This window comes from Schistocerca serialis, chromosome 6 (assembly GCF_023864345.2).
Source record: "Schistocerca serialis cubense isolate TAMUIC-IGC-003099 chromosome 6, iqSchSeri2.2, whole genome shotgun sequence".
Taxonomy (NCBI): domain Eukaryota; kingdom Metazoa; phylum Arthropoda; class Insecta; order Orthoptera; family Acrididae; genus Schistocerca; species Schistocerca serialis.
This window is the reverse complement of record NC_064643.1, coordinates 392,040,001-392,112,089: the sequence shown is the minus strand read 5'-3', so window position 1 is coordinate 392,112,089 and position 72,089 is coordinate 392,040,001.

The window sequence follows — 72,089 nt, the reverse complement described above, 5'->3', positions numbered from 1 at the left end:
AACCAGTCTCAGGACTGAAGACCACAACAACAACAATGTGTTGGTAAAATTATTTAAGAATATTTTATTTAGCCTTGAGTTATGATATCCAGCTGAAAAGTGATGAAAAACAAGTTAATGCTGTTAGTTTGGTTCTGTAGTAAGTCAAAAATCTGAAGCTTTATCTGTATCAAGATAGCGACATTTTGGGGGACTTGCAATTGATGCTTTCAGCCTTTATGTCTCTTTTTGTTCAGGTTCCCGAGATATGTGTACTGTCTTTTGATATCTTACATTTTAACTGAAAATAAATTGAGCTTCTTCTACGCAATCAACCATCTACAAGTGAAGTCCGTAAATTAATCATTGCTGGAAATTGCTAATAAATGCAATTAATTAAGTTATCTGGCGAGCAGGACAGCAATCCAGATCGGATTTGAACATAAGTTTATTTTTTCATGTTCCATGAGAAGTCAAATGTTACATCACAAAACACTGGGTCATGGATGTTACGTCCGTTCTCAAACACGAAATGTTAATACTGTCATTTTTCAGATTTTGATGACGTCGACTTCTTGCCACGATATTTTTGGGCTGAAAACCTTTCAACTATTTTCAGGTGAGTGTTTAACACTGGAGATTGCTAGTTCAAATCGGTAATGTTATACTAAACAATTGGCGCCGAGAAGGAGCGGTTCAAGTCCAAGGCGTTCTGCCCATGTGTCGGCAATATTTCGTCGCAATTAGGCAGAATCTTAAGGAAACATTATGTCAAAGTAATTTTCCGGCCACCTTCAAAGACTTGTGTTCTTCTCGATTCCGCCAAGGGCGATTCGTAATTGCTGAAGGCTGGAATCTACAGAATATCTTACCAGTGCGGCAAAGCCTACATTGGCCAGACAGTGCGTGAAAGTGGTGTTGAACGTGGTCGCCATACTCGCCTTTTCCAACGCAATAAGTCAGCCATATCCGAGTACTGCATCCCCACAGGACATTCCATGGATTACTCTGCCACAGAGATCTTGGACTCGACGAGGTGATTCTGGGACTCAGTTCTTAAGGTATCGGTGGAAATACACTTAACGGAGGAACTTATCAACAGTGATGGCGGTTTTCCACTGGCTAAGGCGAGGGACTCGGTGATTTCTTTAGTACCTACAAAAAAGAAACATTTTATGACTAGCGACAGCTAATTTGTTAATCTGAGATTTGAATTTTGACTCTGCAAACCCGCATTTCGACAGAGAGCGAGCACGTAGTGTCACCATTATGCACGCGCTTGCACACGATAGATGGAGCAATATTCGAAGAGGGCCCGAAACTTGACAGAGTTCGCGCAAGTAGCAGCTGCCATTGTGTATCCTTCTCCGCCCCCATTTTTTGGTACAGAGTTAACAATGTGAACCAGTAATCTCCAGTGTTAAACATTCACTTGAAGGTGGCTGAATGGTTGTCAGCCGAAATATTGTGACAAGAAGTCGACCTCACCCGGCTCATGAAATGCCATATACTGCCTATATGGACTTTAAAGAATTAACAGCGAAACGGAACCAGTCGGACTAAACAGTCTCCAACTTACTTTATATTCAAACATCTTCATGTGCTGCTGCAGATCATCTTATTCCAGCGATTGGAGCAACCATATCGATATATTACTTACTGCAAAACTGCTCCACACGTTACTGAGTTATGCTTCTATGTCAACCCCTCTTCATCCCTCCCCCTTTGAGAGAGACGTTGTTTTTATTCCACAGTGCTTCCTTCCAGACAGTAAGTGAAATCTGTACCAACTTTCGTTGAATTCGATTAGGCGGTTTGTGTAGCAGAAATTTGCAATTTATTAACTGAAATAAAGGAATTGAACAGCTACGCAGTTATCAGTCAGCAGACTGGAATATGATGGTACAGATAGACGCTAATAGAAAAGTGTTTGTTATAAAAATGTTACATAATAGTGATTGAATTAGAGATGGCTACGTCGCTGGCGAAAAGAATAACTTGATGTATCGCTTGTGAGTTTTCGCTGACGGTGTACTGGCCGTCGTTTTAACTGCTGAACACAGGACACGCAATTAGCCCGACAACAAAGAGCTTGGTTTGAGTTAATCGAGGGTGAGTGACACATTGCACATTCTACATGAAACTACGTGTTCTCAGGATGTCAACTCTTTATTTTAGTTACCGTCTCAGTTGTCCCATTCCAACCCACCCACTAGGGGAACTCTCTGTCCGTGCCAGGAAACGAACGCAGGTCCTCTGCGCGCCGGCCAGACACTCTGCCCGATCATCCCCAGACACTGTCTGTACAACACGTAATCGTGCGATATACAACACTCGTCGCTGGTATCTCCACTAAGCTACAGTCGGGAAAAAGAATCTAAGAGCACGCGTACAATAGTATGGAGGAAGGAGAGAAAAATCAGGCTTTAAGTTCCCGCTGGCGACCACGTCGTTCGAGGCAGATCGTAAGTGCGGGCTGGGAAAGAAGGATGAAGAAGCAAATCAGCCGTGTCATTTTCAAAGGAACTATCTACCTCTACACTCGGCAAGCCGCCTTACGTTGTGTACTTTGTTACCGGTGTCACTTCCCGCTTCCAGCTGCGAATGATTCGCAGGAAGGACGATTACTGGTAGGTCACCATATGGGCTCGAATCTCTCTAAATTTTCTTTAATGATGTTTTCTTGAGATGTACATAGGAGGATGAAACTTACCAGGGACGGAAGATCTCAGAATTTTAACTGTAAAACATTGTGTGATGCAGAAAGTCTCTCATGAATCATCTGTCACTGGAATTGGATGAGCAAATCCGTGACGCGTTTGTACGTACTAAATGGAACTGTAACGAATGTCGCTGGATCTTTTCTGACAGTCCTGTCTGATACGGAACCCACACTGACTAGCAGAACTCAAGTCTTGATCGAACGATGGTTTTATAAGTTACCTGTTTTGTGGCTGAACTACACATCCTGATGGTGCTTCCAGTGAAACTCAAACTGGCATCTACCTGACCTGGGATTAGTTTTATGAGACCGTTCCACTTTAAATCACTAAATGCGCGTATTCCTGGACATTTTATGGCTCTAGCTCTGAGCGCTATGGGACTTAACATCTGAGGTCATCAGTCCCCTAGAACTTAAAACTACTTAAACCTAACTAACCTAAGGACATCACACACATCCTTGCCCGAGGCAGGATTCGCACCTGCGACCGTTGCGGTCGCGCGGTTCCAGACTGAAGCGCCTAGAACCGCTCGGCCACACCGGCCGGCCAGAGGGCCTTCTGGTACGCCAGACGCGCACAACCACGACGGGTGTTGCTCCTGCTGTGGACTTTTTCCTACGTCATTAAACGTATTCGCAGTTGCGAATAACGATAACCACGAGTTGTATAATGGAATGACGACAACGAAAATTTGTGCCGGACCGGGACTTGGACGTGGTTTTTCCTCTTTTCGTGAGCGGTCGCCTTACCATTTGGATATCCGAGAACGACTCATGGCCTGACCCAGACTCCCATATGTCGTCATCATATGGCAACAACGTGAACTCGAACATCCATTATGTACGACACATTCTACTTGAAAGTCGCTTGCCTGGTGTCGGTGAATAAATACGATACTGCAGTGTCTGTGTTATTGCGAATTACCAAGCAATGTAGTCAAATGTTTCCCCTGTACAGGAATATACATAAGGGAACCCCAGGTTCGAATCTCGGTGCGGCACAAATTTTCATTGCCCTCGTTCCGTTATATAGCTGACTGCGAATACGTTTAATGTATGGCATAACGGCTGTAGTCGCAGCAGTGCCAGTTCCTTCGGACTTGCATGCTCGTAATTCGGAATAACACAGCCACTGCAATATCTTATTTTTCTGCACCCGTCGCGTCATGTGCGACCCATTGGTTGCAAGTACACCTGCGCCATGCTATGACCACACAGGCCCCGATCCAGGCAGTTCCGTCGCAGCCAGTCAACTCATGGCTTCTGATACGCACTCTACACCTCTCGCGACCGCACGCCGTCTTCGCCTCTACTGGGCAGCACTAAGTTCGGCGACGCGCTCGCAATAACTTTAGACTTCATTCGTTACTGTCAGACTCTTCCGACGAGACTGAAGGGACTGAAATTATATCGGCCTTGTTGGAACCTTAAGTTTGATTCTCTTTAGACTTACGCCTTCCAGTGGGAGCGTGGACTTAGAGATTTCTGAGTGTTCAGTGAAGTGGGAATATTTTTGGGTATTCCAGTAATATAAGGATTCAACTATCAAACATTCAGTGAACCTTCCGTTCAGTGTAAGATTTATTTCCAGGTTATTGCCATTTTTGCTATTTGTCTGTAATGAGCTTCAGTATCGGTAAAGAGAGACCATTCCTGTTGAGGAAAATCATTTTGCCAACAAATGGAGGCAGAGTGTTATTCTTATGTTTTCTTGTGGGTGTGTTCGGAACCCGGACCACTTCAACATAAATTTCAACTCCGTACCTCTACATGTACCTGAAAAAAAGTGGTCTTAACTAACGGTCAGATAGACAAGCAGACAGACGGACAACAAGTGGCAAAAAATATGTGATGTAATTACAAATTATCAATTTCGGATTTTTTCCTTTACTTTTACTGTGAAATCTTACTTCTTGTCAAATTTCATATTTCCAGATCAGTTGGAAGAATTCTATAGGTTTTGATGAGTGAGTTTGCAAGTATCAGAATATGTAACATAAATGACCGTATCTTTTGATTGCACTGACTTAGATGATTAAATTCTTTCCACTTCCATGGGACCATAGGTCTTAGTGTTTAATATAAATTTCAACTTGATACCTCTACACGTTCCTGAGAAAAGCGGTCTTAACAAAGTGATCCAATAAGAGCTGCGTTTTAGCCGACTGGGGTACGGAAAGCTAATAAATTATAAACCTGTAAAAATGCCAAAGGTGGTTTCCAACACCCCAGCGCTTTGCTAGGTACAATCCTATTGGAAATAGCATGCGTTGGCTTCCCCCAATGTTTGAACTGACCTACCCAGCCAGTTAGAGGGGGCCGACACTTCAACGTGGATTCCGAACCTCGGTGCAACTCTACATTTATCACATCAAAAAACATTGGCAAAAGTAAATGAAGTGATAAGTGGCAGATGAAAATTTTAGCATGGACCGGGGATCGAATTCGAGCCCTTTGGATTTGTACTTTTGCACTTTGGCACTGAATATAACTAACGGAAAGTGTAGTAGCAATGAGAGGAAACGAGAAACGAAGTAATGTTTCCCGTTGGTGTATTCGCGCGTCAGTTCCCCTAATATGTGAACAAATGGAAGACAAAGTGCATAAACAAGAGAGAAACTTTACAGCTTCAGAAAAGAGTAGTAGTAGTAAACTTCCCGATCACGTCACCTTGTTCAAATTCATAATATCAGTAATAAGGAAAACGAATGGAAAGCTTAAGTTTTCTGGGTGAATTCTGGGGAAGGTTCGTGACCCTGTTGACGAAAAAGCTCGTAAACTATTTTAGAGTACTGGTGCAGTGTTCATGTCATTATTAAGTCGGCATGACAGAAGACATTCAGGACATTCACAAACGTTCTGCTAGAATCTTAAGAGCTCGTTAGTAGCTGAAAATATAACAGAGATGGTTAGTGCACTTAAACTGGAATCGTTCAAATGTACCTGTTATTCAAAATAGACCTGGTGGGTAACTTAAGATAACTAGTATTCTTGCCATTTGCGAATTTTCTGCTTTCTCCATCCAATGGGAATACGAGGCGCTTTTGAAGAGTAATGCATCCGATTTTTTATGAGAAACCCCATAGAGCTTTTTAAATAAAACAATATTTATTAACATTCTAATCCTAGTCTTCACATTTACTTATTCATTTGTCAATACGGCAGCCTGGCTACGAACACATTTCTCCCAACGAGAGACCAGATTGTCGATACAGTCATTGACAAGCCCACAATCTTCCTATGTTCACAAGACTTCGTCACTGCGAAAATGAAGTCCCAAAAGGTGCTTTTCTCAATTTATTGGCTTTTTGGCCGTGCCCATTCAGCTATCTCGACAGTAATATCAATTATGAAGATACGAATGTAAGGCCAACACGACATCCAGACAGCGAGGGGAGAAAATCTCTGACTCCGTCGGGATTCGATCCCGGCTGAGCGCGCAGCAACCAATGCCCGACGTTCTATGGTGTTCTTTAAGTTTTGGAAACAGATGAAAATCGGATGGGACCAAGTAGGGACTGTATGGAGGATGGTCGATGACAGCGAAGCCAAGGTGTCGGATTGTTGCAGATGTCGCAGAGGTCGTGTGTGCTCTGGCACTGTCGTGCTGAAAGAGAGGGCGCTCAATGTGTCAACAAACTTCCCAATGCAACAATCTGTTTTTCACATGCCAACACAGTTAAGTTACACGCTCTACAGTTCGGACTCCTCTAGCGACAGAGGGCTGCAAATTCGTATTTAGACATGAAGAAAAAAAATGATGTTAATAACATTTGCTTTATTTAAAAAGCTTTAAGATTATCACACAAAAAATTCAGAGGCATTACTCTGCAGCATTCCCTCGTATAAGAAATCGTATGCAGTCATTCAGGGACCAAAATTCGCACCACATGTGATTCTAATAGGACAGGTAGCGCGTTAGAAAAGTTCTGTAATAAACCACCACTTGTGCACTCACAAAGTTTTTGGAATTGTCCTTAGAACCTGCAATGCTGTCAACCAGTCCCTTGCTGAATTATTAACACACGTGCAAACACTAACAGTCCCAAGTTCTCATATATTGTGCATATACTATGACCACTGCAGTGTGCACTGAAATGAATGCTTACAAGTTACTTAATTTGATGAACTGGTGTCAATTACAATTTTGTAACATGAGAATACAATTACAAAGGTACAGAAAACATCGTTAAAAACATAACAATACAGATAACATTTGTAGTAATACAGGCTTTACAAAAGAATAGGAATAAACATATACATCAGTCTTACGGGAATTATGACATAAATAAATAAATAAAATAACGAGAATAGTTTTAGAAACATTAATTTCACACATGAGCATTAGAACAGAACAGAATAAATAATGTCTAAACATCTTTACAAAGTAAATAACATATTATTAGAAAAAATTCTACAACGTAACTCTTATCAGATAAACACATAAAGACAGGAAGAACACAAATCCTACATCACAAAAATCTTCGTTACTCGAACTACTGCAATACAGAGAGCGCCACTACTGCCAGCTAAATAACAGATTCTAACTATTGAAGGCACTAACTACTGATAGGCATAGTTAGCAAATGAAAGATTTTGATAGAGAACAAACTATTTATTTACCTTAATAGTGTTCAAAATTCATTATATATATATATATATATATATATATATATATATATATATATATATATATATATATATATATATATATATGATATCCAATATTACAAATTTACTCTTTCTGGCGGACACACGTCCAGATCATCCGCTCTCAAAACTCCGCCATCTCACTCCCCACATCCACCACTACTGACGCCTCACCTCCAACTGCACAACGCTATGCGCTGATCACATCCAACTGCCCAACACTACAATAGTGAATATTTCAACAATGCCAACCAGCCACAGGCTGCACACAGCACAGCCAGTGATTTTCATACAGAGCGCTACGTGGCGTTACCAACATAAAAACCTAAACAGCCTACTTACAACATCAAGGCTGCCACCTTCAAAATAATTCCCTTCAGAAGTTAAAACAGATGAAGGCGATGTTACCAAGTGTCGCTGCAGTTCTGGAAATCTTCTGCTCGAGTACTCTTCAGTACCTAGGCGTAATTTATCCCGTAAAAAGATCAGAATAGAGACGGAATACTAGATTGCTTTCTATCTCAGGATGCTGGTTGTTAGGAGGTGGGATTAATCGCGAAGAGTACAGCATGAGTAAACGGGATCTTGTGCAGTTACCAATTAGGATCGGACTCAGGCAAAACTCCACATTGAAACTGAATCTGCATTTTGTTACCTGTTAAGTTTCCTGTACGATGACATCAAATGCACATATCGCTGGAGGAGAACGATAAGTCGGGTGATGGCAGACCGTGTTCTTATGCCGTACAATGCGACAAAATATTTCGTAGTGTGGAATATGAATAATCGGACTTCGCATGTAAAATAATTTAGACTGCATGTTCTAAGAGAGGGGTTGCAAATATGCAAGTGATAGCTTGCTGATGACGCGTAAGTGATGGATCACCAAGCTTTCGCTTCCAAACGGAATTAAGCTGTTAAAACAAAAAACAAATCTATACAGACATTTAGCAATGGTTAAGGTACGTTTTCAATAAGTTAATAATTCGTTATAACTCAATATTAACATTATCATTCAGAGGTAACTTAGAGACAGAGAAATGGCGATCTTACTTTTATAGTGACAGAAGAAGGGGGTGCAAGGACTGTACGAGAACCTCCTTGGTTTTAACAAAAGAACAGCGTAATAATTCAGTCAACTCTAACATAATGAGTCTAAGGACACATATATTTCGTAGCATACTACTTAATTACACGACAAAATTTAGTTTCTTATATAAGTCATGCTCTTATGTACATTAGATCCGAAACTACCAAAGCGACACCCTGTAACATGTATTTGAGCCGGGGGAATGAAAATAAATCACGAAATTCAGGAATATAATAACTGATAAACCACAGAATGCTATTTCTTATCTTCCTAAGAATTTTCGTCTTATGTCAAAGCAGTAGGTGGATCAAGACAAAATGTCCAGACACTCTGTGACCAAAATGGTACTGAAACAGAGGATGACAGACTAAAGGCCGAAATATTAAATGTCTTTTTCCAAAGCTGTTTCACAGAGGAAGATTGCACTGTAGTTCCTTCTCTAGATTGTCGCACAGATGACAAAATGGTAGATATCGAAATAGATGACGGAGGGATAGAAAAACAATTAAAATCGCTCAAATGAGGAACAGCCGCTGGACCTGATGGGATACCAGTTCGATTTTACACAGAGTACGCGAAGGAACTTGCCCCCCTTTTTGCAGCGGTGTACCGTAGATCTCTAGAAGAGCGTAGGGTTCCAAAGGATTGGAAAAGGGCACAGGTCATCCCCATTTTCGAGAAGGGACGTCGAACAGATGTGCAGTACTATAAACCTATATCTCTAACGTCGATCATTGTAGAATTTGGGAACACGTATTATGTTCGACTATAATGACTTTTCTGGAGACTAGAAATCTACTCTGTAGGAATAAGCATGGGTTTCGAAAAAGACGGTCGTGTGAAACCCAGCTCGCGCTATTCGTCCACGAGACTCAGAGGGCCATAGACACGGGTTCACAGGTAGATGCCGTGTTTCTTGACTTCCGCAAGGCGTTCGATACAGTTCCCCACAGTCGTTTAATGAACAAAGTAAGAGCATATGAACTATTAGACCAATTGTGTGACTGGATTGAAGAGTTCCTAGATAGCAAAACTCAGCATGTCATTCTCAATGGAGAGAAGTCTTCCGAACTAAGAGTGATTTCAGGTGTGCCGCAGGGGAGTGTCGTAGGACCGTTGCTATTCACAATATACATAAATGTCTTGTGGATAACATCGGAAGTTCACTGAGGCTTTTTGCGGATGATGCTGTAATATATTGAGAGGTTGTAACAATGGAAAATTGTAATGAAATGCAAGAGGATCTGCAACGAAATGACGCATGGTGTAGGGAATGGCAATTGAATCTCAATTTAGGCATGTGTAATGTGCTGCGAATGCATAGAAAGAAAGATCCTTTATCATTTAGCTACAATATAGCAGGTCAGAAACTGGAAGCAGTTAATTTCATAAATTATCTGGGAGCGGGCATTAGGAGTGTTTTAAAATGGAATGATCATATTAAGTTGATCGTCGGTAAAGCAGATGCCAGACTGAGATTCGTTGGAAGAATCTTAAGGAAATGCAATTCGAAAACAAAGGAAGTAGGTTACAGTACACTTGTTCGCCAACTGCTTGAATACTGCTCAGCAGTGTGGGATCCGTACCAGATAGGGTTGATAGAAGAGATAGAGAAGATCCAACGGAGAGCAGCGCGCTTCGTTACAGGATCATTTAGTAATCGCGAAAGCGTTACGGATATGGTAAATAAACTACGGTGGAAGACTCTGCAGGAGAGACGCTCAGTAGCTCGGCACGGGCTTTTGTTGAAGTTTCGAGAACATACTTTCACCGAGGATCTAGCAGTATATTGCTCCTTCCTACGTATATCTCGCGAAGGGACCATGAGGATAAAATCAGAGAGATTAGAGCCCACACAGAGGCATACCGACAATCTTTCTTTCCACGAACAATACGAGACTGGAATAGAAGGGAGAACCGATAGAGGTACTCAAAGTACCCTCCACCACACACCGTCAGGTGGCTTGCGGAGTATGGATGTAGATGTATATGTAGAAATAATTGCATTACCGTAGTGCATCATGCAAGCACAAGCAATACCTGGTTACACACGTGCCACCCTTTTCCTGAGTCTTTCAAGAACTCCTGGATAAAACTGAAGATTGACAGTTTACCCTGGAAACACAAATTCTTTGAAGACGATCCCCCGATAGTCAAAACAAAATTTCTCATTCTCATTCTCGTTTTCTGGTGAAAGCGAGGGGGGAGGGGGGGGGGGGGAGAGAGGGGGGAGTGTGGAGAGTACTACTCCCGAGTTCGGCGTTTTGTCTCTGGATCGTATTCGGAAACCCCTGATTCGCCAGCTGTGTCAGAATTCGGGTATCCTCTGAAAATTCTGTAATAAAATTTAATCCACACTGAACACATTTATACATCACTCACATCTAGTCATTCCAGTCCACATTCGACGATCTATTCTCAGAAAACACATTGCTCTTTCCAGATTATCATCCGTTGTTGAGATTAAATTTCTTCCCGCCTGAGTTTCAACTTCCATTACTTCTCTATGTGATGTGTGTGTTATCTGAACACTTGCTCCTAACTACTTAATGTTTCCTTTGTAGCATTTCAAAGCAAGAAAAATCTGAAGGTGATGCGTTGCCAGTAGTTTTGTCGATTCATTTCCGTAAGGTATTTTACTAATATAACAGCTCTTCCGACGCTGTCAACGCTCGTGTATGAACTGTTGCAAGTTCAGACTGGTACTGAGCAAGGGCAGGATTCAACAACCTAACTGCCATGCAAAGGGGGAGGCAGTAGTGTTAGTTCACGCTCGGTGTTCCGTTTTCATAACTTTTCCAACACAACTTTTACACTTGAAATAAATGACAACAAATAAATTTTGTTTACGTGAAAACATTTCGCAGTGACATAGATTATCATCAAATGCAAGCGGAAGCATAATCATAGAGAGCACAGAACAGCTACGGGGAGATACATAACTAACACGTCCAATGGAAGTACGTGACCTCGATCGATCAGAACTACACGGAAGTAGAATATAGGTCGCTCATCCAAAAACGGTGGTATGAGCTACATACATGCAAAACTCCGCTTCTTACCACGAGAGATATTTGAATGATCTCCCATTCAAAATCTAAGGAAGGAACTTTGGCAACGTGAAGAAACTAACTGTCAATATAATATACCAGGAACACACATATTGCTTTGTCGTGATACACTGCTGTATTTCCTTCTGCTAAAAATAATTACGGTATCTCAACAACAAACTTCTCTACTGACCTACTGACAGCGTAGGTCAATTATTTACTCTTGAAAGTGCTTGTGTGCTATTTCAATGCAGTTCTCAAGGTGAAACGGAACAAGATGCACATCTGACTAAAGTAACTTTATAGCATGCAGCATACCCTCTGCGTTCAAGCAGGCCAGTGTCAAACGCCGTACTGATCGCATAGATATTGGCATTTCAGTGTTATAACCTGCCCTTTGCCAAGCATACTGAAGCACTTCGATGCATAAAGTTGATTGCATAGTACAGAATGCAGTCTGATGGTGAAATGAGGATTATATAACATTACTTGTGGATTTTCAGTTTCTAGTTTTACAAAATCAACAATCCTTCTCATATAGAGCTTATAATGCCTAAAGATGTACACATCTGCATGTTAGCAATATATTGTTGTTTTTGGTGCTATTATACTGATATATTGTTTCTTTGCGATACCGTTGTTCCTCTCTTAGTCTTGAATAGGTGATCACTCAAATGTCTCTCGTGGAAAGACGCGCAGTTTTGCAGGCGAATAACTCATACTACAGCTTTTCGGATAAGCGATTCATATTCTGCGCCCATTTTCGCGCCGTTCTAGTCGTTCGAGGTCAGGCAGTTTCCTGCTGATTATTCAACAGCACAGTGCTTTTAGCATTCGTATGGCTTTTAATGCGGTAATGCACGCATTAAGCGAATATGACTCTTATTGATTGAGGCTTTATAAGCAGAAATGTTCCAGTTTACCGTAAAAGCAGATAGGAGTATTAGATGTCATTTTTTCCTACCTTCGAAGTTTATTAATTTTTCCATTACCTCACAAAGGCTGAACGGTACTTCAGTGATTTTCTGTCAGTAGTGAATAACAAGAAATGTTCATTACAAAAGAGTAGAATATGAACCTCTTTGAAACACGATACATAGTTCCAATTTGTTGACAGGATTTCAACACATTGAAACCTCGATAAAATGGCAACACAGCGTTAGATACACCCCTAAATACCGACAGTCACAAGTTCTGGTGAATACTGTGCGTTTATTGTAATATTAATTTCACGTTTTTGGCTACAATGTATCCTTTCCTTATACCTTTCTAAGTTTTTTGCATGTTGATTAAAAACTTTTACACGTTATCGTCGGATGAATTGATTATCGACATACCAATGTAACGTTCTCTCATTTCGCAAGAACTGCAGTTAACGGCAATGTCACTGTAACTCACAGTTCAACTGCTTGGGACATTGATCAAAATAAAATATCCCACGTAACCGCCTCAAGAAGTGTTTGATTATTCAGCCTCGAGTTGTTACTCGTGAAACAGAACTTTCAGTTCATTCGCGTTTGACACTTCTGGTCGCTTAATTGATGGAGAACTAACGCTGAAACTTCACAATTAACACCACTTTTATATCCACCGATTATGTTTGTACAGCCAATTGCTGTCTGCAACTTTAGCAGGCAGGACTCACCAGCAACTGTACACATGTATTTTATGTTATGCTTTTTCTGTTCATATTCTTTATCGTACATTTCATATTGTAAGCTGAAACAATTCCTTTTGACGATCTATAGAACATCTATCAAGAACGTGGGGATCTGATGTCATTGAGAGACTGTAAATAAAGGTGAATGCGAGGCTGCGATGTAAATAAGATGGGTATTACGTAGTAATTATCAGATGACGAAATTAAGTACTGAAACCATTAGCCAATTAGATATTTTTATAGCTACGGCATTTTTATTACATCAACACATTCAGATTTTGCATTAATGTTGCAAGGGGGGTACTATTGTCGTGATGTACTATTTTATCCACATAATTCACGTAGCATTGGCGGTCACGTGCAGTGGGTGCAATTTAGAATAAGTTAGCAACTAAAGCAAGATTTCACGGGCCGCGGCAATTTAATTTTCAAAGGGATCAGTGCATGCAACGAAATCACTAAGACCCAAAACGACCACGCAGGACCGGGTTTCACTCAGTGTCTATTTTCTTTGATAAATCACTGACATCGTTTCTATACTCTGTGATGGAGACGAATATGAAATGAACTAACATGGTAATTAATTTGTATTCAGTTGCCTGATCATTAATTACAAAACATCTACATATTGGTCACGCATTTTAAGCGTCAGTTACAAACTGTAGCCCCTTACGTATTAACAGAAGAATAAGTTTCGATGTGAGAATTAAGCGCGGGATAGCCTCATTCAATCACAAGGAAGGACTTGGAAGACAATCGATCACAACACCAAAAAGCCGTGAGTAAACTGATGCAGGGAAAGCAGGCATTCTTTAAATCGGCAACGCATGTCTCACTTTAACCACACGGACTACCACCTTAATGATAGCAACCCGTGACTATGTGATGATCGATCCCATATTCGCACAAGATCAGGCTTATTCGTCACATTTCCAAAATGCTTCGGAGTGCTTCGCAGTCCTAACTACGTTTGATACCCGAAAGGAAACAGTCAGTGCAAGACACATGGGTGGTACGTGGCCTCAATATAAAACATCACACTAAATGATTAAACTGCAGTAGCAATAGTCAAAATGAATATAGAGAATCACATAGCTGATGCCATCGAGTTTCAGTCCGAGCTAACTTATAAATTTCAACCCGAAATGTCCGTGGATCCTCGTTGTAGCATAAACATTTGTAATCACTGATTCCTGGAGCAAGAGTGCCCTCCCACCAAAAACTTAACAGCCTCCGCCGAACGCTGAGTCCAGAGCAAAAATCTTATGGTGAGGGCGGCCCTCGGCCCAGTCCCCATCGCCCACCACACAACATGACATGCAAAGCCAGTAAGAGGTACTGGAGAAGCGCTGGCGACCGACGGCCGCAGTGCCTTGAGGGCAGTGGAATTTCTAGTACCTACTGGAAGCTTCTTCATGCAATCTCCAAAAAGCAACCGAAACGCCTGGTTTTTAAAATGGAGGGATAGTGCGTTGCTGCCTTAGCGGCTCTCTTCCGTCGGTCACGTTTTTTGAATCGAGAAATACCTACCAGCCGATGTCCTCTGGTCATAATGGACCGACAGAGACGTTTGAAAAAGGCCAACAAATTTCCCTTGTCCCCGGCGGGAAAGAAGACAAGGATGAGACCATCTCATAGTCGACCCAAAGATGCCGTGTTATCGTTTTCATGCAACTGGCTACGTAAGGAATTGGGATATGAAATGGACTGAGGCCGCTTATCTCGGTAATTACATAAGGAAATTAAATACACTGAAAAGCCATAGAAGCTGGTAAAGCTGCCTAATATCGTGTAGGACCCCCACGAGCACGCGGAAGTGCCGCAACACGACGTGGCATGTACTCTACTAATGTCTGAAGGTGCGCTGGAGGGAACTGACACCACAAATCCTGCAGGGCTGTCAACAAATCCGTAAGAATACGAGGGAGTGGGGATCTCTTCTGAACAATAAGTTGCAAGGCATCCCAGATATGCTCAATAATGTCGTTTCTGGGGAGTTTGCTGGCCAGCGGAAGTGTTTAAACTCAGAAGAGTCTTCCTGGAGTCACTCAGTAGCAATCCTGGATATGTGAGGTGTCGCATTGTCCTGCTGGAATTGTCCAAGTCCATCGGCATGCACAATCGACATGAATGGATGCGGGTGATCAAACAGGATGCTTACGTATGTGTCACCTATCAGAGTCGTACTTAGACCGTCAGAGGTCCTGTATCATTCCAACTGCACACGCCCCACACCATTACAGAGCCTCCACCAGCTTGAACAGTCAGTCCCCTGCTGACATGCAGAAGCCATGGATTCATGATGTCTCCATACACGTACATGTCCACCACTTGATACAATTTGAAACGAGACTCACCTGACCAGGCAACATGTTTCCAGTCATCAACAGTCCAATGTCGGTACTGACGGGCCCAGGCAGGTGTAAAGCTCTGTGTCGTGCAATTATGAAGGATACGCGAGTTGACATTCGGCTCCGAAAGCCCATATCGGTTCAATGGTTCACACGCTGAAGCTTGTTGAAGGCCCAGCATTGAAATCTAAGACAATTTCTGTCACGTTGAACGATTCTCTTCAGTCGTTGTTGGTCCCGTTCTTGCAGGATCTTTTTCCCGCAGCAGCAATGTCGGCGACTGGATGTTTTGCCGAATTCCTGATATTCACAGTAGACTCGTGAAATGGATGTACATGAAAATCCCCACTTCATCGCTACGTCAGAGATGCTGTATCCCATCGCTTGTGCACCGACTGTAACATCACGGTCAAACTCATTTAAATCTTGATAACCTACCACTGTAGCAGCAGTAACCAATCTAACAACTGCGCCAGACACGTTTGTCTTATATAAGCATCGGCGACCGCACTGCCGTCTTCTGCCTGTTTACGTATCTCTGTATTTGAATACGCGTGACTATACCAGTTTATTTGGGCGCTTCAGTGTAAAATAAACTGGCCAATAAAGATCTTTCCCGAGGTGTCCACGTGATTCAGAAGAATGTGGATTATATGAAGGTTAAACATAGACCCGCAATAGATCGAAATAATGAAAGATATGCACAATTGACATTCACGTTTCAATGTAATATAGACTGAGAAAGGGTAGCGTTATGAGGATTACTTAACCGATTTATATAGTAAAAAATTGATTTCATGGTCTTACTATCGCTATAGCTTCGACAGCGAGAGAGGAGATAATCTTTCATCGAAACGCATTTGAGATTATTATTAATCCAGTCACTCAAACACTTTAGAGAACGTTGTTCTGTAAAACTGAAACTCTTAGCTCTTAAAATATTTCCTCTTGCGATATTTTACAGTCTCTAAAAAAGCTCTCTATCTAATACAAATTATTCATCCATTGCATAATACAAGATTAAAAACAGCTACTAGGAGGTTACGTAACATTATGATCTTACTCCTGAGTCCCAAGCGCGAAAGAGACAAACAGATAGACAAAGCATGTCTCTCTCTCTCTGTTTGTGTGTATGTGTGTGTGTCATGAAACGCAGTCATAAAATCTTCATGATAGCTCGGTCAGTCAGCCATTATGACTGGCAGGTATTAGCTCGACTTGTTTCGCTCATCACAACCCGAGGGGAACGTAGAATCGCTGGGGTTATCGGCTGCGGGGAAAAGGCATTTCATGTATCACAGAAGCGTAGCTTGACTGCACTGTGCATTATGGACAGCTGGCCTGTTACACTGCTTGAAGGCCGCCACTTGGAGCAGTGAGATGTTGATCCGGGTATTTCACGTCCTTCCACATTGACGGACTGTGCATTATGCGAAACTTGCGCAGTTTGGCCATCAGGCACAGATTGTGAGGGACTCTATTCCGTTTGTTTGTTACTGTGGCATAGCTGCGTCAATTACCTCTTACAAAAGAGACAAAAAATTTAAATTCGTTGTTTCCTCAACTTCCTACACAAAAGTTCCTTATTACAAATTAGCGGGAGCGAGATCACACACAGGCGGCAATGTATTCACATAATCGATGAATATTTTGCAAAAATAATGCCTATAGTTTTATTATTTGAAAAAGAATATGGTTAGACATATTGAAAACAAATATAATTAAATACGTAGTGTACTTAACTAAGTTCACGCGTTCAAATGCATATACGCGATAGCTTCTTAATACGTGAAAACGACTGCGCACATACAGTGAATGTGAACGGCACGGACACGAGTCAGTTAGATATGAAGTCACTCCCCTGTATACGATGCAGTGTGAAGAAGTGCATTTCCATGTCGATACGCACTGCGCACGTTTCTGATGGGTCTTTCGTTGTCAGACAGCAGATAAACGTTCAGCGCACTATTATAATTCACTGCCGTGACAGTGCAACCTGCACGTCGAGCAGGAAACAACATTAAGTTCTCGGATGAGAATTGACTTCGGTATACACAAATGCGTAAATCTCGTAGATACCAACTGCGCAGCTAATGCGTTTATTTATTATGCGGTAATACGCAATAGGAAGATCACGAAATTTGAAAAAAATCGTAAAGATGTAACATATATTACAAGAAGCTATGTAATTTTATTTTAGATTTTGAAGTGTAATGCTGTCAATCAGATTATGGGAGAAGAGGCTGCTTTGATTATATGCCTCACGTGAACAGATTCTTGTTGGACACTCTCACACTTTGTGGTCTACCGTTTGCTCAGGTTCTCTGTAACACTCTTTCTCTAATGACATTGTTTTACTAAATTTTGACAGTTATCTTGTCACAAATGGTGTACATAGGCAACTGGACTGAAAGTTATTTATTCATCACCATATGCATGAAAGTCTAGATTTTGAATAAGTTCTTGTTGGGTCACACAAATTAGTGTTAACTATTTGTGGCCAGGTAACAGGACGGTCGGCAGTCCCAATTTGGGACATTTTCAGTAAACAAGGTAATTGCAGTCATAAACTCAAAATTTCGATAAGCAGATTACATTTCTTCGTGATGAGAGATTTATTTCGTGAAATTAGTTCTTCACTACAGTATTAATATCGTTCTTTATTGTGGGATATTAACTAACAAGAAAACCACTTCGTCACACTAACGATTACGAAAATAACCTGGATGTATCTGAACAAATCGAGAATTTGTGCTGGAAATAAACCAACAGACCTACTTTTTAAACATGTTTTTTTTAATCAGTAACTTATCTCTCATGCAACTCGATTAACTTTACTGACGGCCATTATTACAATAATTTTTAAATTCGGACCAGATGCTACCACAAGTAATAGAATGTAGATACACACTAAGTTTAATTCTGCCAATATATAAAAAATACTGGTCAATTCATTTTTATACTTTCAATGAAAACAATACGTTGCTCGGAGGCGATGATGTGAAGCATTGTTCCGGCATCGGTGTCAGCGAGTATTATGTAGAATAGCCTCAGTATTAACATGGTTCTTCATCCTAGTAGCAGTTGCCATGAAACACATTAACATTCCACATCTTAAAATGTTTAACCAACATCTATCCGAGGCTCTGATTCTTTCACAATATTTTACAGTTTACAACACACACACAGAAACTCTCTATATTCAGAAACAATATTTTAAAATAAATATTAAGAAAGTACCCGCAAAATATGGGTTAAACGTTATTTATAAACGAGTTAAAATTACGAGTGACATCTCGACAGTCAACTCACTTACTCCTAATAGATGCACTCCTAGCAAGGCTTCTACTTATTCTGTTTATCCTTATAATCATCTTGATGTTGAAGCTCTTTTGTCTCTGTTTGCTTTAACAATACCATACGTTTTTGAGTGGGGTCCGCCTTTAGCAAAACACAATTTTCTTTTTTGTCCCAGACATGTTTCACTGCAGTTGCAGTATCATCAGTGGTTTTTTTATTATTATGGCTGTTAAACATAAGGAATGCTCTTTACTGTTTAAATACATATAAATATTAGTTTCTAAATGGTAATTACAGGTTTTTGAAGAGCGCATAAAATTGTGTATTCGTACCTTCTTACCACATGATGTAGTTTTCCTGCTGTATTAGGTTTTTACAGTGAGGATTTTTCTTTACAGTTTGTCACCTGCAACTATATACAACCTAATGTACGCAAAAAATTTACGCAAAGATTACGAGTTCTAAACTCTTATGGCTATCCCTGATATTAATAATAATTCATGTGAAAAGTTATGTGTGTGTGTATCTGCTTACATTATATTTCACTTACGGTTTTTTTTTCGTCATCTTCTTCATTGTCAAGTTCTATGTATTGAGTTGTCACTGTCACTTTAATAACAAGATGGCGGACAGTGGAACAGTAGAAGTTGTGAAAAGAAGATGACAGACAGTGAAACAGTTCAAGATGTCATTGGCAGTTGTTTTGAATTTCGGATAGGTATGTGTGTGTGTGTGTGTGTGTGTGTGTGTGTGTGTGTGTGTGTGTGTGTGTGTGTGTGTGTGTGTGAAATGAAAGAGAGAGAGAGAGAGAGACAGACAGACAGAGAGAGAGAGAGAGACAGACAGAGCGAGAGAAAGGGGGGGGGGGGAATAAAACTGGATGAAGCTCTTTTGACAAACTTTTTTGATGATTCAGACCAATCTCTATCTGCAGAAGAGAAAGAGCTCAATGATTCTGATAACTATCTGGTTCTGAGAGTAATGGAGAATGAAAATGTAGAAGAGAATGTGAACGCATTGTTGCTGAGGTTGATGGTGATGAAACTGAGAATCATGTACTGGGGCGGAAGAAAACAGGACAGGTACAATTTTGAGGAGAATATTGAGATTATTAGTGACAATTATACGGTGGATAAAGAAGAAATAGAGATAGATGTTTATGTTCTGAATAGCAGTGTTAATATTAAGGATTCTGATAATGAATGGGAAGATGTTTTATTTTGAGATAAATTAGATGGGATGATTAACATATAGGTGAAAGAGGAGAAAATAGTGAAAAATGATACTAGGAACACAGTTGTATGTGGCAGTGAAGAGCAGGACAATGTTAGGGAATTACATGATAATCAGCTCATACCTGTATACATCAGTGAAAAAGTGTCCACTTGTGATAATGTAAAAAGGTAAAATAAACTCATTGCAGAGAAAATACTGAAGGTAACACAGGAGCAATATAATGATGTAGAAAATGGTAATCAAATACAAATTGTTCTGATTGGGGGTTGATTCAAAAACAAATAATGAATTAACAGATAGTAATGTAGCTTTGGGGGCTTTACAGCCGCTATAAGGTCTAGAAACACCAAGGCATTCTCCATAACGCACATCCAAAAAAAAAAATTAAAAAAACATAATTCGTAATTTGTTGTTGAATTATATCAACAACATACTTTTTAAAGAGCTGCTGATTTGTAAATAGGGTCCAGTATCTGAAAATTTTTCTTTTAGTATACTCTTGGCAATATCAGCACAAATTCAATAACATGTTCTACCAACTTCATGACCACTTCAAAAATATAAGAAAACCAAATTTTGCTCATAATTTTTGACTTGTGCTCTCAACGTACTTTTTAAGGAGATATTGATGTGTAAGTATGGCCCTGAACATGGAAATATTGAATACAACATTCATGGGGGGAAGTAACACCTGCTACAGAGACTTAAATTTCTGGCTTAAATTTAGAAGAAAAATTTAAAACATACATTGAATATGGTAGAAGAACTCATTAAGAGCAGTAAATATTTGTTTTCAAAATTTAAAAATATAAAGCAACTAACTAGTTTACAATATTGTCAACAGGTGGCCATAAAGTACACACACCCTCCCCCTTTTTGTACTGGAAGTATTAAAAGAAATAGAAAGGGATTTTTTAGATGAAGATGATAATATAAAGATGAAAGTGATGTGCAAGGGAGACCATATATTTGTGGGCAAACAAGTAATTGGAAAGTGAATTGGCTAATTTCAGTGAAATAGCTATAAGTGGAACTGAGATAAGATCTTTGGTTGATGAGTTGTGCACATTCTGAGCTCGGGTAAAGATAAGTGTTTTTTTGTAATGGCTATTAATTAAGGCAATATTCTATCATAAATAAGTGACTTAATACCTACTGTAAGCCATGTATCGAAGGTTTCATTGTTATTTGCGTAATTTTCGGAAAAAGAAAACATTTCATAGACGCGAACTTCGGCGTAAGTTCTGTTTACATTATCATATACTGTCAGTTACCGGGTTGTTTCAGTAATGTACAACTTGTGGTGTTAGTCCAGCTCAGAAATAAGTGAGAAGTTCCTATAGTGTAGACGCAGTTCTTTGTTTTCGTTTGTCTCGTCATGTAAACAGTGCAAAGTTATTTTATTTAGAAACTTTCAAAAAATGTCTCTGAGCAGTATGGGACTTAACATCTGAACTACTTAAACCTAACCAACCTAAGGACATCACACACATCCATGCCCGAGGCAGGATTCGAACCTGCGACCGTAGCGGTCGCGTGGTTCCAGACTGAAGCGCCTAGAACCGCTTGGCCACAACGGCTGTCCTTCATATCTGCTCCCTGTTTCATTACACTAAAGGACATTGCTCCGCTTCTTATTTGCTGTATTTGAAGTGAACAGTTAATGAACTTTTCCCAAATTCCATAATGATTCAGGTTTTGTGAAAGGACAGAGTTGCCAACATAATCAAATACCTCTTTTACATCAAAGAATTCCTGCAAGTACCTCGCTTCTCGCTTAGAAAAGAAAAAAATGTATTTCCTCCTGATCCTTTTTTTCTGTTTTCAAATTGTAAGTCTGGTAACAAAATTATGTCTTCTGAGGTATTCACGTTGCTTTCTCAACAGTTTACGAAAATGGTACCAAAGAAATAGCTACATTACCATTTTTCCATTTTCAAAGCGATAAATCTGTATGACTCCTGACCTGAATACACTTTTGAAAGACACAACACTTAAGTGATTCAGTAAAATCACATATACTTGATGTCCCAAAAAGACTTAGCTATTGCTAAATACATTGGACAGCTCTGCTGCATCACTAACAGTAACATGCCACCACTTGAGACATGTGACATCTTGAACATCCAACGTCTGGCTTGATGCTTTAGTCAAGACAGCAACAGAGTTTGAATTTTGCTGTGAGAGCTTTCTGTTCTCTTGGTTTAATGTTTAATTTTAGCAATATTGCCATTAATAAAATTCTATAATTGGACAGCAGATGGTCACACCATGTTATAGCTACTGTTTCCTCCTGCATTCTATTGTATTACAATATTAATACTTGTAGTAATATTACAATAAAGTTATTTTGTAGTTTTCATACTGATTTTGCAGTCAGTTTTCTATGTTGTCTGTGGGACATGTGATACGAATGCGACCTTGCATTGTGACCATGAGGTGCATGGAGTATCACGACATGGCTGCCCAAATCATCATCGCAACACCGCCATGTTTCACTCTTGGGGCTTAAAGTTGGTCAGAAGATTGAAACCGTGTAAAACAAGATTCATCTAGTCAAATTAAGTTCTTTCATTGCTCCTGCACCGCGTTTTCCTTTTATGGACATTTTCATCGCTGATGAGTGGTTTTGGATTTCCAGATTGTCGTGCTATTCCCTGTTTCTGGAGCTCCATTCGTGTTGTTTTGGTGTTGACAGAGTTCGCGAGTGCGACACTCAGTTCTGCATTGGCTTTTGCCACTGTCGTCCTCTTATTTTTCGTGACAGTGCTCTTCCATGAGCGTCTGTCACGATCACTGACCACTAGATTTCGTCTGCGTTGTGACTTGGAGGATGACGTTTCCTCGTTTTCCTTCTAATCGGTACATGTCTATGATACGGTGCCTCTTGAAAGAAAACACATCGGCTCCCTTGATCACGGAAGCACCCACCAGAGGAGTATCAAAAATTTGCCCAGATTCGAACTCACTTAGCTTCGATATAATACGCTCACAACTACACACAACACCGTTCTGACACGACAGCCACTTCTAACGCATTGAGGACATCAAACGGAAGCCATTCGTGATTAAATACTACAGCGCAATCTGCAGGCTTGACTGGCATCTGCATGTATGTTCAAACATGCATTTCTCGCTGTCTTTCCATGTTTTTGTCAAATTCTTGTATATCTACAGTTTGATGTTTAAGTCAGCGTTTCTTTATAAATACATACACTACTGGCCATTAAAATTGCTACACCAAGAAGAAATGCAGATGATAAACGGGTATTCATTGGACAAATATATTATACTAGAACTGACTAATGATTACATTTTCACGCAATTTGGGTGCATAGATCCTGAGAAATCAGTACCCAGAACAACCACCTCTGGCCGTAATAACGGCCTTGATACGCCTAGGCATTGAGTCAAACAGAGCTTGGATGACGTGTACAGATACAGCTGCCCTTGCAGCTTCAACGCGAAACCACAGTTCATCAAGAGTAGTGACTGGCGTATTGTGACGAGCCAGTTGCTCGGCCACCATTGACCAGACGTTTTCAATTGGTGAGAGATATGGAGAATGTGCTGGCCAGGGCAGCAGTCGAACATATTCTGTATCCAGAAAGGCCCGTACAGGACCTGCAACATGCGGTCGTGCATTATCCTGCTGAAATGTAGTGTTTCGCAGGGATCGAATGAAGGGTAGAGCCAGGGGTCGTAACACATCTTAAATGTAACGTCCACTGTTCAAAATACCGTCAACGTGAACAAGAGGTAACCGCAACACCATGCGACTGACACTTCATCGGCGTGCTAAACACTCTTGCCAACCGGTGTAGTGTCGCTTGCATGGTCTTGCGGACGTAGCATGTTGTTACCAGTATTTCAAAAAATGGTTCAAATGGCTCTGAGCACTATGGGACTCAACTGCTGTTGTCATAAGTCCCCTAGAACTTAGAACTAATTAAACCTAACTAACCTAAGGACATCACACACATCCATGCCCGAGGCAGGATTCGAACCTGCGACCGTAGCGGTCGTGCGGTTCCAGACTGTAGCGCCTTTAACCAGTATTTCAGTTGACACCCTGTGTCAGCTGGGTAAGCTGGGAAATTAACACGTGCCCATTGACTAGATGTGTACAAAGATGCATCTGGGAATGAGGCGCGTAATCTCGAAATCGATGATGCAATAAAACTTGTAACATCATAACTGTAACCTGACGCTGTTTCATTTATTGTTATTACGTTCTGGGTATATTGCCGCGTCAGCTGATAAATTACCTAAAATACTGACATAAACCGACGTTTCGGCTCAATTACATTAGCTGTCCCCAGTGTTTCTTTGTTTCATATTCTTTTATGTACTGGTACAATATGATTTCGTAAATGATTGACTATCCGAAAAATCTCTTGTGCAACCACTTCTATCCCCCTATCCGCCCTCTCGAGCCACACCACTAACTGTTTAGGATAAGGATGCTGACGAAGATGGTGCCTCGTGGAAGAAAGACTTGACTTGCTGTTGAAGTAGTCAATCCGACATTCGATCTGAATAATGAGGCACAATGTCATCTTCGAATCCCTACACCAGAAAGCCAGAGTCAAAAATTTAACTGATTATTAGTCCATCTCTCTGCTTCTCTACCAGCTCAGCTTAGTTCTGGATAAGGAGACGAACAGAATCGACAAAAAACGCGAAACTATCAGAAGACATGATCAGATGTTAATTAACTTCGTACACATACACAGCATTCATTAGCATGTAGATGATTAAAGTTGCAGTTCTTTGTGGTAACTAGAATGGCCACGAATGTGCACTAATGTTGCTCGTGTTTAGTGTTATAACCAGGCCTGGCAGTGTACACAAGGGGCATGAATTGCGTCAGGTGTAGAGTGATCGTTGTGAGGGACACAGAGGTGTCGGTACTCGTGTAAGACAGCAGATGACAAGAGTTTGATATGGGCCTCATTGTTGGTCTCCATTTGGCTGACTAATCGAATCGTGCAGTGTCCATATTTTTGGGGCATTCGGATGTGACAGTGGCCCGGTGTTGGACTTCACGGGATCGTCGGTAAAATTATGGCGGACCACGACTGACCAGCACGAGGTAGATCGCAGTGTTGTACACCAAGTGCATCATAACCCCTTGACATGTGCCCCGGCCACCCGAGAACAATGTACTCTCTGCAACATTTTTTGTTATCCCGCACCATTGGTCTAAGACTAGCAGCATTTGCTGTTTACACCACAACACAAATGGCTGCGTTTGCTGTTTGTGTCAGTGACCGGGAAGCACGGACAGCTGATGAATAACGTCGGATTGTGTTCAGCTGTGAATCGTGATTCTGCACATCAAGAATGACCATTGTCTGGGAATTTGGTGGCGATCTGGGGAGAGGTCCCATTCTTCCATTGTTTTGGAGAGGCGCATCGGCGTGACTCCTGGCGTTACCATGCGGGAAGCCATCAGGTTATTACTTCAGGTCCCGACTGGTAAAGATTGAAAGGACTCTGACAGAACAACGGTGCAACAAGTTCAACATGCTCCTTTACGTATTGCTTCTCATGCGACAGTATCGTGGTGCTATTTTTCAACAGAACAGTGCTGATCCACACATGGTGTCGTATTAAGCTACTCCCGTTGCCAGCCCATTGCCAGCATAAAATATTTAAGGACCAGTTACATTAATTGCGAGCCAACTTGCCTCGGGAGAAGATAAAACGCCTTTAAGACATCCTTCCCAAACGAATCAATGCATGCATCCAGGCCAGATGAGGATGCAATGTATTACTGATAAGTGAGCTCATTCTGCCTAATTCTATACAAATTTGACTCGGTTTTGTAACCGATGAAATAAAATCCCACACTCTCGCAAACATGAAGTTTCATTTCGTTTTCTACCCCACTTACTGGTGCTTTACATTCTTTGTCAGGCGTTGTGTACTCCGAACTCCGACTCGATGAGCAGCCAACATTGCTTTAAAAAAGAAAGATACTATTTTTTCTATCGGGGTGAAGATCAAATAGTAACCTCCGCCTGCGAAACTCAATCTTTAACATAAATGCAGTGAACGCCTGGTAACTGTAACACAAAAGCACGTAACGTGGAAAATGGACATCGAATTCAGGCACGTTCTATCGACATTACCCGAACATGAGAAACCTCCTAGACCTTTCACGCGCTGCACGCATGGAAATTGATTTCCGATATCTTTATACCATTTACTCTCACTGGCACATTTTAAGTGACTCTTTATTGCTTGCGGTTTCCCTTCATAAGTGTGTATTTTGACACAACAGCCTATTTTCCCCGTAAAGAGTTAATATTACTTATAATGTTCATCTCAAGATCGGAAATCTATTTATTTATCTTAGGTGTGTCTTTGCAAAAGTTCGAGACGTTGAATTCCATTTAATTTTTATCTTTTTTATATCCGTAGCTCTGTCTATTATGTTTACTTAAACTTGATGTTCTATGAAAGGAGAAATTTTTTAATACGGTGGTGACTAGATCAGTTGAATAAAACAAGGGAAAAGCAGCATTCCAGTAACACTAGTTAGTGCAGCAAATCTGTTTGACGTGTGGAAGAGGAATATACTGGCCAGGGTTTCACATCCTCACAGGGTCAACGTATACGTCTGAATCAAGTGTTTTAAGGACACCGCCGCAGTGAACGTAATTTCATCTTTCAGTCGGTAGTTGATGAATATAGCATTCGATTTAAAATTCTGAAGAAATTATATCTACAAAAGCAATTTCATTGCAAATCAAAAACATGTTTGTTAGAACAACTAATTTGGACGACTGTCGCACTCCAACGAACTACATTTCCAGTCCAGCTAGGAATAACATCTCAGTATGAAGCGTACGTAAATCAGTTTGCTCGATCTCTTTCATTGTTAATAACTGAGACAGTAATTATAATTAACAGATCGTGAAAAAATGTCGTACACCTAGCGACATGTCAAGCGGCACGTGTTTCATGGAAATAAAAGCAAATGCATAACACACAATACGCGCCCAACTAACAGATGGCAACAAAGTTAGGCATGTAACGTATAATTAAACACGTATTACAAATGTAGTGAGACAGCGTACAGACTATTAATTAACAGGAGGCAACAGGATAGTTGAATACTAGCTGAGTTACGGAAACACAGTGTTTATCATAATGTAACACGGGTGGAAAACACAAAACCCTGCACAGTCCTAAAACAACCTCGACGGTATACAGAAGCAATGTACGTTTTAACAAACTAATGCACTCAGCTGCACTGGAATTTTAAAATCTACGATACGGAGAATGAGGCGCATTTTGCGCTGTTGACATAAAAAAACCATTATCCATAGCTATTGGTGTTTCATCATGTAAGCTACCACATGTCTCACTCAGGTAGAGCCGCGTTGAAGCACAGCTTAGCGGCTCGCCTCACCAAAAATTAAAAATTAAAAACAAAGTTAGTGTTTTAGTGCTCTAGGGAGACCACCTTATAATCGTAAAACTTATAGGCGTAATTGTTTTGCTGGGGTTACTATGCTCAATTTTGCAGTAGACAGCTGAATTATCAGTCGGCAATTCACATCTCAAACGGTGCGCTAATCCGCGTTAAACACTCGGTGGTGCGCGATGGCAGACATTGCACTACAGTGCCACATTTTTAAAAAGCATCATATAAGGAACAAAGAAAGCAGAGGTATCGCAAGATCCCATTTGTGGAAGATCTGAAAATAATTTCTGGATAGAAGAACTGTTAGGTCACAAAAAAAGGAAGCGAAGGAAAGAAATTGGTTGAAGCGTGAAGGCTTAGCCTTCAGCACGCGAAGATGATAGCATCTCTACAACATACCTGCAATAGTACCACGTTTCGGCTAAGTAGACGTCCTCATCATACAGCTTCCTGTCTAATTTACCCCATTAGCGATCTCAGTCATTTCAGTCTCCAACGGTACACCAAAAAATTTCGAGGATTTGGCGAAGATGGAAGCACAATCACCAGACTATCAAAGAGGTGCAGAAAGTGAAGCATACAAATCACTGATAACCCATTAATTTATCTTTTTATAAATTTCATCCTTCTGTGGACACTGCACAAGTTAAATAGGAAAGAAGTAGAAAATTATTTATAGCAAACGGCCAAGGAACACACGGCAAAGGAGGAGGCTTACCTGTTGGTGAAACTAGACGCGACTATAATATGGAACAAATAAGTAGAAAATCGACACTTGATATAGAATGATTTTAATTGACCTCAGAACAGGAAGGGAGTACTGTGTGCGTTTTGGCTCTACACATTATAAAATTCTTAACCATACCCACTGGAATATTACCGAAAGTGCTACATCGTTCCTCCTCTCCAAATCCGTTTCACTGATATTACTGCTTAACCTGCGAACCGTAACTCATAGCTTCACATAGTTAATTAAATAATTACCTATGTGATCCTTTAGTACAAAAGTTAACTGCGTTAAATTTCCTACAAAAAATTCTTATTCCGTTTTTTCTTTAGGTCTAATAGTTTGAGAGTAGTGAGCGAGAGAATGTGAAAACCTAGTTCTTGGGATTTGAAGGCCAGATGTAGCATTCTGGTTTGCATGATACGACATCAGTAGAGGCAACTGAGTGGTCAATAGGTGTGTATCTGGACACCCCTATTTAATGTGGAATAGGCGACTAACTCTCGAGAGAAGCTGACACGCCAATATAAAAGAAGGCCCGCCAGAATAAAAGGAGGCACGGATTATTGTGTTGTCTGTAGAGAAGCAGAATAGTTCGGTCAGGATAGCTCAGTGGCTTGTAACGTGGACTAGGCATTGGATGTGACCAGAGTAATAAGCCCGTCAGGGACATTTCAACCCTCCTAAAGCTGTCCAAGTGTACTGTGGTTGTGAAGGAACAACCACAACTAAACCAAGATTAGACCGATCTCATGTACTGACGAACAGGCACTGTCGAGCATTGTGGAGGGTGGTTGTAAAAAATCGAATGGAATAAGCGGAAGGAATGAGTGGTGAGCTCCAAAGCGCTACCATACCTGCGGTCCAGTTAGCACAATGACTGTTCGGAGTTGGTTAACAAAATGGTAGAGCAGCTCCTCATGAGCCATCAATTTCTGTAGTGAATGCTAAGCAACGTCTGAGGTGCTGTAAGAGTGACGCCACTGCACTGTGGATGACTGGAACTGATTAATCGTGCCACACCCTGTGATAATCCGATTGAGCAGTTTGAGTTTGGCGAATACCTGGAGAATGTTACCTGCCGGCACGTGTAATGCCAACAGTTAAGTACAGAGAGGTGGTGTTACTATACGCAGCTGTTTTTAACAGTTATGGTTAGGTTCCCTTATTGCGCCTATACAAGCACTAAATGTGGAAGGATATGAACACATGTTGCAGCGGTGTGTACTTTATACAATAGAGAAACACTTCGGAGTCAATTCTTGTACAGCGTGACAGTTCGCCCTGTCATAAAGCAGCATCTGCGAGGCAGTGGTTTGTGGACAGTAAAATTCCGAAATGGACTGGGCTGTCCTGAGTCCCGAGATGAACTCGATCAAATATCTTTGGGATGAGTGAGCACACCGACATCACTCCAGACTCTAATATCGCTACGTTCTTGGTTCCTGTGCTTGGGAAAGAACGGGTTGCCATTCCACCACAGACATTCAGATAAGTCATCGGAAGTGTCCCCGGCACAATTCAAGCCACCATAAATATGAAGAGAGTATACCCCCCTCCTCCTCCCCCCCCCCCCCCATTTTAATGCCCACCAATAGGTGTGTGGATACTTTTGATCTCAAGGTTTGCGTTAGGACGATCAAACTGCATGACTGGCCTCTGGACATGATAGGAGTTAGTATGCGCTCTATGGTGTGGTTTAGCGACGAAGCCTACTTTCATTTGGATTGGTTCGTCAATAAGCAAAATTGCCGCATTTGAGGGACTGAGAATCCGCATTTCCCGATCGAGAATTTTTCTCCGTTAACTGGTGACTGTGTGGTTTCCAATGTCCAGTCACAGAATAATCGGTGCTACATTTCTTAATGGTACGGTGACTACCAAACGGTGCTTGAAGGTTTTGGAAGATGATTTCAACCCATTATCCAAAGTGACCCTGATTTCGACAAGACGTTGTTTATGCAAGACGAAGCTCGACCCCAACGAAACCGGAGTGTGTCTGATGTCCTGGAGGAGCACTTTCGGGACCGCATTGTAGCTCTGGAGTACCCAGAGGCCTCAGGCATGGGCCTTATTGGCCGCCATATTCTCCTGATCTAAACACATGCGATTCCTTTTTGTGGGGCTATATTAACGACAAGGTGTACAGCAATAATCCCTAAGCCATTGCTGAGCTGTAAACAGTCACTGAAGATGTAAGGTGGCTATAATTTCGCACCTTACAAGCACCCATCCACATACTTTGTTGTGATCTACAAACACAATTAGGTATCATGTGATAGCTTGTACATCGTATATATGAATATATAAAGGAGACTGACATTGTCATGCTCGATTTGTAAATAATTGTTAACACTTAGTGCATGAAAGGTGAGGGAGTGTCTTTATTATCACACTCGTAGAGGTTGGAACACCAGTGGAAATGAAACGGCAGGCGGAACTCAAGCCCTGGGTGGAAGGCCCACACAAGTGTTGTGGTTCAGTTTCACACAGGAAGTTCCAAGATGGACAGTCTGGACACCTGAACGCGAAGACACAATACAGAGGCGGCCGGCCGCTATCGGCCGCTATTGTAGTAGGGCCGGAAGGATAACCGGATAATACCTCCGAACTTTGTAAATCTTGTCCGTACGTCAGAGGAACGAAAAAGTGGCACCTCTGAAACGACGCAGGCTGGGTTCCTTCCAAGGACTTTTACTCAGAAGCGTACCATTCTATGAGTATAAATACACTCCTGGAAATTGAAATAAGAACACCGTGAATTCATTGTCCCAGGAAGGGGAAACTTTATTGACACATTCCTGGGGTCAGATACATCACATGATCACACTGACAGAACCACAGGCACATAGACACAGGCAACAGAGCATGCACAATGTCGGCACTAGTACAGTGTATATCCACCTTTCGCAGCAATGCAGGCTGCTATTCTCCCATGGAGACGATCGTAGAGATGCTGGATGTAGTCCTGTGGAACGGCTTGCCATGCCATTTCCACCTGGCGCATCAGTTGGACCAGCGTTCGTGCTGGACGTGCAGACCGCGTGAGACGACGCTTCATCCAGTCCCAAACATGCTCAATGGGGGACAGATGCGGAGATCTTGCTGGCCAGGGTAGTTGACGTACACCTTCTAGACCACGTTGGGTGGCACGGGATACATGCGGACGTACATTGTCCTGTTGGAACAGCAAGTTCCCTTGCCGGTCTAGGAATGGTAGAACGATGGGTTCGATGACGGTTTGGATGTACCGTGCACTATTCAGTGTCCCCTCGACGATCACCAGTGGTGTACGGCCAGTGTAGGAGATCGCTCCCCACACCATGATGCCGGGTGTTGGCCCTGTGTGCCTCGGTCGTATGCAGTCCTGATTATGGCTCTCACCTGCACGGCGCCAAACACGCATACGACCATCATTGGCACCAAGGCAGAAGCGACTCTCATCGCTGAAGACGACACGTCTCCATTCGTCCCTCCATTCACGCCTGTCGTGACGCCACTGGAGGCGGGCTGCACGATGTTGGGGCGTGAGCGGAAGACGGCCTAACGGTGTGCGGGACCGTAGCCCAGCTTCATGGAGACGGTTGCGAATGGTCCTCGCCGATACCCCAGGAGCAACAGTGTCCCAAATTTGCTGGGAAGTGGCGGTGCGGTCCCCTACGGCACTGCGTAGGATCCTACGGTCTTGGCGTGCATCCGTGCGTCGCTGCGGTCCGGTCCCAGGTCGACGGGCACGTGCACCTTCCGCCGACCACTGGCGACAACATCGATGTACTGTGGAGACCTCACGCCCCACGTGTTGAGCAATTCGGCGGTACGTCCACCCGGCCTCCCGCATGCCCACTATACGCCCTCGCTCAAAGTCCGTCAACTGCACATACGGTTCACGTCCACGCTGTCGCGGCATGCTACCTGTGTTAAAGACTGCGATGGAGCTCCGTATGCCACGGCAAACTGGCTGACACTGACGGCGGCGGTGCACAAATGCTGCGCAGCTAGCGCCATTCGACGGCCAACACCGCGGTTCCTGGTGTGTCCGCTGTGCCGTGCGTGTGTTCATTGCTTGTACAGCCCTCTCGCAGTGTCCGGAGCAAGTATGGTGGGTCTAACACACCGGTCTCAATGTGTTCTTTTTTCCATTTCCAGGTGTGTATTTCCTCGTAAACTTTCCGCGCTGGGCGACAAACGACTAAATATGGTTGGTCTGCGTTCGGAAGAATCTGTAGAGAGGGAGAATATTCCGTGGTTTCAGGAATATGATTCGTTTTTGGAATTACGATGCTGGGAGGCTAGCAGTGGAGAGACGAGGTCTTCTGTGGTGAGCGCCTGTGTGTGAAGGTCGCTCGATATCAGCTTTGTTGGTTCAGACGGACTTGCTGTCTTTGCTCTCCGGAGAGTTTATAGTTAGAACAATTAGGCACTGTACTGTTGCGAACCTATACGATTCTGGATTTCACCTCCGGGATGGAAGTCGTCGTTGAGTACGCAGCGTTCAGTAATTGAGAGCACTTCCTCTGCCTACACTTCCATTGAGACGTTATCTGAACTCCGTTCTTGTGGTTGGGAGTTCGGGTTTCTCGTTTGTAGAACACAGAGAGGAGAGGACACTATTAGACTATATTAGTCAGAGGACCGCCTTCTGCCGTCCGAGTGTTTTAAAGAGTTTATTTGTGACTACTTCCATCGTCGCAGGCGAGTACGAGAACCATCACTTCGACGCACCGGACGCTGTACATACGGTGATATCGCATATTGCTTCGGCTTGCTAGGGCTATAAAAACTAAACAGCTGTGATCACGTTAGTTTATTTCCACTGAGGTTCCCCACCACTGTAGATCATCTTTGAAAGTAGTGTCTTCTAGTGTTTGGTACGTAGATCTACATCTACATATACATATACATCCATACTCCGCACGCCACCTGACTCTGTGGGGCTGAGGGTACCTCGAGTACCTCTATCGGTTCTCCCTTCTATTCCAGTCTCGTATTGTTCATGGAAAGAAGGATTGTCGGTATGCCTCTGTGTGGGATCTAATCTCTCTGATTTTATCCTCATGGTCTTTTCGCGAGATATACGTAGGAGAGAGCAATATACTGCTTGACTCCTCGGTGTAGGTATGTTCTCGAAACTTCAACAAAAGCCCGTACAGAGCTACTGAGCGTCTCTCCTGCAGAGTCTTCCACTGGAGTTTATCTATCATCTCCGTAACGCTTTCGCGATTACTAAATGATCCTGTAACGAAGCGCGCTGCTCTCCGTCGGATCTTCTCTATCTCTTCTATGAACCCTATCTGGCACGGATCCCACACTGCTGAGCAGTATTCAAGCAGTGGGCGAACAAGCGTACTGTAACCTACTTCCTTAGTTTTCGGATTGCATATCCTTAGGATTCTTCCAATGAATCTCAGTCTGGCATCTCCTTTACCGACGATCAACTTAATATGATCATTCCATTTTAAATCACTCCTAATGCGTACTCCCAGAAAATTTATGGAATTAACTGCTTCCAGTTGCTGACGTGCTGTATTGTAGCTAAATGATAAGGGATCTTTCTTTCTATGTGTTCGCAGCACATTACACTTGCCTACACTGAGATTCAATTGCCATTCCCTTCACCATGCATCAATTCGCTGCAGATCCTCCTGCATTTCAGTACAATTTTCCATTGTTGCAACCTCTCGATATACCACAGCATCATCCGCAAAGGACATTTATTGGTCCGATAGTTCATATGCTCTTACTTTGTTCATTAAACGACTGTGGGGAACTGTATCGAACGCCTTGATGTCAGTCATTTCGCGTTATTGATATTAGACCGAGCAGTCATTATAAGGGGCAGAGTTGGGCAGTTGATCAGTAATGTGACTTAGGAAATGTAAACTTTGTAATGTAAAGGGTTTTTTCTTAATCTTATATACAGGGTGGTCCATTGACAGTGACCGCGCCAAATATCTCACTAAATAAGAATCAAACGAAAAAACTACAAAGAACGAAACTCGTCTAGCTTGAATGGGGAAACCATGGGGAAACCCGCTAGATGGCGCTGCCACGGGTCAAACGGATATCAACTGCGTTATTTAAATAGGAACCCGCATTTTTATTACATATTCGTGTAGTACGCAAAGAAATATGAATGTTTTAGTTGGACAGCTTTTTCGCTTTGTGATGGATGGCACTGTAACAGTCACAAACGTGTAAGTACGTGATATCACGTAACATTCCACCAGTGCGGACGGTATTTGCTTCGTGATAGATTACCAGTGTTAAAATGGACCGTTTACCAATTGCGGAAAAGGTCGATATCGCGTTGTCGTATGGCTATTGAGATCAAAATGCCCAACGGGAGTGTGCTATGTATGCTGCTCGGAATCCTGGACGACATCATCCAAGTGTCCGGACCGTTCACCGGATAGTTACGTTATTTAAGGAAACAGGAAGTGTTCAGCCACGTGTGAAACGTCAACCACGATCTGCAACAAATGATGATGCCCAAGTAGGTGTTTTAGCTGCTGTCGCGGCTAATCCGCACATCAGTAGCAGACAAATTGTGCGAGAATCGGGAATCTCAAAAAGGTCTCTGTTGAGAATGCAACATCAACATCGATTGCACCCGTACCCTATGCACCAGGAATTGCATAGCGACGACTTGGAACGTCGTGTACAGTTCTACCACTGAGCACAAGAAAAATTACAGGACGATGACAGATTTTTTGCACACGTTCTGTTTAGCGACGAAGCGTCATTCGCCAACAGCGGTAAAGTAAACCGGCATAATATGCACTATAGTGCAACGGAAAGTCCACGATGGCTGCGACAAGTGGAACATCAGCGACCTTGGCGGGTTAATGTATGGTGCGGCGTTATGGGACGAAGGATAATTGTCCCCCATTTTATCGATGACAATCTAAATGGTGCAATGTATGATGATTTCCTACGTAATGTTCTACCGATGTTACTACAAGATGTTTCAATGCATGACAGAATGGCGATGTTATTGAATAGCATATTTCATGACAGGTGGATTATTCGTCGAAGCACATTCACCGGATCTGACGTCCCCGGATTTCTTTCTGCGGGGAAAGTTGAAGGATATTTGCTATCGTGGTCCACCGACAACGTCTGACAACATGCGTCAGCGAATTGTCAATGCATCTGCGAACATTACGGAAGGCGAACTACTAACTGTTGAGAAGAATGTCGTTACACGTATTGCCAAATGCATTGAGGTTGGCGGACATCATTTTGAGCATTTATTGCATTAATGTGGTATTTACAGGTAATCACGCTGTAACAGCATGCGTTCTCAGAAATGATAAGTTCACAAAGGTACATGTATCACATTGGAACAACCGAAATAAAATGGTCAAACGTACCTACATTCTGTATTTTAATTTAAAAAACCTACCTGTTACCAACTGTTCGTCTAAAATTGTGAGCCATATGTTTGCGACTATTCCAGCGCCATCTATCACAAAGCGAAAAATGTGGTCCAACTAAAACATTCATATTTCTTTACGTACTACACGAATATGTAATAAAAATGCGGATTCCTATTTAAGAAAACGCAGTTGATATCCGTTTGACCTATGGCAGCGCCATCTAGAGGGCCAAAAATAGCGCCATCTGGTTTCCCCCTTCAGGCTAGACAAGTTTCGTTCTTTTTAGACTTTCGTTTGACGCTTATTTCGTGAAATAATCGACCCGTTCACGATCAATGGACCACCCTATATATATATAACCAGGAACAACGTTTTTCATTTAGTAGGATTACTTGCCTTCATCATTCATTTATGTTTAGATTATAATTTATAGAATTAAGAGATCCTAAGATTTGCTTCAGACGGTAGTCAGACAGGGCCAAATCTTCATTTTTAGCGTTTATTATTTTCCGTTGCGCACGTTCATTTTACACTCGCCTGGAGTAGCATCTTGGAAAGAGGTCTTCGGCAGCATCGATGTTGCGACACTTCAGCGGGTCATGCAGAATTTCGCTTTTCGTCTGCGCCACATCTTCGACAGTGACGGCAGGCATATCGAGCATGTCATAACCTATGAATATCATTAATGACTTTTACATGTTGAATAAAGTGTGTACATGCAGTAGTTTGTATTAAATTTACGTTTCATTCATATAATTCAGTAACTGTCACTATATATATATATATATATATATATATATATATATATATAGAGAGAGAGAGAGAGAGAGAGAGAGAGAGAGAGAGAGAGAGAGAGACTAGGAGAGACTAGTACAGAGCACAGTTAATGAATTTACTGCATAACTGATTAATTGTGAAAGACATCTATAGCAAGGGTACGTAATCGGAAGGAGTATCTCTGCCCAAAGTCAGTAAAAAATTAAGACCATTATAAAGAGTTCGAGCAGGCACGGAAATTAAAGCATAATCAGGGGCTGTGGCACCTATATGCCGCTTCTTTTGCCGGAAACCGGAAATAAGTTGCGATGAAGTTGCTTGCAAGGCTACATCCAAGGAGCTTAGTGGCATTCGCACGCCCCTCTGCAACGACGTGTACAGGTAATGAGCACACCGGACAAAAAATTAATCATCTCCAGGAGATATCAGCTGTCGGATATGGCATACTTGAAGAAAAATTTGTGACACTCTTCATCGACAAAGTGAGGCTGTGTACAAGGCTGGAGGCGGTGTTACACAGTATCCGCATTAAACGAAGATTATGTTGAAAATAGGGTTTTGTGGTCAAAAGAGTGGGGAATAATATGGTGTACTGGAATCCTGAATAAAACCAACCTGCTTTCAGAAAAGAAGTATTGCATTACTTGTTGAACGCCCCTCGCATATTCTGAAATCAAAATTGAGCAAAACGCAATATTAATCTGAGTGCAGTCTACGCTGATGTTACGTAATGGAGAAGTTCATCACGGTGACAAACGGGGGTAGATTTTGGTGAATGTCAGCGAATGAACGAAATCGCTTGCATATTCAAACGACATGTTATGTTCTGTTCGTAGTAATGTACAGCTAAACTGCATAGAGGTGCCTGTAGGAAGACACAGCCACGGGCGGTGATGAGGTTGCAGTTGTTGGTCCTTCCTGAAGCTCAAACTGAATGGAGCGGACGTGGTGGTGAGCAGATCTTTTTGGCCTGGCTGGCTCCACACTCCGACTTAAAAAAATAGAGCCGTTGCCAGCTACGTGGAAGGCCATGGGCCAGACTATGCTGGGACATAGTAACTGATCGTGTCCTTTTTCTCACAAAGATTCCCTACAGTGGAGCAGTTCCGACCGACTGTACTCACCACACGGCAGAAGATGTGCGTTTAAAACTTGAGTGGTATTTCATTTGCTGCCATTTTGAAACAATTGTCGTTCTTCTGTAAATGACTGCAGTAGATAAAAAATGATTATCATGAAGTTTCTTTTCTCACGGAAATTTCATTAATGGTCTGCATGGCGACTGACTGAATTTTCAAGTGATTCGAAATCACATTGGTAGGGAAATTATCAATAAAACAGGTTGTTCATTATCTAAGGTTCCCGTATCTGTCACCTGATTGATTGCCTACTCGACACTTTCTTCGTTTTGCGGCCTTGTGTGGCTGCCCACAAAGGCGTCTAGCCATTTGGTCCTGGGAAGGTGCGATGTGTTACAACGTCAGACTGCACGCGTTTATCTGTCAACAAATCTGGCAGCTTCAGTCACAGTGTAGTCATGGACACGTCCAGTCCGATTCACTCCGCTGATTCCATGTAACAGATTGGCACATACCAATTCACTGCCGTGTCTTATTATAACCCTCCTACCTCTCCGCCTAATTAGGCTTTTCTATATCTCTAATGTGTGAAAAAAGACATCTATTTCGAAGAACAATGCAAGAGCGAGAGAAGTGGATGAAGTTATAACCGAATCGCCACTGCTAAGCACTTTAGCAATGACGATTAGGAACAAAGTTCGGTTAACTGTAAATATTATTATTACGTAAACTAATTTTTAATTAACAACAGTTAGTGGAAAATTTGGAAAAACGGATTTCGAAGTATGTCATTAATGAAAATAACCAACGGTCGCCAGTTCCTCACCGTAATATTAATAATTAAGTTGAAACTGAACTTTATACTCGTAAGCAATCTTACGTAAGAATAGTTATTGGCGTCATGACGTAGAAACAGTATCTAACGCAGACTTTCAAGTACTTCACACCACACAAGTCAAAGTAGCAAGATAATGATCAAATAGGAAACACATATAACATATTATATTAATTTTCAAAGATCAATTAAAGTAATATTGTTTACTGGCTGTCGAGAGAAACTTTTTGATGCGTTTCTCATCGTAGTGCTGACTGTCGTAATTGTAGCAAGCAGAAAGATTATTTAAATTTACTCATTGGTAAGGACTGTCATTTAACTAGCAGTTACTCTGATATTTCTTTGTAATAAAAGTTATAAATTATGCCACAAGCCACAGATTAGAAACTGTGCTTTGACAATGAAATTGTGTCCAAGTTAAATAAAGTTTTACTACCAATTTTTTTATTATGGAAGTTACTCTATTTTTTAGTAAATGAATTAATGCTGGCTTTTGTCACTCTATTTCTGGCATTATTCATACTACAGCCAAAAATTTCATTATTACGTAATTTCCCACAAGTTGAAAAAATCATGTTTTGATAACCTAATAAATTAATGTTCACTTCATTTTCAGTTCATTTTCTGGTTATCTCCGTTCGTAAAATGGTATAGGGTGGATACTACTTGGATAACGACTTAGGAAAATTATTTACGTGACAATATGCACGAAAATGATGTTATTTAAACAATAAAATTCAAACTACGCTGGTAACCCTATTACACTTCTAATTATAAAAGGTCTACACCTTACTTCACTTTATAATGCCGTTGGTTTGTCGAGCGGTTTCGTTTAGCCATAAAACAGGGCACAGATTAATCTTCTTGCCATACCATAGCCAATAGCAAGGGCCCGCTTGATTTTATATAAATTACTCTTGCTGCACTTGTACTGTGCCCAATAAATGCCGTGCACAAAGCTTGCCCATATTAAACATCCGCCGAAATAACCATTTCAGTCTTCACTGCTCCACACTTCGGAGACTTTCTTTTTATCTCCGCTATTTTCATAGCCACACCGACGAATACACGCAACCAACGACAACAGTCTCCTCGCGACTCCGAATTGCTACCTTTTTTGCGCGCTCGCACGCCCAGCGATAATGCAATTACAGTTTATTATACTCTTTGACAATAGCTTTTCTCTAACTAGGCCGGCTTGTCTACTTACAAAAAGTTAAAATTCCATGCGTATTCTCCTTCTTAAATAAGAAATAGAATTTATAACTTGACAATATATTTACAAGAATAATATTCAGCACAACTAATAAAACAAGCTTCGTAAAACACGTAGAACATGTATGATCATCCACAGAGTTGTGGTATTAGGTTATGTCACCAGTGCAGGGTCACAAAACTCCACAGCGAGCAGTGTGCTCTTCTAAGATGGTGACTAAAATTTTTTCCGATAAGTTTACATGTGATAGCTGACCTATGGAGACGAGGGATTCAGCTTGAATCTTATTTGCTGGTACATTGATTGTTTCAGACTATCTGTATGCATAGCGTGATTATATAAATATTTATCTTTTTTTCCAACATTCAAAGTAGCAATGACAATGTAACGCCAAAAACAGTGCCTCTATATCGGGAAAATATGTCGCATATAGCTGACAAATAGTTTTTCACATTCAGAACAAAAGCGCTGTGCTCTTTTTGCCATTATATGAATCACACTAATGAGCCCTGAGTGAGAGACTTTTTTTTGCAGTGTAAACCTACAATATGCTTCTTAAATAACGCACAGAGTGCAGTTGCAATACGTAATTCGCGACATGCTTATCAGTATTGTAGATTCACGCTTGGGATAAGCTGTGTGATCTGAAGCTAATAGTGTCTAACGTCACCAGCAAGATATTTCTAATGAAACTGTAATCTCAGAGGAATGCTATCGCCTTTTCTTTCAGACTGACATCCTGTAAATTGGAACTTGGAATGTTAAAATTTTTAGTATTGTCGGGACATTGAAAAATATAAACAAAAAGGTGGTTAGCTTCAACTTCGTTTAGTTGGGACAAGTAAAGTGTAAAGCGCATTAATATTTTTGTTAGGTGAAAATAGAACAGGTAATAGATAAATAGCAGCTCGTGTAACATGTACTGAGATGGTCAGGACTAGGAAGGTGACTAATAAGCTCAGTAACTGTTATCAGTGCAGTGACCGCGTCGTAACTGTGAGGGTGGAAATGAATACATGATTGCCAACAACGTTGACTGGAAATACTGCACAATGCCTACATTGCCCTCACATGCTTCGCGAACTCTTTTGATACTGTGAAGTTGCAGAAGTCGTCACAGAAAGAGAAACATGTGTTTAAATAACGTTATAAAAGTTTCAAGCTCACGGCCTCTAAAAAAAGGCGTAAGTCAGTAATTTTAGTAATCAGCTAATACGATAACAAATAGGTGAGCAAATACAGTCACACAAAATTAGTACAACGATATGTGACCTGTCGTTCATATTAAACAGTTAGGCACACATGTCCGGTGAAAGTTAGCTGTTTGGCACTGGTTGTAGAATTTGAATTATCCTGAGCTCTTTGGCTGAGTGGAACATGCCGTTCATTTTTCTCACTTAGTTGAATTTCCGAGCTCCGTAACATATCACTCAACTATAGGGGGACAAATTCACAATCTTTGTTCATAGTTTAAGTTTCATCAACATTCAAGTTCAATTTACGCAACGGAAATGCAACATTTTCTGTTTAAATTTAGGCCGAGTGCTTTATAAATTGACAAATTGATCAGGGTGGGAAGTAGCTCGCTAAGTAGAAGACCTAAGGCTTCCTTAAGACTTTAAAAATTAACTTTATTTTCAGTTCCAACAGAAACCAAAATGGACTTGAGGGAGTCAACGTTTTATGTAAGGCAATACTCTGTGCTTAAAATAAGATTAACCATAAACATACAATTACAAGGAATCTACCTACGTTTATTTCAAGTAGAAAGTGGGATCATTGCTTCGTATTTGCCGGCAGGGAAGGAAACAATGAGTCATACGGAAAAAAGTTAACTACGGAATCAAACACTCGATCATACATACAAAAATAGCTCGTAGCAAGAGTGAAGCTGCCAACCTCCCATCTACTGAAACTAATGCAGACTCGGCACAGAAGCCAAGAACAGGTAAGAAAACGTCGAAAATTCGTTGAACTAAAAAAGAGAATTAACAAAATCCCGCTACACATATAGGTACTCGTTCTTCATCAAAGAAATATGGCAATCGATTACAAAAAGCTATAGCAGGCCCCCGTATAATCTGATAAGCACGTGGGCGGACGCAAAGAAACCACGAAAAGACATAAAATCAGAAATCAGGAAAAATAAAGAAAATTTAGTCTCATATTTAAGTATTTACTTTACAAAGAAAATTTAACCGAGTTCAATAGTGAATACGAATAGACACCTCAACGTAATCTGGCTAACATGTGGTAGAACACTCACGAACATCCAAAGCATGAAACCCGACTAATTAGCCACAATAACCACATCTTAATGAAAAATCACCCACGTTCTAGACAACTACTGAAGGTGCGAAAACTTATGGGAAAACTACTAAAGCAAAAGACATCGTTTCTGTCACAGAATCATATGTAAACCTGGCAGAAACAACAACCCAATTACAAAGTACATTAAAAGTTTCGAAATTTACAATTTCAAAACCGCGTTAAGCGCAAATAAACAGTTTTAATAAAACGTTGAGAATGAAACAACATTATAAAATACCTAACTAAGCATGGTTCCTTTGTCTTACCAGCCCACGTGGTAGCCAAACGATCTGTAGACAAAGAGCTAGTCGTGTAAGGATCAGAAACACTCTCATAATTAATGAAAGAGAAATACCCAAGTCAGCGGCATGAGGGCACTGAAATAACTGAATGTCAACAAGTGAAAATTTATGCGGGCCAGGACTCGAATCTAGTTTTCCCGCTTTACGCGAGTTTTCTCCTTACCAGCTTCGGCTGTCTTATCACACTTCCATCATCTCGAATTCCAATATGTGCACATACGCATTTAAAAAATTATACTCTAAACGAATACCGTACGTTTTCCCCTAACATTCTAAGCTGAAACATCACTATAAAGCAAACTTGAATATACCAAGACCATTCCAAAATATTTAACTACATCTCGGAGTGTCTACAAGAGCACAAAAGGAAGTGGTCATTGATTCTACTTACCAAAGCTCGCCCACTCTGAAAGTCGAGACGGGGACAGCACTAAGCCACAGATCACTGCTACTTGATATGAGTTCTTTCGTAAACTCTCATACAAAACCATCCGTCTCTACACGTCGGTAAACCACTCCGCTCTTTCACATAACCAATCTATGTTGATAAAACTGACCTCACAGACTACAAAACTACCTTCACTCACCACAATACATACACGTCCTATGAAGTTAAATCAGACTTACACAATGAAACACGCGGTTAGGTCGTAGGAGAGAGGATTAGGGTAACAAAACATAAATGTAAAATTGAAAGGGAAAACACTGATTTTCTTCTTTTCGTTGAGGATCGTTTCCGTCACATACAGGAAGTTAAATGCATTGAAAACAAAGGAACAATACAACTAAGCCGAGACAAACCACATCAGTGATGGAATAGCGCTCCAACTCTTACTTCACTTTCTGCCACACGATTCATGGGAAATTATATGAATGATTTTCTTAAATGCAAAAATTCATTGTTTAATATTAAGTGCCTTTCCAGTATTGGAAGTAACATGGCTGTCAATAACAGCTATGCAAAAGAAATTGGTCGAGCAGTTCAGAAGGATACCCGCAAAGCGGCTCTTTTACTTGAGATAATAGTCACAGTAGAAAAGTTAAGGCCATAGCATTTAAATTTTATTAACTCTAATTTGCATGTTGTTTAATAAACATACCGTGACACGAATATAAACGAGCCCTCCGTGGCCAAAGGCGCACTCCCGTCTTCGTAATAAATTCCTGCAAGACTGCGCCCTTTAAGAGCGTCTGCTTGGAGACTTTTTTAATTAAACTACATTTATTGGGACTCAGGGACTTTCTACGTGCAGAGTCGAGAGTAAACTACAGCAGTCGTCAATCCGAAGCTTGAATTAAGCAACACAGCGCTTCATTAAGGATGGTCTGAGACGAGATGTGGGTGGCATCTAGTGTGTCGCGTGGAATCCGAGCGGCAGCCTGTTTCTGTAATCTAAATATTACCAAACACCGAAATTTTACTCATGTTCTATGATCCAGCATGTATCACCGAAAAAAATGTGAAATATATTTGCTTTTTCTGCGTAAGTTTCAATTTGATCAGAATGCACCAAGTCATGAAGCTACGTCGCTTCGTTCATAGTGTGTGTAATGCCTGTTCCTGTGATCGCATGGCCTATAAGCGCACCAACACAGTGCTTCACTATGAGCGGCCTCAGATGAGATGTGAGTGGCAGCTAATGTGCAGCGTGTAATCCGAACGGCAGACTGTTTCTGTAATTTAAATATTAGCAAATAACGAAATTTTAGTCAGGTTTCATAATCCGACATGTATCAGCGGAAAAATTCAAAAACATTTATTTCTTGTGTTGTGCATAAGTTTAAAATTGGTCAGAATGAAGCAAGTTATGGATCTACACTACTGGCCATTAAAATTGCTACACCAAGAAGAAATGCAGATGATAAACGTGTATTCATTGGATAAATATATTATACTAGAACTGACATGTGATTACATTTTCACGCAGTTTTGGTGCATAGATCCTGAGAAATCAGTACCCAGAACAACCACCTCTGGCCATAATACGGCTTTGATACGCCTGGGCATTGAGTCAAGCAGAGCTTGGATGACGTGTACAGGTACAGCTGCCCATGCAGTTTCAACACGATACCACAGTTCATCAAGAGTAGTGACTGGCGTATTGTGACGAGCCAGTTGCTCGGCCACCATTGACCAGACGTTTTCAATTGGTGAGAAATCTGGAGAACGTGCTGTCCAGGGCAGCAGTCGAACATTTTCTGTATCCAGAAAGGCCCGTACAGGACCTGCAACATGCGGCCGTGCATTGTCCTGCTGTAATGCAGGGTTTCGCAGGGCTCGAATGAAGGGAAGAGCCACGGATCGTAACACATCTGAAATGTAACGTCCACTGTTCAAAGTGCCGTCAATGCGAACAAGAGGTGACCGAGACTTGTAACCAATGGCACCCCATACCATCACGCCGGGTGATACGCCAGTATAGCGATGACGAATACACGCTTCCAATGTGCGTTCACCGCGATGTCGCCAAACACGGATGCGACCATCATGATGCTATAAACAGAACCTGGATTCATCCGAAAAAATGACGTTTTGCCATTCGTGCATCCAGGTTCGTCGTTGAGTACAACATCGCAGGCGCTCCTGTTTGTGATGCACCGCAAGTGTAACCGCAGCCATGGTCTCCGAGCTGACAGTCCATGCTGCTGCAAACGTCGTCGAACTGTTCCTGCACATGGTTGTTGTCTTGTTAACGTCCCCATCTGTTGACTCAGGAATCGAGACGTGACTGCACGATCCATTACAGCCATGCGGATAAGATGCCTGTCATCTCGACTGCTAGTGATACAAGGCCGTTGGGATCCAGCACGGCGTTCCGTATTACCCTCCTGAACCCACCGATTCCATGTTCTGCTAACAGTCATTGGATCTCGACCAACGGGAGCAGTAATGTCGCTATACGATAAACCGCAATCGCGATAGGCTACAATCCCACCTTTATCAAAGTCGGACATGTGATGGTACGTATATCTCCTCCTTACACGAGACATCACAACAACGTTTCACTAGGCAACGCCAGTCAACTGCTGTTTGTGTATGAGAAATCGGTTGGAAACTTTCCTCATTTCAGCACGTTGTAGGTGTCACCACCAGCGCCAACCTTGTGTGAGTGCTCTGAAAAGCTAATCATTTGCATATCACAGCATCTTCTTCCTGTCGGTTAAATTTCCCGTCTGTAGCATGTCATCTTCGTGGTGTAGCAATTTTAATGGCCAGTAGTGTATCTCGCTTCGCTCATTGCGGATATAACGCCTGTTACTGTGATCGTATGGCCTATGTGTGCACCTACATACAGGGCGTCTACACTGAAAAGCCCTATTTCTAATTTGCTTCCAACACAAAATTAAATGTTATAAATTTATTTCATTCTTACCTCGAAAGGTAAGTTTTAAAAAATAGTGCATCGAATCAGAACAACCATGTGAGCAACTGCTGTGGGGCAAAGACTGTTTAATCTGCATTAAATAACCATCCGGGTCCGCTGCAAGGTGACCGGAGGGATGGTACCGATGAATTTCACAATCCGATTGAGCAGACCTTATAGGTTCCGCACGGCAGTGGCTACACCTGCACGCCACGAAGCCCCAGAGAAAAAAATCCAGTGGTGTGATGTTAGGAGAACGTTTAGGCCAATTTACTGGCCCATCTCCTCTAACCCAGCGTCCTGGAAATGTTCGGTTCAGAGTTGTCGGAACGTCCAACGACCAGTGAGGTGGGTCACCATCTATTTGAAAACAAAGGCTTGATTGCAGTTCCGTACCCTGTGGAAAATAAAATATCTGGAACATATCTATGTACGTCGTTCCTGTGATAGTCACCCCAGCAAAAAAGAACGGTCCAGTTATCTAGTCTTACCTGAAGCTACACCAAACGTTCACTTTCGAGATATCTCGCACCATTTCCCTGGTACTATTGGATATTGTGGCCCCCAAATGCGAACATTATGCTTATTCACTGTTCCAGAGACATTGAATGTAGCCTCATAAGAAAACTTTTTGGTACTTTCAACATTGCAGCCCTGTCAGCAATCGTGATAATCTAATATATAAGAAACTATCAGCGTCGATTTCGATAATGAAACCAACCTCTACCTAGGTTTCAGCCGGCCGCGGTGGTCTCGCGGTTCTAGGCGCGCAGTCCGGAACCGTGAGACTGCTACGGTCGCAGGTTCGAATCCTGCCTCGGGCATGGATGTATGTGATGTCCTTAGGTTAGTTAGGTTTAAGTAGTTCTAAGTTCTAGGGGACTGATGACCACAGCAGTTGAGTCCCATAGTGCTCAGAGCCATTTGAACCATTTTGAACCTAGGTTTCAGCCTAAGTAATTGAGCCTTCTTCAGAAGATATACCTGATTCTATAATATGTCTACGAGGGCATGGCCTAGAAATAAAACTAAAACAACCTGAATAGGCGTAGTCACATAGGTACTAAATCACCACCCGTGCGGTGGGCCTCGGGAGCTCACGTGAAACTAAGTAGACCTAGATGACGTGCTGCAGGCTCAGTTACTTGGGCTGAAACCTAGGTAAAGGTTGGTTTCATTACCGCAATCGAGGCTGATAGTTTCTAATATATCATCAGAAAACCTTTCACGCGACATGAAAGCACATGAAAACCAGTATCGCTGTTGCTTATCATCGGCCTATACGGCCTGCAGAGTTCGCACCTTACATGAACACAGACAGAACCTTTCTTGGATCTTACGAATATTCACATGTGGCGACTGAAGTTCTCATGATGCCTAACAAAATGGTTTGTGTGGGCTTTGTTGGAAAGCTTGGCGGGCATTATTAGAGACACGCTGACCCCCTGCATGCCGATTCAGCCAGTGTTCATAAACTACCTATGCCGTGCTTTTATCCTCTTGCCTTTGGACCATAAAAATGGCTATAAACCGAAGTTCAGTTTGTGCCTTCTGAACTGAGAAGCCATTTTCACTTAGGCGGACAATAACAGAACAATGAAAACGCGTCAAACGTTGACAAAAATTAGGCAGCTTCTATACCCAATGGACATGTCGGACCTAAGCAACGTAAGTTTTCTATTTTGAAACTGCCTCAGCACATTGGGCATTACGGTGTAGACACCTTCTATCTACCCCACAATCCACTGAACACGTACAAATACCAGCCATTTCCTGTTACATTTGCGTACTGAGCGACGGAAAAGTGACTATCTATATGCTTCTTTAACAGCCCTCTCCTTATTACCAACGTCCTCACTCGAGGTACAGAACGGCAGCAGTAGAATGGTCCCATAGAATTCCTACAATACCGGTTCTCTAAATTTGCCCAACAAGGTGTCGCAAGACTACATCGCCTTTCTTCCAACGATTCCCATTTAATTTCGTCTAGTATTTTGTTACACTTTAGTATGCTCTGAACAGAACTATTACGAGACTCCTAACAGCGAGTCTCTGAGCTTGTTTATGTCAGCTGTTATTGCAACTCGACAATGACTCCGCTAGTTTTAATAACTCAGTACCTGCTTGGGTACATATAAGGAGCCACTCAGTATTAAGATATTTTAATGGTCTGAAGACGACTGACTGAGCAATCGAAACTGCTCAGCATTTTGTAAATGTACGATCAAGACAAATAAATTTTCTATCGAAAATTAAAATCGTGTACCCCGCATAGCTGACTTTTTTTTATTATATGCATTAAGTTGCATCTTTCCACACTTAAAGAGGTTGGTTGGTTGACTCGTGGGAGGGGGCCAAACAGCCAGGTCATCGGCCCCAACGGATTAGGGAAGAATGGGGAAGGAAATCGGCCGTACCCTTTCAAAGGAATCATCCCGGCGTTTGCCTGAAGCGATTTAGGGAAATCAAGGAAAACATAAATCAGGATGGCCGGACGCGAGCTTGAATCGTCGTCCTCCTAGATGCGTGTCTAGTGTGCTAACCACTGCGCCACCTCGCTCGGTATTTAAAGAGGGCTGCCATTTATGTCATAGACAGACACTAAACCAGCAAGGTCACTTCTGCTATCATGTAAAGCGTGAAAACCAAGGTTGACGCTAAGTCGAAAGCCCAAACCGCCACAGAGAGCGGGTATTGCGGCTTCAATTAACGTGAATCTTATTCTGTAAGCGAAAGCTAGAATCAGCTTACAGAACAACACAAAACCCAACAGAGTTGCGAAGAACAGTTCAGGTCCAGAAAGAGAGCTGATAGCTGTATTCGAGGGCCGAAGTAACTATGTTTTGAAATAATGAAGTACAACTAGAAAAGCAGAAAGACTCGATCCTCTTGCTGTCAGGGGTATTTATTTCTGGTAGTGAGCTAAGGGCCATCGAAACGTGGCTAACTGCCGCATGTCTATGCTTGCTGCTGTCACATGCGGAACTAGAACCCGTACACAAAAAATCGCAGACCCTCTCTCAGTGCTTCTCCGTATGTCTGGGGTTGCGTGATATTAGATGTCACCAAGGGGAAATTTCTTTATTTCTGAATTTTCCGTGATCACCCAACAACAACGGCATAGTCATGCTGATCCCATCCGATAAATCGTTTATTGTGTGTGCTTCGTTGGGGTACGTCCATTGATACTTTCGTTGCTAATAAACATTCACTGTATAAAGTTTTGCTTTCTATTAGACAAAATCTCACCAAAAAATAGCATACCTTTGACAACAGTTTTTACTACACTACCTAGGCTATGTGATGGTGATGCGGTGGAGTACCGAAAGGCATTTGTAAATCTAGGAGGACGAAATCCATCCTTTCACTTGCAAACTACCATTTGCTGCATATCGTGTATGAAGAAAAAAAAGCTTTGTCTCAAGAGTATCCTGAAACCGTACCGATTCATTGAGAGAAACTCCTTTTCCTCCAAGAAAGTTATTAGATGGCCAGTCTTCGCTGAAACTATCACGGTTCATTTTTCTGAATACTTTTATGCTAATTTCCTTTGACCACGTTGTCGATCACTGACACATAATAACTGCAGTCAAGATTCAGTAGATCCAGTGATTTTCCCTTTTATTTCTCTTTTCGGTTCTCTCTTTTTAATGTGGTGAAGAGACTGCAAAGCTAGAAGCCTACGAGCTATCTAACAAAACATAATAGTCTTAGAATGAGCTGCCCGCCATAAAAACGTGCAATGTGAAGTCCCAGGCTCAGGTAGACAGACCAGCATTGCCGTCCATTCGCATTCTTTATACACGCTCTCCTGGCGGGACACCGGACACCTCTTTCTGTCGGAAAAACACAATATTGTTCATAGAAGCCTTTTTGCAAGATAAAGGAGCTCTAGCCAGGTGCCGCTTCCCACAGGCTAGCAGGTGAACCTTCTCAGAAGCGACAACACAAAATAACGTTCAGTTCAAATTTCAGAGCCAAAGATTCTCGTTGGCTCTTACTGTTATTTTTCGTAGAGCGTAATGCCATGTGCACGACGTTTGCCTACAGGGCTCGGCAACCATTCAGACACTGAAGCATCACATGGTTGCATATGTACGAGGCGTTGCCTCCCCGGAGTGCGTCGATCACAACATGGTCGGTGGACGGCAGGACAAACGCCACCAGAGGTCCATGGTGCCAGGTATCTATTTCCTCGGCCGTGTCACATATGCGGAACTGGATTGGCACGAATTCCTCTGTGCCCTGGCTATAAAGGGGCGGAGCAAACCAACACGTCGGCAGTCTGCTCCATAGAATCTTGTCAGTCAGAGCCCTGGCAGAATCCACCGCAACGGGAACTACGACTTTCAAATGGTTCAAATTGCCCTGAGCACTATGGGACTTAGCATCTAAAGTCATCAGTCCCCTATAACTTAGAACCACTAAAACCTAACTAACCTAAGGACACCACACGCATCCATGCCCGAGGCAGGATTCGAACCTGCGACCGTAGCGGTCGCGTGGTTCCAGACTGAAGCGCCTAGAACCGCTTGGCCACAGCAGCCGGCCTACGACTTTCCAGCGATATCCCGAGAAGTACCTGTTGGTCAGCTTCAATCGCTAGGGACTGTCAGGTGGCTAATCTTCACGTCCCAATACATTTATTCACTCCGTGTTCCAGGTGTATGACTGTTAGTGTCTGAGAAGTTGTATTATTTTTTATTGAGAAGAGTTCTTCTTCTGTAATTAAATCTCTCTATTATGGTCGTAATACCCTCTTTAGCTGCGTCTTATTATTGCTTATCAAGCCGCTCCTCGTGGGAGATATAGCAGCAGCAATAAGGTATTTTGACCCATGTGATAACGTGCGATTTTTTTCTGTTCCTAATTCTCCTAGGCCACCTGATATTAGGTTCCTTTTTCTTGTTTCTCCATGGTCGAACAGCCAGTATCCGAACGTCTTAACTTGTCGCAACAAATGTTGCTATTTGTGTGGGACATGCAGACGACCATGCAGGGTTTGGTTGTCAGGGTGGCGATGGACCTCAGACCTAAAAGCTTTCACGGCACAGCTCCACCCTTTCCCTCTTTTGACAAGAAAATCGAACCCTCGGTAAACTATGTGGCGTGCCTTGAGCAGCATTTTCTGGCGTAAAGTATCTCAGGTGACGCCCATGGTAGGGTGCTTCTCATCGCCTATGATGGACTACCGATTCACCGCCTACTTCAGCAATTAAAACCTGAATTAGAACCGCATGCTCTATCGTATGAGGAGGTAAAATTTTGCTTGATAGAACATTTTGACTCGCAGGTCCGCGTTGTTGCAGCACGGCACAAATTTTTCAGCTGCCATAAGCAGGAGCGGATTGCAATGTTCCAAGGTCTTTCTCGGGAATGGCAGTTTCGGTGTTCCAATGAAGCCTGTAAACAGCCTTGCGCCGCGTCATTTGTTCAGGACGTGCTCTTGGTACAAGCACCCGATGAGGGGCTTCGGACGGACTTACTGAAACTGGAAGACCCTACATTGAACGCTTGTCTTCAGATCGTTCAAGCATTAGACCAGTCCATCCATACATCGGCTTCCTTCTTCTGTCTGTGCGGCCCGCCCTACCCACCACTCACTACCCCAGCAGCCCGCGCTCCCTATGGACTGTCCGCCTATTGGTAAACAGGCATTCCCTGCCCGCCGCCCCCAACAGTTGTCCTGCACCATTAACTATTTCATCATGCATTCTTTGCACCAGAGCCAATTTCGCCGTGCCAAATGTGCTTCCTCCGGCAAGACGGGTCACAAAGCAGAGATCTGCCAGGCCTCCACCAAGACACACGTAGATTCGACTTAAGTGGACACTTTCGCGATGGAGGAATCGCACATGGCGGCCCCAGAGGTGCTTTGCGTCCATGCCGTCCTCCTGTCCAGGATCGACAACTGTCCCTCCAGGTGTTCGTCGACTTCCAGGTGGACATCGTGCACCTAAAGACGGTTAGGCTCTCCTCCCAGTGCCTCCGCTGGTACAGCAGTGGCATCGTGGCGGTCAAAAGACAGTTCACGGCCCTCTTCCAACTTGGTACAACGACCTGTAAAGAGCGCCTCCTTCTCGTCAGTCACCCAGGGGCGATGGACATATTAGAACTTGACCTCTTTGCCGCTTTGGGACTAAAAGTGCAATATTCGACCAGTAGCAACCACCCCTACAGTGACAGTCCTTACTTCCACACTCTTCACGAGAAGTATCATTCAGTATTTGAACCTCCTACTAAGGGCATCGTGAGACTGGAAGAACATGGCCTCCCAATGGCCATGTCCCATTTTTCAAGGGTCGGGACGTCCCATTCATCCTGAGGAATAAATTACGGGTGGAGCTACAATGTTTGCAAGACGTCGGTATCTTGACGGCTGTTTCGAATAGTTAGCGGGCAACACCTATTGTGCTCGTCAACAAACCAGATTGCTCGCTCCGCATATGTTGCAATTTCAAGAACATGATTAACATAATCCATTGTAGATGCTTGGCTTATCCCAAAGATGAACGAGATTCTTACTTGACGAACTGGCGGCAAGATCTTCGCGAAGGTTGACTTCAAGGTCAAGGTCTTCCGATGTATTAGACATCACGCGAATTGCTGGTACACAACACACCTTTCAATTTCTTTCGCTGCAACCGCCTCCTCTTTTGTGGGAAGAGGCAGGCGCACCAGCAACCTAGATGGAATCATTGTTGCAGGATGGTCAGCAGCCTACAGCTGTGGCCTAGCGGTTCTAGGCGCTTCAGTCTGGAACCGCGCGACCGCTGCGGTCGCAGGTTCGAATCCTGGCTCGGGCATGGATGTGTGTGATGTCCTTAGGTTAGTTAGGTTTAAGTAGTTCTAATTTCTAGGGGACTGATGACCTCAGATTTTAAGTCCCATAATGCTCAGAGCCATTTGAACCATTTTTTGATGGTCAGCACAAGATCTGCTCGATACCGTAGACGCTCTTTCCTCCATCCTCCAAGCTACAAATCTTCATCGTAACTTGGAGAACTACCAGTTTTTCGTTCCTCAAGTGGTATATTTAGGACATTTCCTCAACCCTTCAGGAATCCGGCCGACGCCACAATATGTGAGGCTATGAAATATTTACCGCCACCGACGAAAGTCAAGCAACTTCAATCCATACTGGACCACCTGAGTTACTATCGTAAGTTCATCCCCTTTGCTGCAACTATCGCTGCTCCGCTGCAACGTCTCTTACATAAGAACGTGGCGTGGAACTGGACACTACTTGCGACCGCACTTTCCAGGCCCTTAAGTGGGCATTGCTTCAGGCCGCCTGTCCGATGGCTTACAATCCATCATTTCCTGTGGTCATCACGGTGGACAAGTCCGATTGTAGTGTAGGAGCTATACCCTCGCATATAGTCGATGGGGCGGAAGAAGACATTGACATCGGCCCAATGCAACTATGGACAAATAGGAAAAGAAGCAGTGGCCATTGTCCTTGCTTTAAAAAAATTCCATGACTTAGGCCTTGGCCGTCATTTTATCCTACTGACAGAATGAAAATCATTGCTGCCAACATCGCCACAAACTCGGCTCACTGTTTTCAACGATACACTCTGATCCTCGCCAGTTATTCCTACGAAATTCAGTACTATTCTACGACTCACCATGCCGACACCAGCCTACTTACACGGTTGTCAATGGGTCAGGACTCCTCCTTTGATTCCGATCCGGAAGTTTGTGGATACTTAGATACTGAAGACGAAGCAACTCTCGCCTCGCTCCCAATCAATGCTAAGCTCGTGGCCAGCATTCTGTGGAAGACCAGATTCTTCACGAACATCTTATGGTCTAGTGGGGATGGCCATCAGACCACCGGCAGATAGTCAGCTGAGATGTTCAAGGTTACTGGTATCGCTGGCTGAATTTTCTGCCCTCACTGGCGTGTTGTTGCTTAGAAGCGACAATGGCCAGACACAAGTGGTCACCTCATGCTCTCTTCAACGCCAGCTTCACTAGGGTCATTGGGCATAGTACTGACTAAACACCTGGTACAGCAACATGTATATTGGAAACGAATAGACAGTGACATTGCTGCCTTGATGGCCACCTGCACATCTCGCCGAAGCAAACAAGCAACCCCACCAAGTCGCTATTGTCCATGGCCAGAGACATCGACACCATGGTCACGTTTTCTTCTTGGCCATTCATGTTTCATCGTGCTCGAAGCTCGAACTGGTTTTCCATACATCTCCCAGATTTCTTCTGCATCATCTCAGCTTGTTATAGAAGCTTGACCAACATCTTCGTGATTGACAATCTGCCAGAAACAATAGTCATGGACAATATACCTCAGTTTATGTATGCCGAATTCAAGTCTTTCTGCACATCCAATGGTATATTGTGCACACAGTGCCTTTCCTCCCGCCATCCAGTGGTCCGGCGGATTGGTTCATTTGAACATTTAAGGATCATCTATCAAAGCTTTGCCATCACCACTTTCTGGATGATTCACTGTCCACCTTTTTGACCTTCTATCGATCGACGCCACAGGAGCAGACCAGTCCAGCTGAATGACTTTGTGGACAGCCACAGTGATGACTTCTCTCCATCCGCCAACCACAGCAGCTGAAGGAGCCTCAAGGTGGTCTGAATCGCTTTCCCATCCTTGATGACGTCTGGGTCCTGATGTTGTCCCGACAAGGCTGGCATTGGACTCTGGTGGTAGTTCGCAGCTGTTGACAGACGATGTTCGAAGTAAAGCTCCTGGATGGTCTGTGGTGTCACAAACATGTGAACCAAGTTTGTCCCAGGAAACCATCTTTGGCAGCTGACAGACTCAGCCCGTTTCCTTGTTCGAGGTTCACATGTGCCACAGCACAAAGCCATTGCCCAGGCTCCACCTCTGGTAGACACTTCGTCTTCCCTGCAGAGGGTGGTCTTCTAGTGCCCACCCCTGGGCCAACACCAATGGACATCTACCAGAGCATTCGGGACTCACAACTGTCAGAGGGCCCTGCGACGCCATGGAAATCGACTCTGATGGCGAAATCAAATACCGTCTCTCTCATTCTCTTGCAGAGGAGGGATTCCATGTTCCCAACGTTCGCCTAAAGGTATCGGTAACCTCTCAGACTGAAGCACCACCGCGTTGTTTTGCAGCCAGCTAGTTTGCGTTCAGTATGTGCTTTGGCAACCTCACTGTTGTTGAATCCTGTTTCCCCACGTTCTTCCTGTAATTTACGGTAGCATTCGAGTATTATTTGCAGAACTTTGTTTTATCATACCCACCCATCTGTGCCAAGATCACAGTTCACCATAAGAATCCTTTATCCAAGTATTTATTGTTAAATGATTATTTCAGTGAGCAATCCATGTGCTTTGCATTTCGATAATAAACCTGACTGTTACAGTGACCGTTTTTTTCTGTTATAGATTATATGATGCGTCCTCTCATTAATATGTCTATTTGCATAGTGTGGTACTCATATTGTTATGCTATTTGTAGTAGCGGCCCCTTATTAGTTAAAGGGCCCGCACAACCGACCCGCAAAATGGGCTGCCGACCTCCTTGCAGGAGTGCGGAGAGAAACATCGCCAGCGGATATAAATAATAACAGACTTTCCAAATAAACACGAAACTACTTTGCCAGACAACATGTGACAGTGTTCCACCAATGGGAACTCATATGACTCAAGTAGCAATCTGCCCAACCGGCTTTATAAACACGCCCGGACAGTCAGACCGGCAGTGTTTACCTACTGCTAGGAACAGCTCCAGCCAGTACTTACGCCAGCCCTAGCACTGTAGTAGCACGTTGTATTTTGTAGTTGGTAGAGTAGATTTGGGTCAGTATTTTTTCTCCATTGCCTTGTTTCCTTATCTGGTTGTCACCGCAAGAGTTGTGGGGGTTTTCTTGTTGTTCTTGCGTTTAAAACTTAGTGTATGCCAAGAAGACGTTTTACCTTAATCATAATAAAGTGTGTTAAATTGATTGTTAGTTCTTTCCTGCCGATAGCAGGACTCGACGTATTAATTACCATTCAGTTATTATTTCCTAACTAAATTGCATGATCATGTGAGCTGCTCTGTAGGTCGTCAGAGATCGGAATTTAGCATCTAAGGATATGCAAAACAGCGCAACCAACACACCACAACATCACAAAGTTTGAATTGAGATTATGCTATCCTCCAAAATACAGATATTAGCGATATTGATCTGTAATTCAGTGCATCCGTTCTTTTAAGCTTTTTTACAAACAGGAATGATCTACACTGTTTCCAGGTCACACAGAACTATTCACCATGCAAGACATACTCGATTATTACGTATCAGGAAAAGGGGCCACTTTCGTAGCGTATTTAATGTAAAATGTAAAAGGAAATCGATCAGGGCCTAGTGTCTTGTTCACTTTGAATTGATTTACCGTCTTTAAATATCAGGGGCTCAAATATCAATATCTTGTCATTTATGAGTCTGCATGGCGGCTTAACTTTTAAGTATCCTCATGTGTAAATACATTTCTGAAACTAGAATTTTATGTTTCGGCTCTCTATCTGCTGTCTTCAGTTTCAAGACAAGCCTGTTTCTCGAAAGAATTTTCGAGAATTTTCTGATATATCTTTCATAACCTTGTGGATATTTTTCTGGGCTTCACGCGTAGCTCGTCTAACAGATGCACTAGTTGGCGTTAAGGTTTCCCTCCAAAGTCTTTTTTCTAGCGGTAGTTTGTTAGTCTCTGTTTTTGTAGCATTCTCCCAATGGTACCATTACTTCACGGTAGGTTTTTGCTGTCTCTTATTACATTACTCCATACGTGCATTAGCTAGCCCGTATTTTATGAAGTTTCCGCTTTAACATCGATGGTTCTAAGTTTCATAGATTTGAAATAGATGTTTTCAGATCATATTTTAATGCGGTTGTTAGAGACTTTCTCTCAGTTCTACCAGCTTCAGTCACCTAGGTTTCTTAATAGCCCTTTCGCCTTTGGTGATTTACGTTCATGATCGTTAATCCTCTCTCAAACCTGACACTCTCTAAACAATCAGACCTGTTTGTAGATAGAGGGACTGAAATATTTCTCCTGCGTGTACGTGTAGTTATTTTTGTTATAAACAGCGTCCGAATAAATTATCCATTACTATCTCGCAATACTCTTTGTCTTTCCCACCGATAACGTAAGAATAGTTTGTCCATCCTATACTGGACACGTTAAATCTATCGCCTATTACTGCGGTGCTTTTGTCTCCTGCTGTCTTGATTTTCTGGCTCAAATCGGATTCCTGTACATGCACGACACGTAACTACCTCAATTACATGTTCACAAAAGGCGTTATTACAATTGTCGTAGAAGATAAAATAGAACGGATTCCCGTCCGGTACACACGTTCGCTCGTCGTCGCTGATTCTGCATAATGTCCCGCTGCAGCTGATAGCGGTCATCCCCCTTCAATTTACATATAGTGTTTCACAGCTGCGGGGTCTGCGTGGTGCCTGGTATTTCGAAGGAACAGACATTATGCATTCAAATAGAACAAATGTGTCATACATGCGTTTCTTTCCTTGTCACTTAAATCCTATTATAATGTGAGAATGACTGCTTGGTGATGGCAACAGCTATTCGTCGCCGTGACTCATGATGTTGCGCTCCAATAATGTACAGCTACCGACACCCACATTCACGAACCTTTATGAACATTTTACACGTTCCACAGCTTCCCACCACTTGAAAGATCAACTCCTTTCATAAATCAATAGATTACACTCCGTTGCGACTTCAGTTCCACATCTATTCCACATCTACTGTATTAATCTTCTGTGTATCCTGCCAACAAGTCTTCTTTTTGAATGGTAATGGAGCATTTCTTTATGTACAATTTCACTCGTCATTCGTTGTCCGCGTTTCCACTATTAGTTCACATAATCTACGATCTTATCCCTTGTTGGTTTGATATCCTGGCTCAAACAGAAATCGAATCGCTGTCCCTTTACAGAAAGCAACTACATGTATTAGCAGATGGCACTAGCTCTCATTGCACATATGCTAGAAGATTAAAAAACAGTATTTGTCTTATGTTTCTCCCTTGTTCAATTACTACAGCCCCGAGAACTGCTGTCAATAATCTCATTATATCACTGAATCTTGTAAGCACTGAATACTGCAGCTCAGTCTACAGCTTGAGAGCGTCAGCTGATTGGTATTCTTTTCTGGAATCTTCCAAATAGAAACAATGTGATACAGGAAAAAGAACGTATCTTATATTACGTAGATTTATATACTGGCTTTGGTAAAAGAGACCTATGGCAGAGACACGACATAAAAGGAGTTTACTGCGTTTAGTGAAGCGAATCTATGAATATTTGGATTAGGCAAGACCTAACCTTCAAATCTATAATTGCAAAACAAGATTCCTATCTTTTATTATTCCAAATGAAACTATATGGTTACAGAGACCATTTTAAGACTCAAATAGCTATGATGTATTCGTGCATACTGAAGAAACGAATGAATATTTGTACCAAGGCCAAGATTCTAACCTAGGTCTCCTGGCAACTAGGCAATTGCTTTAACCAATACGCCACGCTGGCACTGTCGCTTTGCACAATTACACAGACTACCTTAGCATGCCTTTTCCTCAATCTAAATTCCCATTTACGCGTCAACCCACTCGGTATTCCCCCTAAACTCAAATAGCATTGCAGAGGATCTCCAACTGTAGTGGAATAGCACATCAGCATCAAACGAAACAGGAGATCCTACCTGAGATCCAAGCGTAGGTGCTTTTAGCACCAAGGCTTCATCCTGCTTACATATACTTTATTATTAGATTACCACTGATTGTGGAGTGATTTTCATGTTAACTTTACGAAAGCGCAGTATATGATTACTACCTTCTATGGGAGCTCTACCTCTTTCACCACACTGAGGGTGTTGTGATTTTGTCGTAATTGCCGAAATAATTGTATTAATTTATTTCAATAAGAGAATATCTGTTTGTTTTCCTGCCTTCTTCACATGCAAAAGTCATCCACCACACGTGCAAGGATCGTACCGAATCTTAAATGAATGAAAATGTTTAAGCCCTAGAGTATAATATTTTCTCACTAAAATAAAATACAACAGAAATGCATTTGATTTAGCAATATCATGCGGAGTCGGACAATGTTAACTGATCTTTTGCTACTCATTTGTCTCCAAATGCTTCCTCATGCATTTCTAGCATTTGCTTTTTCTTTTGTTGAAGAATTCAAATGGCTAAGTAAATACTACAGAAACAATCATTTATTACGTCTTCACTACCACACAATACCTTAGCATTGGGAATAATATTCTAACTACGATTCCATAAAAACACCGCCAATGAATCAAGATGAAATGAAAGACCCAGCAACAGCGCCTCTTAATAGGATAGGGGATACAATAATCAATCATACTGGAAAATAGAAAAGCAAAAGTCGAGCATGGCCGTTAAAATCAGTTATGTTGTCAACGGCTATATAGTGAAAGATAAGGCCGCCAGTGTACACGTAAATCTGTTCCTAGTGGCTGCTGTCATGCAATCCAACAAAGTAGCCAACATGCTAATGGAGAGATATCCTAGCGAGGGAAAAGTGCGTTAAATTTGACAAGATACGTCACAAAATGCGAAGACTACCGATGTTGGTATTCATTGTACTCGAGAGATCGACCTCTATCTAGTGAGACAGTTCGTAAATCAGTTACCACTACTTGGTTGTCCCGTAGGCTTCAATACAACACAAAGGGAGTGAAGTTATCGTAGTAAATGTTACGTTTCTGGGAAAAAGCAACTTGCCATCCATGTCAGAATTACTATGATAAGGCTCGCTGAAAGGCTATAAAAATAAAGAATAATCAACAGAAACCAAGATTACTAGGGACACTTACGGGGCTGGTAGCCATGAAAGTTTCCACGTTTACGCTACTGTTAAGTTTACTCCCTAATCAAGAGATTCATTCAAATTACAGTCGGCTAGATGAAATATTACTGAACGGCTAACGCAAGGCACGGTACGAGAAAGTTATCGTAAGTACACGTGATATCACCACACAGACAGTTACCGTTAAAGGACAAAGCAGAACACGAGATCTACTAATCCTCACAAGTTAATTAATCTTCACATGCAAGTGTTATCAAAAGGACGTAGTTAATTAAAACAATACATGAAAGTGATGATACCTTCATGTTTAACAGTGGCCTGGCTCACTGAACACATCCTAACATTATATTTCCAAGGAACAAGCATACTTACCTACCAAGGTCTGCCGCACTGAATACAGTCAAAAAATTTGCATTTGCTCTGCGTTTAGGACCGGCGCTTGAATTTTTTACCATGAGTGCTGGTGGCACCATCGACTACCGAATTTAGTGGGAAAATAAATCCACAAAGGGGTACTATTTGCTACATGCTTTCTTTCTGGACAACCAGAAGGAACCATGATGGCTCGTGATTCGCTATATGTTACTCAAGTACATGGAGTTAAAACGAAGAGATAGCAGCGTGTATCTGAATGTCCGTACCACTTCTTCAGGGCAGCAGGAACTTCTCTGGCCTCTATGGGACGTTCAAAAAATATTCAGCCATGCTTTCCTCTCAAATGGTTAAAGAAGGAAAGGAGACTATCATTGAACACAGGAAAAATAAAATAAAGCTACATATATGATAGTGACCTTTCCCCAAGCATCAGTATTTGTTCGACATAATGAAAAAAAATTAGGGTAACAATATTGTGCCGTAACAAGTTATGAAATACACAATATTGTGAAACGAAGGTAAAGCTGAATGACTGACCTCTTTCAGGATAACTTTAGAGTTCGAATAAATGAACTTAAATTTCACCCCAACCGCTTGTTTGCACTAAGTCCCGTGTAGTACGGTTCTGTATTGCCTCAATTACCTTGTTATCACGGAATCACATTGTTGTACAATCAACAGTTGACCTGTGGTGTTACACCAACTTTTAATTCTAATTTTCCACAAATATGATGGCCTGACGGCCATTTTTTTGACTCAGAATATTATTGATGAGTGCACAGAGTTCGTTCTTGGAGTTTCAGTGTCAGAGACATTGCAGATCGTTGCTGTAGTTAAGATTGCAGTTTCTGCACAGTACCCTGAACGTGGAACTTCCAAGAATGCTTTTCATCTACCCTCAGCACCAAGAATTTAAAGTAATCGATTTCACAGCCTAAGGGCCATCTTTGCAGAAATAGCTCCGTGTCAGAAACTGTATGCTTTCCGTTTTGTTGCAATTAAGCGTCAACCAGAGCTCCGAAAGCCACGTGCTCATGTTACCAACTACCCTATCAGCTAGATCATTGCATCATCTGGTCATCTGCAAGGACAAAATGGTTTGAATCATTTGTCAGTTTTTAGTGAGAGACCATTGATGTATACCAAGTACCAGCATTTCGCCCTCGGCTTTGTCCGTGTACACAGATTCCACATATATTTTAACATATTTCAGACACATTTGTACAGATATTTCCTCTTTATCTGTAGCGAATTTCACACTGTAGTTTCATCTTAATCCCGAGTATGCAGTAAGTTATCGACAATGGTTCAACATTTTTAGGTGTTAAAAACGGAAAGAAAGTTTTTACAGTGTATCTCATTCCTAGCCTCATAACTAGTGGTAGTAGGGTTATATTAACTTGGGACGGGGGATGTTTAAAAGAAAAAGTACATAACAACACCGTGGGTACAATTTAAATCTTTATTCGAAAGTAATCGCCAGAGCCCTGAGCACAGCTTTCTCACTGTTTCACGACCCGAAGGATTCCCTGTTCCCAGAATACCTGTGGCTGTGACAGGAGCCAATCCTCCATTGTGTCCTTCAGTTCGCCTCACGAGTTGAAGCGATACCCTCTGAGACGTTCCTTTTTTCAGCCGACCAAATATACGGAAGCCGCAGGGCGCCATATCCGAGCTATAGAGCGGATGCTGAAGTTGCTCCCACATGAACTTGGCCAATACAGTTCGTGTAACGCTGGAGACGTGTTCACGTGTGCTATCGTGGAATAGAATCATTCCATCACCCCAAGCTATTTGCTCTGGATGGACTTGCGTAGGCTACGGAGTGTCTCACAGTACACGTCATTGTTAATGGTTTCTCCGCGCTCGAGGTATTCGAAGAGTATCGCACCTCAGACGTCAGAAAAGACGGTGAGCGTCACCTCGCCTGCTGAGGGCACAGCATTGAATTTTTGAGAGGACGCATACTTCCGTTGCCTAGATGCCTCACCAGTGGGCCATATACAAATTTCAGCCGGTTTGGTTATTATGACGTTTCGTATCTTTTCGACTGAACACTCCTCATACCAATAATGGATCATGTACACACCAAATTGAAATTGCTTCAGGCGATTCTGAGTTATGCTTCAGTGCGACTTCTTTTCACTCTCACGCTTAATTACAGCTGTGATAGATGCGTCATACTGTCACAAGAAGTTTTTCCAAAAAGCAAGTAAGACGTGTACCACGTTATTTTTTTAATTGCTGCAGATATTCCTGAGTTTTGCTTTTATGTCACACCCTCTTCACTCCAACTCATATGGGAGATAGTGGCTCTTACCACCACAGTGCTTCTTCCCAGATAGTAAGTGACGTGTGAAATACTCGTACCAAAGTTGGGTGAAATCGAGCAAGTGGTCAGGAAGGAGAAGCGGAATGTACATATGTACATACAAAGATTTTTTTTAAATATACAGAAAAATCAACAGATCGAAAGAAGAACTCCGTGCCACCTCGCAATGGAAAACATGCTAATAAAAAATCCTTATAGTCTTAAAACTACGTTGAAATTAAAAATACTTTGAAATTTTTCATACTTCAACTATTTGTCTAGGCAAAAGTCTGAACGATGCAATGAAATGCATATGCTGTTGCGGCAGATCCAGTGAAGTTTAAGCACTTTACAACATTATTCAGCTGTAAATTCCTAGGACTTTTTTTAATTAAAAAGAAAGATGTATTACTGCACAGTACATTTGCATTTGCCGGCGACGCGTAATTTTTATGCGAAAAATATCTGCCCTCGCCTGTCTCCCGTACATACATCCACGATACAAATTTACGTCAATTCTGATAAAAAAGAGTCAGCATTAAAAGCACCACTTAACGTTGCGTACGGTATTACGTCGATAGCCAGCCGTTAAACACGTGACAGTCCGGCCACGTGCCATATATCCGCAGTTAAGCAAGTCGGACAGGCAGAAAATTACTGGGTCCCGAGATAGATCTGTCGTTCGTTAAGAGGGGCGCTTCGCGTCGGATGCGCACCGCCTAATTGCGGCGCCGCTACAAATCTAGGTTTTTCGCAATGCAGTGCCGTGACGGCGGCGTATTGACTCATTACGCTAATGGCTTATCTCACCGCATTCGGCGACAGTCAGCAGCGATCGGCGGATTCCGACTGAGCGAGCGACGCCGGAGCGCCGCCGACGCGACGGCAGCGGCCGTTCTTGAAGCCGCCGCCCGCGCCGCGCACACAGCCGCGCCGGCGTTGTGAGGAGCTGCACGCTTCACCTACTCCGTCCCAGCGTCTCTTCGTGCCAAGCGAGTGGAGGCATCTCAAGACAGAAGTGACATTCCTCATAAACGAATAATTTATTGCACTGAATGTAGATATTACGTACGACTGTACGAGAGAAAGCAACAGGAAGGCACGCTGATCGGGCTACCAGGTGAACCACGGTGCAGCTGTTGCAATGAGATCGTCTTACTGAAGGTAAGGTTCAAAATTTATATATCCCTACTACCGCTAGGGCAGAGGCTAGGAATGAGATAAAATGTAAAAACTTTTTTTCCGTTTTTAACACCTAAAAATGTTGAACCATTGTCGATGAGCTACTGCATACTCGGGATTAAGATGAAACTACAGGCTGAAATTCGCTACAGATAAAGAGGGAATATCTGTGAAAATGTGTCTGAAATATGTTAAAATATATGTGGAATCTGTGTACATGGACAAATCCGCGGGCGAAATGCTGGTACTTGGTATACATCAATGGTCTCTCACTATAAACTGACAAATGATTCAAAAAATGTTCTCCTTGCAGATGACCAGATGATGCAATGATCTAACTCACAGAGTAGTCGGTAACGTGAACACGTGGCTTTCAGAGCTCTGGTTAACACTTAACTGCAACAAAACGGAAAGCATACAGTTTTTGACACGTAGCTATTTCTGCAAAGACGGTCCTTAGGCTGTGAAATCTATTATTTTAAATTCTTGGCGCTGAGGGTAAATGAAAAGCATTCTTGGAAGTTCCACGTTCAGGGTACTGTGAAGAAACTTGTAATGTCTCTTGCAGCGGTCTCTCCGCGATATTTTCAGAAATATTATAAATTATATAACTCAGTACATATCTCGAAATATCTCTTCTTATCTTACCGATTATCAATGCAAAGTAGTTTCAAACCCAATTATTCCTTGGAGCGTCCATTTACTCCATGGAATAGCTTCTCTGCTATCTATGTTTTCTCTTATCAAAAGAATGATTGAATTCTTGCCGATTAGTCGTGAAAGAAGGAGGATGTATATGTATGTATTGTTGAGCTAGTCGCCATCTTGATGAGATTCTGTATGAGAAGGAATTTAATACATGAACTAAACTAAAGTAAGTGTGTTCGCGTATTATTTAACTGATTGTTATTGACAGTGTCTGCTTACTACGCTGTGTTGCACGGGATCAGTGGGGAACGTCTGATTTACACTGGACGAACCTGCCGTTTTGTATGCTCAAGATATCCAGCTACTTCAAATAAATAGGATAAAACGGTCTTACCAGCAGATCTCCGGTCTTCCCCATGTGATCACCGAAAGTTAATAATTATTACAAATGTTTTCAGGAGATCGACTGACAATTTTCGTCGCACCGAGACTTCGAAATTGCTTCACTGCCTTATGGAATTTAAGTTAAGCTCAATTTAATCAGGATAGAACAGTATTGAACTGTGTCAATGTGATAAGCCTGCTTTGTGAATAAAAATTCCCTTAACATAAGCATGTTTTTACTATCCTGATCAGTGAAGCTAAATCAGGCCGTTGTGAGAGAGGTTTTTAAATTTTAGATTCCACAAACAAATATTAAATTTGGCTTCACTGTGACAGGACACATTTTTGAGCATTACTTAAACATTGTGTGAATTTTATGTTGCATGTGCACGAGAGAAAAGAAGACGAGGCCTGTTCCAGAAGTCACAATTTCGCCACAACCTACGAGAACGTCGTTCAGGCCAGACAATGTTGTTGTTTGTTGTGGTCTTCAGTCCTGAGACTGGTTTTATGCAGCTCTCCATGCTACTCTATCCTGTGCAAGCTTCTTCATCTCCCAGTACCTACTGCAACCTACATCCTTCTGAATCTGCTTAGTGTATTCATCTCTTGGTCTCCCTCTATGATTTTTACCCTCCACGCTGCCCTCCAATACTAAATTGATGATCCCTTAATGCCTCAGAACATGTCCTACCAACTGATCCCTTCTTCTGGTCAAGTTGTGCCACAAACTTCTCTTTTCCCCAATACTATTCAATACTTCCTCATTAGTTATGTGATCTACCCATCTAATCTTCAGCGTTCTTCTGTAGCACCACATTTCGAAAGCTTCTATTCTCTTCTTGTCCACACTATTTATCGTCCATGTTTCACTTCCATACATGGCTACACTCCATACAAATACTTTCAGAAATGACTTCCTCACACTTAAATCTATACTCGATGTTAACAAATTTCTCTTCTTCAGAAACGCTTTCCTTCCCATTGCCAGTCTACATTTTATATCCTCTCTATTTCGACCATCATCAGTTATTTTGGTCCCCAAATAGCAAAACTCCTTCACTACTTTAAGTGTCTCATTTCCTAATCTAATTCCCTCAGCATCACCCGACTTAATTCGACTACATTCCATTATCCTCGTTTTGCTTTTGTTGATGTTCATCTTATACCCTCCTTCAAGACACTGTCCATTCCATTCAACTGCTCTTCCAAGTCCTTTGCTGTCTCTGATAGAATTACAATGTCATCGGCGAACCTCAAAGTTTTTATTTCTTCTCCATGGATTTTAATACCTACTCCGAATTCTTCTTTTGTTTCCTTTACTGCTTGCTCAATATACAGATTGAATAACATCGGGGAGAGGCTACAACCCTGTCTCACTCCCTTCCCAACCACTGCTTCCCTTTCATGTCCCTCGACTCTTATAACTGCCATCTGGTTTCTGTACAAATTGTAAATAGCCTTTCGTTCCCTGTATTTTACCCCTGCCACCTTTAGAATTTGAAAGAGAGTATTCCAGTCAACATTGTCAAAAGCTTTCTCTAAGTCTACAAACGCTAGAAACGTAGGTTTGCCTTTCCTTAATCTTTCTTCTACGATAAGTCGTAAGGTCAGTATTGCCTCACGTGTTCCAGTATTTCTACGGAATCCAAACTGATCTTCCCCGAGGTCGGCTTCTACCAGTTTTTCCATTCGTCTGTAAAGAATTCGTGTTAGTATTTTGCAGCTGTGGCTAATTAAACTGATTGTCCGATAATTTTCACATCTGTCAACACCTGCTTTCTTTGGGATTGGAATTATTATATTCTTCTTGAAGTCTGAGGGTATTTCGCCTGTTTCATACATCTTGCTCACCAGATGGTAGAGTTTTGTCAGGACTGGCTCTCCCAAGGCCGTCAGTAGTTCCAATGGAATGTTGTCTACTCCGGGGGCCTTGTTTCGACTCAGGTCTTTCAGTTCTCTGTCAAACTCTTCACGCAGTATCGTATCTCCCATTTCATCTTCATCTACATCCTCTTCCATTTCCATAATATTGTCCTCAAGTACATCGCCCTTGTATAGACCCTCTATATACTCCTTCCACCTTTCTGATTTCCCTTCTTTGCTTAGAACTGGGTTTCCATCAGAGCTCTTGATGTTCATACAAGTGGTTCCTTTCTCTCCAAAGGTCTCTTTAATTTTCCTGTAGGCTGTATCTATCTTACCCCTAGTGAGACAAGCCTCTACATCCTTACATTTGTCCTCTAGCCATCCCTGCTTAGCCACTTTGCACTTCCTGTCGATCTCATGTTTGAGGCGTTTGTATTCCTTTTTGCCTGCTTCATTTACTGCATTTTTATATTTTCTCCTCTCATCAATTAAATTCAATATTTCTTCTGTTACCCAAGGATTTCTACTAGCCCTCGTCTTTTTACCTACTTGATTCTCTGCTGCCTTCACCATCCCTCAAAGCTACCCATTCTTCTTCTACCGTATTTCTTTCCCCCATTCCTATCAATTGTTCCCTTATGCTCTCCCTGAAACTCTGTACAACCTCTGGTTCTTTCAGTTTATCCAGGTCCCATCTCCTTAAATTCCCACCTTTTTTTTACTTTCTTCAGTTTTAATCTACGGTTCATAACCAATAGATTGTGGTCAGAGTCTACATCTGCCCCTGCCAGACAATATACAATTAAATTTTTGTAGATAGAAATTTAGAATAACTATTTAAATGTCTATCGGTTTGAATCAGGTTGATTGAGTGACTGTTGGGTTGAACTTTAGGTAGGAAGTGTTTATTATAAGTGAGTATTATGCAAAGTTTAGGTCAGTGACATTATTAACTCAGATGCGAGTGACTTTATATATTTGTTGTTCTGTGTATTAATGGTTCTTACTAGGGCGGGTTATAAAATGGCAATGCAACAGCAGAGCGAATCACAACAGCCCTCAGCTGTTTCTGAGGTTAGTGAAACATTAGACTCTAGCTTAACTGAAGTAGTGCCTAGCGGCAGCATTAGTCAGGCCCTACAACAAAGCTTAAGTGTTTCGATGTCATCTGAGCAGGACGAAATAAACCCATTGACTGTAATCATGCAGCATTTAACACTGTTAGCCAAAAATGTAACAGACTTAACTAAAGCGCAAATACAGACTAAAAGGGAATTGAATGAACAATTAGCAGCCAATCAAGTGAAAGTCCAGGAGCAATTAGAAGCTAATCAAGCGGAATTAAATATTAAATTAGTAGAGAGTTTTCAGAAACTTGATGATAAATTAAATAAAACTGCGGAAGAATTGAAAATTCAGAATGAAAAGACAGAATTAAAATTAGCTGCTCAAATTGAGCAAGTCACTCAGCAGTGTAATGAAAATGCGAAGAAGTTACGCCTAGTGCTAACCGAGTATGTTGCTACTAAGCTTCATACTATTAAAGAGCAGGTCGAGTCAATCCCACAGATAGTTCAAGCACAAGAACAGATGCAATGTTCTATGGCGGTAATTCCGGTATTAGTTGAAGTTCAAGATGAATTAAAGCAACAAGTAAATGAGACGTCAGCAGATATGCAGTATTTGAGACAATCACAAGACAAGATCCCGAAGGACATCCAAAATTTGGATAAATCCATAAATAACATAAAGGAGAGACAAGACGAGGTTGATCATAAGGTAAACATTCTCGCGGGAAAATTCTCGCAGTTAAGTTTGGAAAGGCAAAGCATTTGTTCAGACAATATTGAACATACGGTCAGAGCAGCAATACAATCTATGAACAATCTATTTAATGAAGGTTTACGAGAAGCCAGAGAGCTACTAGGCGAAGAACTTAAAGCAATGGGAAGAAAACATTGCAATACAATCTATGACCGAGAGTTCTGAAGACAATTTATTTAATGAAGGTTTACGAGAAGCCAGAGAGCAACTAGGCGAAGAACGTAAACAGTGGAAAGAAAACATTGAGAGATCTTTAAATCTATCTCGAGAGATTTGTGTTCCAGGAAAGGAAATGAACCCATAACAAGATCTATCAATGAAGCTACATTATTTAACCGATCAAGTACAGACAGGGACATTAATGCACACGTTCGTTTTTGCAATCAACATCAATCACAACACTGTGAGGGTAGTCATAATGACTGTAATTGTAAAAGCAATACTGAGGAGAAAATGCTGAAACAACGTGAATTCCAGATCTACAACCCAGACAAGAAAAATGTTCATCCCGTAGTGTTTATAAGAAGTTTTAGGGGAGTATTGCAAAAAAATTGGAGTGAGTGGCAAAAGGTTAGTTTCGTGACCGGTTATATTCAGGGGTCAGGAGCTATATGGGCATCTGATATGATATCAACTTGGGACACATATGAAGATTTTGATCGAGCATTTTTATCCAAATACTGGTCCGAAGGAGTACAAGAACGTTTAAGGCAGGAGGTATTATACCCGGAACCTTTTCACGAGGGTCTTTAAAGAAATACTTTGAGAAATATACACTCCTGGAAATGGAAAAAAGAACACATTGACACCGGTGTGTCAGACCCACCATACTTGCTCCGGACACTGCGAGAGGGCTGTACAAGCAATGATCACACGCACGGCACAGCGGACACACCAGGAACCGCGGTGTTGGCCGTCGAATGGCGCTAGCTGCGCAACATTTGTGCACCGCCGCCGTCAGTGTCAGCCAGTTTGCCGTGGCATACGGAGCTCCATCGCAGTCTTTAACACTGGTAGCATGCCGCGACAGCGTGGACGTGAACCGTATGTGCAGTTGACGGACTTTGAGCGAGGGCGTATAGTGGGCATGCGGGAGGCCGGGTGAACGTACCGCCGAATTGCTCAACACGTGGGGCGTGAGGTCTCCACAGTACATCGATGTTGTCGCCAGTGGTCGGCGGAAGGTGCACGTGCCCGTCGACCTGGGACCGGACCGCAGCGACGCACGGATGCACGCCAAGACCGTAGGATTCTACGCAGTGCCGTAGGGGACCGCACCGCCACTTCCCAGCAAATTTGGGACACTGTTGCTCCTGGGGTATCGGCGAGGACCATTCGCAACCGTCTCCATGAAGCTGGGCTACGGTCCCGCACACCGTTAGGCCGTCTTCCGCTCACGCCCCAACATCGTGCAGCCCGCCTCCAGTGGTGTCGCGACAGGCGTGAATGGAGGGACGAATGGAGACGTGTCGTCTTCAGCGATGAGAGTCGCTTCTGCCTTGGTGCCAATGATGGTCGTATGCGTGTTTGGCGCCGTGCAGGTGAGCGCCACAATCAGGACTGCATACGACCGAGGCACACAGGGCCAACACCCGGCATCATGGTGTGGGGAGCGATCTCCTACACTGGCCGTACACCACTGGTGATCGTCGAGGGGACACTGAATAGTGCACGGTACATCCAAACCGTCATCGAACCCATCGTTCTACCATTCCTAGACCGGCAAGGGAACTTGCTGATCCAACAGGACAATGCACGTCCGCATGTATCCCGTGCCACCCAACGTGCTCTAGAAGGTGTAAGTCAACTACCCTGGCCAGCAAGATCTCCGGATCTGTCCCCCTTTGAGCATGTTTGGGACTGGATGAAGCGTCATCTCACGCGGTCTGCACGTCCAGCACGAACGCTGGTCCAACTGAGGCGCCAGGTGGAAATGGCATGGCAAGCCGTTCCACAGGACTACATCCAGCATCTCTACGAGCGTCTCCATGGGAGAATAGCAGCCTGCATTGCTGCGAAAGGTGGATATACACTGTACTAGTGCCGACATTGTGCATGCTCTGTTGCCTGTGTCTATGTGCCTGTGGTTCTGTCAGTGTGATCATGTGATGTATCTGACCCCAGGAATGTGTCAATAAAGTTTCCCCTTCCAGGGACAATGAATTCACGGTGTTCTTATTTCAATTTCCAGGAGTGTATTAACAAATCGCGGTATTGGGATAAGCCTATGCCTCTACAAGACGTGATTGGCATATTAAAATCTCGACTTCCGGCCGGCATCAGAAATAGAATGCTGTATATAAATGAGCATGACCTTGACTCTTTCATGACTACGCTTGACACTATAGATATGATCGTGGAAGATGAACATCGGCCAAGACAACCGGTTATACAGAGGAGAGCGATTGAGGCGCCAAATGCAAACCGGAACGGTAACGGATTTAATAATTATTATACTAGGAATAGTCAGAGATTCAACGGAAACAATTGCAACGGAAATGGAAATTTCAATAACAGTGCTGCGAGGGGCAGATTCAGAGACAATTGAACAGGTCGCAGATACAACCCAATGTTTGGAAATGCAAGAGATTATCAGAACCAGCAGTTTTCAAATAATAATAATGCGTACAGAAATTCTAACCCTCGATTTGAAGCAAATAACACAACCAGTCATCAACAACAACCAGTCATAACAGAAGTAGTAGATGATTCAAGAGGAAATAATAATCGACATTTAAACTGAAGAGGGCCGCTTTATGCTCCGTAAAGTCGGCCGGGGAATACAAAAGGGGCAAACCTGTTTTAAACGAAATTAATTCCGTGGCAATGTTGAGATATAATGAGGGCGAATTAATGACAGATGAATTGACGAGAGACTTAGAGGCCTGTGAAGTCGAAGATAAAAGAGTTCCTGTGTCTGAGATCATCAGAGAAGTGGGAGGAATTTTAACCAATGTTGTATTCGACACAGCTTCATCTACAGACGTAGTATCCGGAACTTGTTTCGCAGAATTAGTAAAATTAAGAAAATCGCTGTCCTACCAGTACAAAATTGCCGAGTTATAGGTGCAGTGGGAGCAAAATCCCGGAACGTCAAGATACAAACGCTTATAGAGATAAAATCGGGAAATGTAGCTAAACAATGCACATTCCTTGTAGTGGAAAAGTTGTTAGTAGATTGTATTCTCGGCATTGGAACTTTGCAAGCCTGCAATTTCAAGTTGGACTTGGTAGAAGGAAAGGTGCACTTTAAAATCGAAGATCAATTTGTTACACTGATCTTACTGAGAAAGGAGGCAGTGTATGAGCGATATTTCCGTGATGCTGCTGTGCACTTCATTTGTGCTGAAAATAATAATATGTACCGACTACCGATCAAGTCAATTCAAGTAGAGGATTTCAGACAAACAGTCGAACAGAAGATTGCTGAGTCAGATTGCCTAACGGATAGTCAGAGGGAACAATTATTCAATATATTAACATAATATGGGTCAGTTTTCGATGAAAAGCCCGGAATTATTAGAGGATATGTTTGTACATTACAGATTAAGCCCCATAAGACATTTTTGCCGCACACACTATCCCATTCTCTGGCGATTAAAACAACCAGTTCAGGAAGAGATACAAAAAATGTTAAACAGGAATCTTATTGAACCGTCGAACAGCCCATGTTGTTCTCCGTTGCTTGTTGTACCAAAGCCAGGAGGAAAAGTTCGATTGGTATTAGATGCAAGGGAAATTAACAAAATTATAGTACCTGTGCGCACACATCCGGAGAACATCGATGAGCTAATACAGAAATTTCAAGATGTATCTTATTTAACCAGTATTGATTTGAGAAGTTCGTTCTGGCAAGTCCAGTTAGACAAGGACTCAAGAAAATATACTGCTCTTATATATGGAGGGAGAAACTATCAGTTCAAGGTCGTTCCGTTTGGTCTCAATATCAGCTCAGGAGTTTTTATTTCTGCGTTGGACTATGCCCTAGGACCAGAACTACGTATTCGAATAACAATTTTTGTGGACGATCTATTAATTGCCTCTAAAACTTGGGAGGAACATGTACAACTCATTAGGAGGATTTTTGCTGTGTTCAAACAAACTGGTATAACTGCAAATCTAAAAAAATCCCAATTTCCTCTACAGAGTATTAAATTCTTAGGAC